The sequence below is a fragment of the Phaseolus vulgaris genome, chromosome 7 (genome assembly GCF_000499845.2).
Source record: "Phaseolus vulgaris cultivar G19833 chromosome 7, P. vulgaris v2.0, whole genome shotgun sequence".
In the NCBI taxonomy this organism is placed as follows: Eukaryota; Viridiplantae; Streptophyta; class Magnoliopsida; order Fabales; family Fabaceae; genus Phaseolus; species Phaseolus vulgaris.
The window spans coordinates 37,721,162-37,793,250 of record NC_023753.2 but is presented as its reverse complement, the minus strand read 5'-3'; the positions used below and the strand labels follow the sequence as shown (position 1 = coordinate 37,793,250).

Sequence of the window (72,089 nt, the reverse complement as noted above, 5' to 3'; positions counted from 1 at the left end):
TTCTTTTATCAATATATTTAATAATGACAATAAATTTATATATTTAAAATGAAAGAATAACAATAAAATTAAATCAAACTTTAATATATTAAACAAAATTTAATATCTAATAAAGTAAATACATATCAATAATATTATAATAAATCAACTAATATATAAAAAAATATTGTAAATTTTTTTATATAAAATATTAAGAAACCATGGTTTAACATGTATTTCAACTTTTAAACTTTACAAATATCTCTTTCAATACAAGATCTCAAATATCTAGTGTATATGTATTTTGTAAACAAAAGCTTTTATGTTAGATATTACTATGCAACTTAAGATCTCAGCTAGGTTAACACTTCAAGTAACAACAACATGAAAAAAGTATTATTAAAAGAAAAAAAAAAGATATAAAAATACGGGTACTAGACCAAACCCATATGTTAACAAAAACTATACATAGACAGACTCTACATATTCATAAAGAATTTTAAGAATAGACAAGATGAAAGCCTATCATACCAATGAAAAAATTATCTATGAAAAAATTATCTATGAAAAAAATCCTAAATTAGTCAATTTATCATCACATGCATTTCCTTCACGAAAAGTATGAGTAACCTTAAATCTAATTTTCTCACAATAATTAAGACAAACATTTCATCTATTACGAAACATACAAGGAACATTTGTCCTAAGTGTATATGTATGTACTGTTTTTTACTAAAACAAAATAAATATTTAATTATACTAAATTTTTTTATCCATATATTTAATAATGATAATAAATTTATATATTTAAAATGATAACTAATTTAAATATTTAATAATGGTAATTAAACGTACCACTAGTTTATTAAGAAATTAAGGGCTTGTTACAGTTTCTTATTCCAAACAATTTCCTCTTTTTATTTTTTTCAGTTTTATATTAAATTTAAAAATAATAAGAAGCAAAATATTAAAATAAATATTATTAAAACCATAAGTAATTTTGAATAGCTTATAATAAAATCGTCTGTTTTTTTTATGATTAATAAATATGTAGATAATTTATGCTCTTTTCGTGTCTAAAAATTAAGTACATATTAAAAATAGTGATTCTAGTGTAGAACAATCTAGTAATTTTATTTTATAGTTTTTTTAATAAAAAAGTATAAGCTAATTTATATTTCACAATTGCAATTTTTTAAAGCAGTTAAATTTTATAAAAAAAACTGTTTATTTTGAATTATATTTTAAATTCATTTTAACTTTAGACTAATTAACAAACGCATGAAAAAATAGAATATTTTAAAAAAAAGTTATTCTTTAGGAGAATTTATAACAAAATTAGTTCCTAAATCACTCCTTTCTTTCTTTGTTTTATATAGAAATAATCACTATTTTTTTCTAACATGTAACAAAGACATCTAAAAATATATAGAGTGCATGACTAATTAAGCAAAAGGTTAATGTAATATTTTAATTCAAAATACTCGTTATTTTATAAATTTTGAAACTAGTCATAGAAAATAACGATTTTTTTTTAAAACTGATTAAAAGAAGTTAAAAAAGAGAAAATACTCCTCTCGTGTTCAATTTTGTAAAATAGGTGAAACTTTTTTATTAAATTGCACAAATTACTCCTTGAATTTAGTGAAATTACATAAATATCTGTTTTGTAACCTTTTCTTTAACTTAGGATTATACACAATAATATTTTCCAAACAATCGAAATACGTTAGTGTAATTTAAAATAGTGTTTTCTAAACCATTAAAGAAGGTAAAAATTGATTTAAAGAAGAAAAAAAAAGTATTCAATTTAATTTCAGAAAACCTCACATGTGTTCAGTGTAAAACTTTAACTTCTATGACACACAGGAGAGTTAAAATACAGAAAATAATACTTTTATTTCTCTCTCCCTCTCTTCTTAAACATTAATTAATTAAGAAGTGAAGTTTCATTAGAGAATAATTCTTTTATTTCTCTCTCCTCTTAAACATTAATTAATTAAGAAGTAAAGTTTCATTAAAATTTGTGTATAAACATAATGATTAAAATTTAACAGTAACTGTTATCTGAGTGAGAGTTGAGAGTTGATAAAAAGGACAAAAAAATGTGAAGTGTAGCATTCCATGTATAGAGAGAAGATGAATGAAACCGTAATGAGCCTTTATATCTATTTTAGCTGATCAACTTGTGTGCTCAAAAACAGATCCAAAACACAATTTTTGAATTCCATTAAAGAGTGTTTAGCTTCAAGAACAACTATGGAGAGAACCCAAAATCCAGAGCCACGTTACCCTAAACGTTCAACAAGTTCTCGAGGCATGTGGAATAGTTCTTCTCTAACCCTAAATTTCACAAAAAATGAAGTCCTCATTCCAGTCTCCAAACATGATCAAGGAACCCAATTTCCTTCAAGCTTAATAGAAATGGAAAAAGCACCACAACAAACCAGGTTGGTGTCTTGGCAACTTAACACTCTTCAATTTAAATGTCTTTTATTTTTTCAATGCCACCTTTTTTATTGTCTGATTGATTGATGTTTTATAGAGCATGTTGAATCCCCAATTGATTGAAGGTTAAGAAGTTTGATTTGAGTTTTTTTTTTTATATATAAGGATCGAAACACTCTTAAAGTTTCTAATCGGTTAATTTTTTTTTCCTCTTTAACTTTGAGCAGGATGGTTGCCTTAGAAGAAATTGACTTTGGATTTAAAGATCAGATTAAGCGAAAACGATATCGTAAACGAAATTTCAAGAAAACAACCTCTATTTATCGAGGAGTCACAAGGTACATGTTTCTTCTATATGAATTGTGTTTTTTTTTTCAAATATATAAGCTATTTTATGTTCTTGTTAATTAGAATTTTTGTTTTGATGACCACATAATTTTCATTTTGACATAGGTGTAAGGGACGTTTTGAATCCTTTGTATGGGATAAGGATCTCAAAACAACTGGAAAAAGAGGAAAGACAGGTTGAAATTTGGTAGCTTTTCACTTCTAATAATTTGTGTTTTGTTCTCAATTCTTACTAATGTTTTTGCCATGTTGTATATCTGGATCTTTATCAACTTCGGCAGTTTATATTGGTGAGTAAAAACAATTATCCTTTTGTATTTGGTTTTTGATTATTTACATGATTAATTTAATTTTCCGAGAGAGTGTTTTTTTATGGAAAAAAATAATAAATGTAAAGTATTTTAGGAATAATTCAATCTTATATATCATGAGATTGTAATGTCAAAATAACATTTAAAAAACATGTCTAAAATCTTATATCTTATCCTTTTAAAAAAGTGTAGGAGTGAAGAGTTTTTAGAGTGAAAGGGGATGAGATTAATACAAGATATATATATGTAAAAAGAATCTGAAAATAAGTGAAGGGTTGGAGAAATTTAGACTTCAATTGAGTATTTTTGTTGTTGGATGATGGAAGTTAGAGTTTCATAGTTGTTTAGGGTTTATGAGGTAAAAGAAGGAGTGTTGATGAGAAGAGTATACATTGAAAATCAAAATTTGTTAATTCCACTTAGACACCCCAAAAATAGTTGTCTTACTAAAACTTATGCTTAAAAGTTTCCTTTAAGATAATATTTGGTTCTATAATCCACAATTAACAATGTTTCATAGTTGATTGTGCATGTTAGTGTGACATGGTTGATATCATTTTTTAGCAAACCAGTTTCTACATAGTCAAATGATTCAAGTTTTATGGTGATTTGCCAACTTTTCCCCTTGTATTGAGCAAATTATTTTCCACTACATATATAACTTGGATCTCTTTAATTTATCAAAAGTTAATTATATATTTTTTGTAAGGTAATAAATTCAAACATTTTTTCTCATTTTGATTTGGATAATATGGAAATTTGGCAATTAATCTTGCTTAATTATATATGCAAATGATTTTGGTAGGTGGATTTAAGGATGAACTTGAAGCAGCAAGAGCTCACGATTTGATTGCCATTAAGATATGGGGCAAGTTTGCATACACAAATTTTCCAGTATGTGTTAAATTTATGCTTGTTTAATTAATACAAGAATATTTAGTTTGGATTATTGATTATTCAGTTATAGTACTTCAATTAACTTCATCTCATAATCATACTACGAATCGTAGGCGAATTTCTATTTGAAGGAGATCTCAGAAATGCAACAAATGAATCTAAGAGAATATATTCTTACAGTCAGAAGGTACACTTGCAATTATCTAATTATCTAATTCACAATTCCTTAATATACATGGCCAAATGTGTTTGCTTGAGATAAATTTTGGATTTTTTTTAATTCAAATGTCCTCCTGAGAAACTATGTAAAAATAGTTTTTTTTTCAAAAAAACAAACACACACATATCATTGTTATGTTTATATATATATATATATATATATATATATATATATATATATATGAAAATATTAAGTTGATAGAATATATTAAACTTCTCATATTTTCGCCTTTAAATTAAGTTAAAGGAAACATTCTTGCAAAAGTGCCTAAATTGATTTTATTTTAGTTTATACAATAAGTTTAAATCATTTTTTAATTCTAATTTTGCTATAAATATTTATATATATTTTTTTATCTAAATATGGTATAATAAATTATTCATACTTCATGCTTACAAAAAAAAATAGTTCAATGCTTGCTTATTGTATGCGTTTGAAGAAGAAAAAGTTACAAAAAAAAAAACATAATAAACTTTTTGAAAAATTGGTATTAACTATTGTAAGGGGACAAACTTTTCATGATTGCATCAAAATTTGACTATTTCAGGGGACAAACTTCAACTACTGCTACTGATGGCTCTAACACCTCCAGGTTTGTACATAACAATGTCTTCATTCTTTCTTAAGCTAAGAGATGTGTTGATGTCTGTGTATTTTTGCTGATAAAAAAATAGTTTCTTCATTTGCTATCTTCTTAACTTAAAATCTTGAATTTGGTCAAATATGTTCTGTGTTCTTAGCATTTAAATTTTTGTTAATGAATTACTTTGATGAGTTCAATTTTTAAAGTATTTATGTTGCATGCATGTATTTTATACATTTCAGTGCTAATGCTGGAACTTCACCTGAAGTGCAAGAAAACAGTGGTGATGCATTGATAAAGACTGAATCCAGCACAGTGCAATCAATGTGTGATGACATTGGTGAACAATCTCTAGCACCAACAACTTTGCAAAAGCAAGATGAGAATGTTCAGGAGAACAAGTATCTGTATGATGATGAGTATGCATGGTTAGATTTTGACCTAACTTCCCCTCTTTGGCCATGTGATTTTGGCAGCACACAGGTTGAGGAGCCTGCAAATGCTTTAGGCAATCGAAACCCAGCAGGAGCAGGAAATGGCAGTGTTGGTTCATTTGGGTCAAGTTCTGTGGAGTTCCCTGCAATGGAGAGTAATAATATTCAAGAACAAAACCTAGATGTTGCATCTGTTCATAGGTATGAGCCTCTCCAATGTGGATCTGCAACAAACACCCCAAATGAGAATATAGTTGCTGACAACGATTGGGATATAACCCAATATCTGAATCTCGATTTCTCTGACATGGATGATTAGGAAATTACTCATGATGATTAAAACCCTTTAGTATTTTGTTTTGAACATGTTCTGTCACATTGTACTTTAAAACCCTAAACTCAATATCTGAATCTTCTTCTTTTTCCTTATACTTATATAATTTATCATATTTATCTCTTAAGAACCTGTGGAAAGCATATATTATCATTTTAAATTATGCCAAATTGGTTGAAGGTTGCATGGATTTGGTTACTATTGCCATATCAATACACTAAAATTTTAAACAGATCCAATGATTAATGCTACTTTTATTAACATTCCATTTATGGATTTCAGAAACTTTGAAAGGTTTTGTATCAGTTATAGAACAAGTAAAGAACCTAAATATAATTAAGGTACTTAAACTTTTAGTAAAAAACTATGTTTATGTTGACCTTCTATAGTGTATGCATACTTGTATTGGATTTTATAGATATTTCAATGTTGTTTGGATCTTAATAGCAACTTTATTTTGTAAAGAATTAAAGCATTTCTAAAGTGTTTTTTAATTTAATTTATTTTTTGCCAACAAAAATTTAACTTGTATTGGATAAACAGTGCCCTTGCAAGAATTCTTACACTTCGCCAGTGCATGCACATGTTTTCTTTTCAATTTTCTGAACATGACTGAGGAATATGCTTCTCACACATATTTCTGCAAAACAAATAGATGAGAAAAGCTCTATAACAAATTATCAATTTTTAACCAATTATTTTTTATCAATTATATTTTATTAGAGTTGAAATATTTCTAAAATGTTATATATATATTTTCTTTTACTGATAATATTTGTGTTAATCAAACCACATTTATACAGTGCAAAATTCAAAGGGTGGGTTATTACAGTACATTGTAATATGGAAAGCTTGTTTGAATGGTTTTTTGAAGGCTTATAGAGTTGTATTTTAGAATTGTATTAAGTGTGTTATATGAATGTGTGGATATGAAATGTTTACACTTTTTGTATAATAAAGTTTGAGGTATTTCTTAAATATTTTTATTTTTTATTTATTTTTGTTGATAAAAAAAAATGCATGGAGGAGAGAGTTGATTAACTCTATAAAAAAATTGTATAGTGATTGAAGCATACATCTCTTAATATTTGGTTTTATTAAATATGTTTTTCTTGATAAAAAAATATTCTTTTTCTAGTGCACCTCTAATAGATATGTTCTTTGTTACAATGTCTTTTATATTTAGATTAAAATCTAGTATAATATCTTCATTTTTATTTAACAACAAACAACAATATACAAATATGATTACTAATCTATATAGAAAAGATCATGGGGAAGATCTATAAATCTAGAAAAGGTGGTTTATATTATATCCTAATTAGAACAACACTATAATAAATAGTATATATATAACCAAAAGATTTTCCTACATGAAAAAAACAGCAGCTTACAAATGGAAAAGATAATCCAAAACACCATATCAGGGCTTAGGGCTTGTGTGTGGCTAGGGTTCCAAAGTTTATCAATTTTCAATGGAACAAGTTTTTGAGACCAAGCTTCAACTGCATGTTGGAAGATCCATAGCAACTTTTTTTTTGTGGGATTTAAGTTTAGATCACATAGAAGCACGATAAAATATATACACTTTTTATTTTATTTGGACTCTTTTGGGCCTTCTATGTTTTGGGCTGACCTACACGTCCTCTTTTTTTTTCTTCTTTTTATACCCTTCCTTTTCTCATGTAACACATAATACACAATAATATTTTCCATTTGTTCTCTTACGCTTCTTTTCTTTTCACTGCTGCATCAATCTTGCTAGGGTTTCTCTTCTCAAGCTTTTGTGTTCTCTGTGTTCTTGATTTTCAATTAAGGAGATCAACACCTATTCTGTTACTTCTCCACAATTGTGTGCCTTTTTTTTTCTTTATCGTAAGAAAAATTAAATGAATTTGATCAACTTAGCAAATAGCAAATGAAATTAAATGGGTCTACTTCAGATGATCCAACTCTTATACAACATAATAATGATGTTAAAAAAAAGTATCTTTTCATCTAAATTTTTAATGAAATATATACACACCAAAGATATTTTCACAAAAGACATTTTTGATGTGATCCAAAATCAAACATTTGTTTCTCAAAGTGTCATTAGACATATTTTGGAAGGTCACACCACTTGTTTTCTCTTTTCTTCTGCGCCTTATTCTCCTTCCTTTTCAATGATAGACATGGATAAGAAAAGACTGAATGATAAGCTTCAAACCATATATACTCATGGATTTTCAAGATTCACATAATGTTCCTTTAACGTTCTCTTTCATCTCACACTGATATATATCAAATACATGGTAACCTTTACACTCATTTTTCTGACACAAACTATACCAGTTTCAGGAAAAATTGATTGTGGATTGTTATATTGGTGAGTTTTGAAGGAATCGATTGATACTCATGTGTATAACATAGATTCATTGTTTTCAATATATCATATCACACTAGGATGAGGTTGGTCCTCTCAATGAATTATTGTTGACGATGTTTGGCGTTAGGATTTACGATATAGCCACATTCGTAAATGTTATTTATAAATGCGGCTTTGGTAATAGCCGCATTTCCTAAACCTCTAAACCTTCACCCCTCATTCAGAAGAATATACAAATGCGGCTATGTGAAATAGCCGCACATATAAATAGTATTTACAAATGTGACTATATATACTTATAAATAGTATTTACAAATGTGACTATATAGTTGTATGTGTATCTCTCTGATTTACGAATGTGTATTGATCAAATGTGACTCTATAGCCGCATTTGTAAATGTAAAATAACCGCACTTATTTAGCATTTATGCGCTAGTGTTTGTTTGACTTGGAGATGAGAATTCCTAAAGATACCAATAAAGAAATAAATCTTATTGAGAATTTACTCATTGCATTGAGAAACAAAAAATTGAGTGTAAAAAATCATATTTTTCAATATGTTTATTGACAATCTCTTTTATAAACATTGAATCTATATTGTTGTCATTCATGAGCTTTATGTTAGTTTTACTTAGCATAAAATGCTTTTCTGAATTTTAAGTTAGGAGGTGAGGTTTTTGATTTTTGTATAAAGATTAAGAAATTTCTGAAAAATTCAATTTTTTTTTTTTTTTTTTTGTGATAAAAAAAATTAATGTCACAAAAGCTCCTAACTTAGTCCATGAACTCATGAAACATTACACTCAAGTCATAAGAAAATGGATGAATGCATTAAAAAGAAGTTCAATATGAGAGATTGTTAGTAGATCAATAGACAAAATTGTTATAGGTGCATATTTCCAATGATACATAAGGTGAATGAGACCATAGAAAAATATAAAGGGAGATTGTATATAAAAGAATACAATTTGAGTTGTTTTTCTTTGGCAAATCATTTCAATTAGGAATTACACTATTTTTGCATGTGAAAAGATGTCATTCTTTACGAAGATTTATCTATCATATATGAGCTTATGTAGTTAATATGGTATAAGCTAGTTTATGCACGATTTAAGAAAAGACATATGAAGTGGTTAAAAAAATCAATGCTTAAAATGAACCCATGGAGATAGTTACTATTTAGAAAAGAAAACACTTTAATCTTTTGTTAAAATATTTTAAAATTATTAATACTATTTAAAATTTTAAATGCAGGTGTATACATACAATATTAGCTTAAAGAAAAAATTTATATTATCCACCTAAATTTTTTATTTTAAATGCAAAAATAATGTTGTGACACTTAAATATTATTTGTTCAACGGGTTTGAAATCTAGAGAACGATGGCTCCTGCTTCCACTTTCGATCGATCATTGATACTCAAAACTCTACCACGTTTTCCTCCTCTCGGTCGTCTGTCTGGCTTCACGGTCGGGGTGGTACTTGCAGAAGACACTCCAACTCTCAAATCAGTCTGAGAGTTAACACTCAGATGTTAGAGTACAGTAGATAATAATTTATATTTTTCTTTAAAATACGTGTTATTTATATTACCTTAATAATTTTTATTAGTGAGTCGGATTAGGAAATTAATCCGTCGATCACTTTGCTTCCTACAATGATTAGGTAATTAGTTGTTTAGGTAATTAGTTGTTCCGAGCATCCGCCGACTTTTGTCAGGTTGCACCAATACATTATTTAATCCAAAAAAAATTATATAAAATTTCATATTTTTGAAAAACATTAATCTGAAGAGTTTGCATGTAGAAAGTGTTTGGTTTTTGTTACACTTTGTTTTGATCTTCTTCAGTGTTTCTTCTCCAAAACAAATGACAAATGAAAGGTCTGCTGAAGCTGAACCAGATGCTAACAGACCTCACTCGCTCCAACCACCACACCCAATCCCTCACCCTCTTCGTCCTCGCCCACTCCTCCTTCACACCCGACCACTACACCCTCTCCGCCGCTCTCACCGCCGCCGCCAACGCGCGCTACGTCACCTTCGGCGCCCAGCTCCACGCCCACGCCGTCCGAACTGGGCTCTGGGCGCACTCCCATGTCGCCAACTCCCTCCTCTCGCTCTACGCCAAGGCCCAGGACCTCGCCTCCGTCGAACGCGCGTTCACAGAAATCCGTTGCCCCGACGTGTATTCGTGGACCACGCTGCTCTCCGCCTGCGCCAAACTGGCCCCTGTTACGCACGCCCTTCAACTGTTCGATGAAATTCCCAAGCGACACGTGGCGGTCTGGAACGCTGTCATTACCGGGTGTGCGGACAAGGGCCATGAAGGTCTTGCTTTTAACTTGTTCAGGTGATCAAAGTCGGGAAAATAAGTAATATCAATACTTTTAGCTGGAAAATATATAAGTAATATCATAATATGCTAGAGGGCTTATAAAAACAGAGGTTATTATTCTACTTGGATCATATTTTTTTAAAAAAATTACAGATTTTACTCTAATTGTAAGATTTCATATGAAGCTACTCTTCTATACTTTATTTATTTATTTACATTTCATTCTTTTACAATTTTAAATTTTAATGTAATTATTGATATCTATTTTATTGTTAAGACTTGACTTGTTGGAAAGTATTGTAAACAGTGAAATTAGAACACAGAGTCATTAAGTAAGATGCCAAACCACCAATTTTTTTATTTAAAAATAAATCAGCAAATAGTAGATGGTGTATTAAAAAAGGTGTGTTGGAGAGTGTATTACTCACCTTTTCTCAATGATATACTTAGTTTGATAGTATAACATTTTTACACTCATTCTACTTGTCATGTTTGATAAGCTTTTTTTACTGTAACAAATATTAGAGTCATGCTATAATTATTTTTTTATTGGTTGAATTATAATTTTTTATACTTAAAATGCATACAAGTTAAACTTCCTATGAAATTAACAAGTGATATTTCATCACATTCATTATTTGCTAGATTGAACTCCTCCAAATAACAAAAATGTAAATAATATTAATTATTGATGAGAAAATTGCCAGTAGATATTACGTGCACATACATAATAAACCATGAATGTGTTGAAATATAAACAATTCATTTTCTCATTAACAGCTACAATTATTTACTTTTTTTCTTACCCACTTTAGGTGTCATTGCAGTTTAGCTTTTTCTGTCAACCATTATCCTCTTAATTATCACCAAACGTGTGGATCAACTTGCACATAATTGTTCCAGCGTAGTCAGTTGAATTTAACCCTAAGTATGCAACTATATTAAATACTTGGAGGGAGAGTTTAGTTGCGCATAACAGTCCTACTGACTTGGTAGGATGGCCTCGCTCATAGAACATCTCTATTGCCTTATATAAAGAAAAATATTCCTCCTTAATAATGTTTTTTTCTCATTTTTATTTAAAAAGGTTTAAATTGGAAAAAGTGAATGTATGTGGCATTCCGTGATATTATTTGACTGGAAATATTTTGTTTCAGGGACATGCAAAAGATGGGAATTAAGGCTGATAAGTACACTTTTGCCACCATGTTGAGTTTGTGCTCTTTGGAGCTTTTGGATTATGGAAGGCACGTGCATTCGGTGGTTATCAAAAGTGGGATTTTGGATTGGACTTCTGTGGTTAATTCTTTGATCACTATGTATTTTAAGTGTGGGTGTGTTGTGGATGCTTGTGAGGTGTTTGAGGAAGCAGAAGAAGGTGGCAAGTGTGATTATGTTACTTATAATGCAATGATAGATGGTTTTGCAAGTGAGGAGAGAAGTGAGGATGCATTTTTGATGTTTAAAGACATGCAAAAGGGTTGTTATGGTCCAACGGAGGTTACCTTTGTGAGTGTCATGAGTTCATGTTCGTGTTTAAGAGCTGGTTGTCAAGCGCAGGCTCAAGCTACCAAGATGGGCCTTGTTGATTGTGTTGCTGTGAACAATGCAATGATGACAATGTATTCTGGGTCTGGGGAGGTTTATGAGGTTCGAGATATTTTTGAGCGAATGGAAGAAAGGGATGTTGTTTCGTGGAACATAATGGTTTCAATGCTTTTACAAGAGAATCTCGAGGAAGAAGCAATTTTGAGCTATTTGAAAATGAGGAGGGAAGGAATTGAGCCAGACGAGTTTACTTATGGAAGTTTGCTGGTTGCTACAGATTCTTTGCAAGTTGTGGAGATGATCCACTCCCTTCTATGCAAAAGTGGGCTTGTGAAAATTGAAGTTTTGAATGTGTTAGTTTCTGCATACTGCAGACATGGGAAAATAAAGTGTGCATTTCAAATCTTCTCTGGTGTTCCCTATAAAAATTTGATATCTTGGAACAGTATCATATCTGGGTTTTTTATGAATGGACATCCGTTACAAGGGTTAGAACAATTCTCTGCATTACTTCGTTCACAAATCAAACCAAATGCCTATTCCCTCAGTCTTGTTTTGAGCATTTATTCTAGTATGTCAGCCATGAGTCGTGGGAAACAGCTTCATGGTTACATACTAAGACATGAATTTTCTTCAGAAGTTTCTTTGGGTAATGCCTTGGTCACAATGTATGCCAAATGTGGATCTTTAGATTGGGCTTTGAGGGTATTTGATGCAATGGTGGAAAGAGATACAATCTCTTGGAATGCTATAATATCTGCATATGCACAACATGGACGAGGGAAAGAAGCTGTGTCCTGTTTTGAGGCAATGCAGACCACACCTGGAATCAAACCAGACCAGGCTACTTTTACTTCAGTTCTTTCTGCTTGCAGCCATGCAGGTTTGGTCGATGATGGAGCCTCTATTTTTTATACAATGGTGAAAGTTTATGGAATTTTGCCAAGTGTGGATCACTTTTCTTGCTTGGTTGATCTGCTAGGTCGCAGTGGATACCTTGATGAGGCAGAGACAGTTATTAAAAATGGATACTTGGGAGCACATTCTAATATGTGCTGGTCAATGTTTAGTGCTTGTGCAGCTCATGGTAATTTAAAGCTAGGAAGAAAAGTTGCCAGACTTCTTCTGGAAAGAGACAATGACAACCCATCAGTTCATGTGCTTTTATCAAATATCTGTGCAGCAGCAGGTCAGTGGGAAGAAGCAGCTATTCTTAGAGATATGATGAGAGAGTTCGGAACAACAAAGCAGCCTGGCTGCAGTTGGATCAGAACCTAAGACTTACTGGTTATATGTACTTGTAAATGTATAAGAACGAACTTAATGTGATGGTGTTATAAATCTAACTGCCAGTCCCTATAAATAGGAACTGCTTCTTTGTAAAAACACTAGACACATGTAAAATTGTAAATCTCTCTTCTAATTGCATACCTGTGGAACCTAGCTTGTGGGGTTCCCATTTTCTGTAAGTCTTCGTGTGATGCACCTAGGCTCCTTCTTCTTCTCCATTTCTGTCACGACTCTTTTTCTCTGCGATCTTTGTTTTCTTACTGGATTTCTCCCTCTCTGTTCTCGGTGTTCCTCTATCAGATGGAGATCCTACACAGATTTCAATATTTTAATAAACTTGGCCATAGAGTATGATGTGATATGCAAGATAAGTGGAATTCTATTCTAGCAGAAAATTTACTATATGTAGTTTCCAATAATTATATTCTCCAAATGAAGGTAAAAAATGGCCAAAGTTTGGGTATTTTCTACCTAAAGACAGTTCTTAGAGGAGCTGAAAGCAAGATGAGTTTGTCTATGTCTTCCAGGCAACAATAAAGGTACATGTCATTGATTATGAATTTATTCTTCTGTGTTCTTTGGTCTTCTTTTTGGTATATCTTTATTGGGAAATAGACATGAACACTAAAGATGGAATTATTGTGATTACTGTACAAAATACCATACTGTGATGGAAATATGCCTACTTCTTTTTCTCAATTACAAGTTATTTTCAACAATCATTCATTCTATTGTTATTGTGATTTTTAATAGACTGTCTGGTGGTATTCATTTGTGTTTTGTAATATACAATAATAGGTCAATGGGTGATATTGAGGAGTTGGAAGCAAACCCACAAGGGATCAAACTTAGGAAAATGTTCCGATTGATCTGTACAAGGGTAATGCGATCTGGTAAAAACATTGTGATGAACAAGAACCTTTTGTAGGGTAAAGGGTTTCAGCTTGATGTCCGGAGTAACTTCCCTTTGCAGAGTATTCTGTTCAATTCTTTGTTTAGATCCTAAACTTGACTCGCACCAAAACAAGGATATTCTTGTAACTCCAAATCAATCAATCAATCCTTGATCTAGATGTAGGTTTCACTGTTAGAAAAGAGAAATAAAATTTTGAATGTGTGAGTTTAAGTCCAGGTTATAATTTGGAGATCATTCAGTTATATCTATGAATAAAGATTCTGCATATTAATATAGGCAATTTTTTTTCTTGTATTGCTCAAGAGTTATCTTGATACCTATTTTTCTTTTTTTCTAAATGCTTGTGGGAGAACTAAATGAAACAAGAGCCTACAGTAAATGGGCACACAGAACATATCAGAAACCAAGCCACCAATTAGTCCCTCAAGAAGACGGGTAAGTTTATCTGAAGGTTTAGTTACACCTAATTTAGGAATACTAAATGTTTAAATTTTCAAAGAGATAATCGAATATGCAATTGGAAACATGACTATGTCCACGACCCTGTCCATCAAATGTTTAAATTATCTACACAAAAAGAGGAGAGGCAGTAGGAGAAGCAAGAGTACCATGACTCTGTCCATCAGGGTCAGAGACAATCCAGAAGCTCCGACAAATTGGGTATGGACCCTGCTTTTTTAGTCAGTCACAATGAAAGTCTGACAATGGGTTCATTCATAGTATGTAAGATTTTGACATATACATCATTTTTATACAGCTTGTTTTCTTTTAAACAGGAGAACTTTCAGCTGCTGAGTGGCAAAGAGTCGAGGTCAGGTTTAAGACACTTGTGAATCTCAGTTATGATGCAATGTCACTCTCTCAAGAGTCTCGAGCTTGAGGCTGTGACTGTTGAGGAGAGGATTAAGGATGCCAAGAATATAACTATGGTTGCTAAGGATGTAGTTGCTTTCTTGAAGCAGTACATGTGCACTATGATGGAAGGCATGGTAGTTTTGGAGCACTAGTTAGGCTCCTGCACTAAAAGCAGGAAGCGTGGACATCAACACTATCAACGATCATATGGACAATCAATCCTTAGATGATGAAGCTTGACCAAGTCCTTTTTTTCTCTCTCCTTTTATATTGGTTTCTTGTGTATTTGACACTTGTAATCTAGTCTGCATGAAGATTAATAATTGGATGAGGATGAGTGAATTATTGTGACAATAAACTTTCATTGATCTCTATATCATTCTTATTGTTATTTTGTATAATTTAATTTATATGTCCATGTTATATAAGAACAATAAACTTTTCAAAATTATAGTAAGCAACAGTTAAACTGATGCTAATTTCATGAACCCAAAGTTAACATTGTTTTGATTGACATTAAGATTAATATTTTTGAAATAGGCATAGATCAACATTAAATGGTTGATGATATAGTTTCAACCAAATTAGTTTCCGTCAGGGTTGATTATGCTAAAGTTGGATGTAATAAAAACATGTTGTAATTTAAACTTTTGTGTGATGATAATGGATTTTTCTTGTTGTGAATTTAAAGAAATTAATATATGGTATGCTCTCTTATCCAAACAGGTAAAATACTTTTAGAAACTATTTAGTAAAAGAGACTCAGAATAAAGTCAACTAAATAAACTAGGAAGTGGTAATAGTTTTCTTCTTTTCTCTTACTCCTATGTGCATGCAGGTGCATAGTCTAATTTTCCTTTTTCAGTTATTTATTAACAATTTAAAAAAAGTAACCTGTTGACTAAATAAAATGGTGAGATTGGGGTAAAAAAATATTAAAACCATTATAAACGTGGTTCAAATCAGTTTTAAAAAGTTAATAAATTATAATTTGAACTTAAAAAAAAATTAAAACTTATTATTATTACTAAACACTGATGTATATTATTAAAATTTTAGTTTAAATACTATACATATATTTTACTTAAACTTTTACATGTATTTCAAAAATTAAATCTTATAATTTATATATATTTTTTAATCTTTTGCATTATAATATTATAATACATATTTTTTTTAATTATTAAAACAAATGTATTAATTGCAATTGGGTTTATTTAGATAGGATAGAACATTACATAAAATAGGTTTCCAGAAGAATCTGACGGCGGGAAAACACTGAACCCATAAGAGAATGGCGGGAACAACTAAATCCCCATATTTATTATTTTCTTTAATTTTTAGTTATTTTTTTTTCTTTATTAATACCTATAAAATTCATTTAAACTCAAATCACAGCCGAATCAATATCATAAAATTAGAAAAGAAGATGGGAAAGAAGAAGAGAAGTAGGGTTTCAGATGATGATGAATTCGAAACCCACTCTTCTGATCACAACGAAAACACCCTCTATCAGGTACTTTACATTATCTTAATATTTTAATTTCAATTTCAATTTGTACCTTAGTAATTTGCATTATTACACCCATTTTTTCTTATTTTTTTTCATCTTACATGAGTAGCAATAAGTTTTTTTTTTTTTTAAAGTTAGTCGCATAGTCTTGTTTGGATGCAGTTCTTAACCGTCTGGGTAGTGTTTGATGGCGGTTTGTGTTATAAATTTTACATTTTTTTGTGAGTATTTGGATTGAATCTTTGATGAGAGATTGTCCTGGTGTGAATCTTGTTTGTATTAGAAGTGAATAAAGATTGAATTTAATGTTGTTAGTTGAAAAACCATTGTAACATATTTCTTTCTCAATAGTTTCATACTCATTTATCCATGGAGTTCCACTTCCACACAACAATATTGATTTTACTGGTCTGTGTTGGTCTGAGTGGAAGAACATGGGATTATTAGGCATGTAGTTGTGGTCCTGAACTAAGTTTCAGATAATAGTCTCTTACATTTTTTGTGAGGATATACCAGGAATCATGGAAAGATGCTAGCAACACACTCTTAAATTCTCTCTGGTATTGGCTGAAGTTTATTGAAAATCACAATTCTGTGGGTCTCATTTTGTATTTAAAGAGTCTCACTATTTACATAGTATCAGTACATTTTAAAGAGTAATGGTGAGTGTGAATGAAGTTCACTCATGAATTCTGCACTTTTTGATAACTTTTATACAATTGTAAGAGGATTTAGAAAGTATGTTACTAGCAATCTTTGAAAAATAATTACCTGACTGTCCCTTGATATAGGAATTCAGGGATCACAGCCACACAATCATGTTCATTTTTCTCTTCCTTTTTTGTCATTCCCTTTAGTATAGACAATTGGTTTGATGTCTTTGGGATGAGTGAATGATGTTTCCTATCTAATCATTTTTACAAAAGGAGAAATAAGCATTTGACCTACTTAAGCGTATGGGCATTCTTCTAATTAGTGTTATATTCTTGGTGCCAATGAACAAAGATGTTTTGGTTAGTGACCTTTTGCTTGATTTTTCTGTTAGGTTCTCAATGTGGAGAGAACAGCATCTCAACAGGAAATAAAGAAGGCATATCACAAGTTGGCATTGAAGCTGCATCCTGATAAGAACCCTGGTGATGAGGTGTTTTGTCTAGCCTTTCCTGCTGCCCTAACTGATTTATTAAAATGATAGATATTTTTGCTGTAATTGCTCATCTTTTGCAGGAAGCTAAATCTAAGTTTCAGCAATTGCAACATGTTATCTCAATTCTTGGGGATGAAGAAAAGCGGGCTGTTTATGATCAGACTGGTTGTATTGATGATGCTGTAAGTGTTTCAGTAAAGTTATAATATAATTGATTTGTAATTTACAACGTCTGGATACGTTGTTGATATGTATGACTTCTAACTCATTGGAGGAAATTGTTCTCATTATAACAATACCACTGTAAAACACTACAACAAAATGTAAGACTGGAATTCAGGATACTTAAGCATTGCTCTGGATATTTACAACTCAGTTTCTTACTTATTTCTGAAAAACAGGAGCTTGCAGGGGATGTTGTTCAGAATCTCAAAGAATATTTCAGAGCAATGTACAAGAAGGTACATGTTTTATTATATGATCCCTTTCTTCCTTATGTATGTTTTCATCTGTAGTTTTGTAATACTTGCCAATAGGTCACTGAAGCTGATATTGAGGACTTTGAAGCAAACTATAGGGGATCTGACTCTGAGAAAAAGGATTTGATTGACCTCTACACGAAGTACAAGGGAAAAATGAACAGGTAAAAACATTTTGATAAGCAATAATGTTTTGTTGAGTAAAGGATTTCAGCTTGATATCTGGTAACTTCCCTTTGCAGGTTATTCTGTTCAATGCTTTGTTCTGATCCTAAACTTGATTCACACCGATTCAAGGATATTCTTGATGAGACTATAGCTGCTGGTAAGAATATCATTACTTATTTTTGCCAAAATTTATACTAGACGTCTGATATAGACGTGGGTTTCACTGAAAAAAGAATTGTATTGAATTTGAATATTTGGGATGGATCTTGAAGTTGATGAGATAGTGGGAGACCATGCAGTTACCTTTAAAGCTGGGAGATTTAGCATATTAATACAGACAAATATTTTGCTTAGGTTGTTCAATTTCCTTGATGCGTGTTCTCCTCTCTTTGTTTATGTAGGAGAACTAAAGGAAACAAAAGCCTACAAGAAATGGGCAAAGAAAATATCAGAAACCAAGCCACCTACTAGTCCCTTAAGAAGGCAGGCAAAGTAAGTTTTATCAGCAGGGTTTGATTTAACTTATTCTGTTGCGCTGTAACTTAGGCATACTGATGTTTAAATCTTGTACAGATCATCAAAGAAACAATCAGAAACAGATCTGTGTGCTATCATATCACAGCGTAGACATGAGAGGAAAGACCGCTTTGATTCCATGTTCTCATCTCTAGTTTCAAAGTATGGTGGGGGTCAAATGCCAGAACCCTCTGAAGAGGAATTTGAAGCTGCACAGAGAAAATTGGAAAAGCGTAGATCCTCAAAAAAGTCAAAGCAAAGATAACCAACTCATTGTTAGTGAAAATTCTTCTTTTCTGCTGAAGGATAGTTATTTTTGTGACTGGTACTGTCAATGTTGAAACAGCAGGGACTTCCTAAAAGTGTCAGGCTTTTATGCTTATCGTCTATCAATTTTCTCAGTTCCTTTTTATTGTTTTGAAGCTTCAATACCTATTTTGATTACAGTTTGCCTTAAATCCATTGCCATCTTCAACATTCTCAGTAAATTTTATGCATTAAAACAAGAGGGTGTAAAAGCTAGTTTCTGACTTGGTACCCCGGGATAATGTGGTGAGGTATGACATGGTGACTGTTTCATGATATGACATTGCATTTTCTGGAATATTATAACTGGAATGATACTCTTAGACATATCTAAAATAAATTGTGTTTTGTTGGAAAGAGAAAAATGCTAGAATTTTTTTATAACCTTCTAATAGATATTTTTACTTTCATATATTTGAAAATGCAAAAAAATATCAGTAGAATAATTGCTTCCATAAGTTTCTTTTATGCTGCCAAAGTTGGAATTTGGAATGATTATGGGCTTACATGACTTTGCCATTCAGTGATGCAGTTTTTTCTTTTCATGAATATGTTTTTCAGGAGATAATCTTGTTCAAATAGGATAATATAATTGAGTAGTGAAACATTCTTCAAATATTCAAAATAATTATGAAGACTTAAATTCCAATGACACAAATTTGTGTTATTTGATCATTGCTCTGAATACATTATGATTAACTCATTCACGGATTCAATGTGGAAGCACATGCACAAACAGAGAGTTGAAGTGCAGGATGAACAAATTCCTTTGTAGATAAAAAAGATGGAAGCTATTATTTGAAACCTGCATGTGATGTGTTTGATATCGTGTGTGCATTAATTATTTAGTGACCGTTATAGATTCATTCCAAATCATAAATATGAAACCCTTTTATGCATGCAATCATGTCATGTGACACTGTTGAACATTTTTTATTTTTTTTTTCTTTCTCTCTCTCTTCCCACTAAATAGTCACCAGAGTTATTTTTCTACCAATTTGGTGCATGCAATTTACTTTTTCATTTTAAAGATAGATATATTTTTAAAAATATATAAAAGAGAAAAAATTATGTTTGAAAATTTTGACTTGACATTATAAAGATAGATATATTTAAAAATATATCTGTTTTTCTATTTAGTTTTAATATCACTTGAAGTCATTGTGTTTGAAAGAGTATTTTAGGATTTTTCTTCTAAAAAAATTAAATGTGATTATCATATTGTATTTTTTATGTTTGAATATATATATATATATATATATTAGTTTAAAAAATAAACACAACTTTAAAAAAAAAATCATTACAAATATGCTTAAAAGCAGGACTTTAACTAAAGAATTAAAATTTAAGAGATATAAAATGATTTATTTTTTCTAATTATATTTTTAGTTTAAGAAAATATTTTCAACCTTTTATTTTTACCAACAATTGTAAAAGATGGCATATTGTTCTTATTTTGTTTTTACCATTTGTGTATAAAATGGAAAAAAATTCTTTCTTTTTACTGTTTTTAATTAAAGTATTTGTAAACAAAATAACGTTCCAGGTATATTTTTACAATAATTAATATAAATTAGAAAAACTTCAAACTTAACAAATCCAAAATTTCATTAGTTTCATTTCATCTTTCTCAAACACAAATAGTATTAAATATAACATGCTTAAGAATCCTTCCCATGAAAATGAAAAAAAAAAATATTGAAAAAATATACTTCTGTAATGTATACTAAATAATATACGTATCTTCTCTAAAAGAGGTATTTTATTTTTAGTAAAATAACACTCAAAAGCTCCATCCATCATCATCGTGCAAGAATATTTAAAAGTCTTTTTTAAGCTTTATTTAATTATGGTTTCTACAACTAACATAACATGTTCTCTACAAAAAAAATGACAAATATAAATAAAACTCAGAAGATCATACTAAAAAATATATAAATAATAAAGTTTCTTTTGTAAAAGAATATTAGAGTGTTTGGAATAACATTATTCGATTACTTATATTTTTTTAATATATGTAAGGACCAATTGTTTTGAAGATCTTTTTACGAGTATAACGTGTTTTTCCCAATATTACAGTACAAAGAAACAAAAAGTTACCAAAAAATTAAAATTGTGTAAAAGAAATTAAAAAGAAAAATGAAAAATAATTAAAAATGAAGTATTAAAATCATTGGAAAAAGTTTAAATCCTAAACTATTTTATTAAGAGACACAAACATTATAATTTCTATAAGCTAATGTTGGTTATTTGTTTATTTAATTTTGTGTGGATAGTGATTTATATTCAATATTTATTGGAGACAACCATAATTATTATGTTATGGTTAACACGTTGCACGATCACTGTCTAAGGTTGTGGTGTCAACGTTAGTCTATACTTGCTTAATTTTAATTTTTAAGCCATTACATATCAATTTTATTTCACCAGTTATATTTTTATATGTTTACATTGTTTGTACAGGTTTTAGTATTTTAATTGTTTATAAATTTGTGATTTAACTTTCTAAATTTCATGAGTCTACCGTGTAAGTTTGCTAAATTCTAATTTTGTGTGTTGATGTTTTAGAGTAATTTTAATATCGTTTATAAAATTTTAATGATAAACATTTTACATGTAAATGTTAAATTTAAAACTATACAATCACTTCAAATAAATCACTAAAATTTTATTAACATGACATCATTAAAAAGGGTGTGTTCTAGTACACTTAATAAAATTATCATTTAAAAGTTGAGATGAATAAATATATATATATATATATATATATATATATATATATATTATACGTAATTGAAAGACAAAATCATAATAAAATTTTGAGGAATTCTAAATTTTAAAGCGGATAATAAATACTACTAAATATTAATGTCGTCTCATAGTTGAGGTTTACTAATTTATTTAACTATTAAAAAGAATAAATTGATCTCAAGTTACTACAACTGATCTAAGTAAATGTTTTTTTTTTAACTGTATGGTGCAATTTAATTTTTCATTTATGAAAATTGGTATATTTTAATAATTTGTTATTTTTTTTTAACTTTATTTAATCTCTTTTTATTAGTCTCATAAAGGAAAATGATAGAATCGATAGACTTTAGAAGTGGTGTTAAAAAGTCTTTGAAATTATTTTAACTTAAATATTATTATTTCTATTAAAAGCGAAACTTAATTAAAGTTGTGCTTCCTTAAAAATATTAGTTATAGAAAGTTGTGAATGGTTTAAATTATTTTCCGTCAAGCACAACACAACTATGTTTCAAAGCTTTATATATTGAAGTTGTTTTTAGATGTAAACTAAAAAAGTTGAATGGTAGTTATATAACTAATATTGCATGGAATTAATGCTTATAAAACAAAACAAAAAACTGTGTTGAATTTATTCTTGAATGAACTTTAGCTGAAAACGTGGAAAAAAAAAATATTGCAAAATGAATTCTTGCATAGCATGATTTTAGCAACAAATTATACTAAAGTTTTTAGCCAAAACAATTTGCTAATTTAAGTTTATTTATCGTATTGTTTATTATTTTCTAATATTTTGTATTTTTTTCAAAATCTTTAAATTTCATTAGTACTGAAAAAATAGAATAACCAGTCACAATTTAAGAAAAATATAATTTAAAAAAATGCAGCATAGTAATGGTTTTTTTCAATCAACTTTGTCAATTTCTAAAAAAACAAAAAATTGGATGGATTGAAAATCTTGATTTATCATTTAAGTGGGACTTTATGTAAAACCAATTCAAAAAAAATTATTTTGTAATATTATTTAAATTAAAAAATAAAATACATTTGAATTAAATTTATAAAATCAATTAAAAAATATATCTTATTATTTTTAAATACTAAAAAGATAAAAAAAAATACCCACAAAGAATTTTAAACCTAAAAATTTAATAACTTTTTTTTCTTTTAAAAAATAATCAATAATTAAGTTAATCCGTTTTGAGACTAGTTTTCTTGTAACGACTTATATGGAAAAAAGTACTTTTTTATAAATTAAAATTAATTTATGTATAAAATGGTATATAAAAGCTCTTTCATATAAATTATTTAAATTTAAAGTTTTAATTTATAAAATAATCTATTTCAACTATTTGATGTCTTTATCAATTAGAACAAAACCATCATATACATGAATGGAGAAGAAAACAAAGGAAGAATGAATATGGAAGTAGTGTTCAAAGGAGTAATTCAACAAACTCATTAACTTCTAAATGAAAATAGAAGGGAAGAGAAAGCAAACAAAGACTAATTAAAAATACTAATTAAATATTAATTAAACACATAATAAAATGAAGTGCAATCCATCAAGAGTTGAACTGTCCAATGCTAATCAACTTAGGGTTACTTTGGGCAATTCACTTTGTTCACCAACCCTTGAAACCCTAACTTTTTTGGGGGAAAAAACAGGTGTTTGGCCCTATAGTCCAAAATTGGACCACTTTTAATTTTCTTTTAAGATACAAATACTTGTCAACATAATTTTGTGTTCTTCTTGTTCAACTTTATTCTCCTTTTTTCCTCTTCTTTTTGTAAACTATTTTTCCACTTTCTTAATTATGCAATTTTAACTATGCAAATGCACAATTGATAGTGCATTAGCATTAACATAAATTGATAAATAATATAATATGGCTTCAACTTTTTTATAAAAGAAAATGGAAGAACCAAATATGAGATGGGATAATACACCAAGGACAAAGACTAGATTAAATAAATTTTTTTATAGTTGTTTTATTAAATATTATTATTCCATCAAGTTGTTCATTTTTTTTTTGTAAAATTAAATGTATGATAATATATTTGTTATAATATTATGTGTGAGTATATATGTATTATTATTATTATTACATAAAAGATTGTGAAACGATGAGCACTAAATAATTATGCATATATTTTTTATATTATTTCTAAAATAAAATCTATCAATAACACTACTTGTTAAAAAATTAAATTAATAGACACAATATAAAATAAAGCAAAAGTAGTAAGAAATAATAACAAAATTATATTAAAATCATTCAATATCTCGTAAAAAACATATCCACAATGTTGACTCTCTAATCAAACAAAATAATTTCAAATAAGATTATTTGTGCTATATATTTGATATAAGAAGCATAGACAAATTAAATCTTAATTTCATTCAGAATATATATATTAGTTTCTTCATTGTTTAACTCCTAGAATTAATTAAAAAAATTACTCTAATTGCTCTTGGATGGAAGAATACTAAGCAATATTGTTTAAAAAAGCTTTTAAGTGATTTTAAGAAGCTTTAAGTGATTTTGATAGAAATAAATTTACAAACACATTCTAACAAGTTTAGAATGTAGATTTAGAAACACCTATATAAAAGGCAAATTTAATGTTCCAACTATTTGAACTCAATATCAATTTAATCATCAATGCAAACATATCTGAATTCAATAAAATTAAATATAATTCTGCTACCAAGTTTTAGACATCAACTTAAAAATATTCTCTATCTTAACGTTCACAAATACTGAATTAACCAAAAATAATTATCCAATTCTGACAAAGTTTTCTATTTCAATATCAATCTCAAATTTTATTTTAATTCCCACACAAACTCAACATGTAATAATGCATGAGGGATAATTTCCCTTAGGTGCTATTTATTTGCAATTCAACTAATGGTTAAAAAAAGTTGGAAAATCACAAAAATTGTAGTGACACAAAATTTAAATCTAATTACGTAAAGAAATTCTAAACATTAATAACCATATGATAGAATCTGGTTTGGAAAGAAATAAGAAATAATTAAAAATTTAGAGTGGTTGAGTATTAAAAATTGACGAGGAGGAAAAAAATTGATAATTAAAATATTGGTAGCTAGATATCAATTTATAAATTTTTATTAATAATAAAAATTATTTTAAATATAAATAATTTATAAAGTAGTATTGAATTTAGTTAATATAATAATATTTTTTTAAATTAGTTTCTTAATAATGTTTTAATATAAATGAATTATTAACTGAAAATTCGAGAATTAATATATTTTTCAAAAATATTAATTACATTAATAAGATAGTGATTAAATTATGTTACAATTAATTAATCAAATCAACCTAAAATGAATTAAATTACTTTTGAAAATAATATTAATTAAATAGAGCTGAAATGAAGTAATTAGGTTTTGTAACGGTGTGAACAAAAGTCTACAATTACCGGTTTTATTTTTATTGTAACATTTAAAAAAGCTTACTTTACTATTTTTGTAATTATTGTTTGTATTTTGAAAATAACATCAACTAAATAAAACTAAAATGCACTAATTAATATTTTGTAAATGTTGGTTGAAAAATTAAAAATCAATATAATGTGAAGATAAAGTTCAGCTACATGCGTTTATTATAACGTATAAAAACTTACTTCATTTATTATGTGTAAATTTAAAAGAATTATCAGTTATACTTTTATTGTAACATAATATTTGTATTATACATTGTTGTCTAATTATTAATAAATATAAATATTTACAGATTAATTAACATATTTACGAGTATATTCTTATTGAAAATATTACCTTACTTATATATATATATATTGAGGTAATAATTTATTTTTATATTTTAATAAAGATTATAAAAAATGAAGTGACACTGGTTAATGTTATTAGTATAAAGAAAAGTATTAACGAAATATACAAACATTTTATTTTATAGGTCCTATTTTTTTTTATCCATAAAAATGGTCTATTTTGATATCTAACTTAATTTTGAAAAATAATGATGGTTTATTTGAAATTTAAAAAAAAGAATTAATAAATGATGGTTTATTTGGATGAGTTTGAAAATGAATTTACATGGATAAGAAAATTAGCATAAATAGGATCCTTTACACAGGCCTTAAATTATGGTAGCCACAACTACACTAAATTTGGTCACTGTTACAGACTCATCAACTAAAGTAGTATTATTAAATTCACAACATCTTTCTTCTGCAGCATTTCTTTATTTGACTTTGTTGTCCTTCAACTCTCTCTTCTCTCTCTCACCTCTCTTTTGGTAAGTCATCAAACTCTCAAATATTTTTGGTATGTCTTCAATCTCCTGAGGAGCTAGTTTAGTTCATGTCATTGTAGTTGTGGAAAGTTCAAACCCCTTCTTCATGCTTCCTCAACTTCATTCAATAGGCACCTAAAGGAGTATAATAGTTAATGGTATAGATTGAAGCTATAGGTTTGTGTCCATTTATAGCACTTGGAAGAAGCAAAAGGGTTGCTGCCTGAAATTCACACACACAACAGCAAAAAAGCTTTGCCATAAAATAAAGAATCAAAGATTTCCCCAATTGGGTTCCCAGCAAACCAGGATCTGCTGGTTCAGTGCTTCACTGTTTTGTCTTGTAGCTTCTTTTGGAGGTTTCCATGGAGAGTAGTGCCAAGGTGGAAGACTATGAAGTGATTCGGCAAATTGGAAGAGGAGCACTTGGTGCAACTTTTCTTGTTCTACACAAGACTGAGAAAAAGAGGTAAGGCTGTTTTGTTTTTCTCTTTTCTGTGTGTGTGCTGTGTAATTGCTGGCTTGAGCCATGCTATATAAATTCTTCAAGATCTTTTCTTTGGTCAAATTTGGACCGCACCACAAAGAAATTTTCAATCTTGTTCAGATTTTAGTGGTCGGTTGTGGCAATTGAAGCCCTGCAAGTTCAATAGCGGCTAGATTTTAACTTGGGTACTAGATGAATTCATTTTCAGTTCAGAAATGGACAACCCCAGAATTTTGTTTTGTTTTGGACTGAAATCTATGCTGATTCAATACAGTTTTGCTTTTCAGCTTCAGTTCTTTAGTAATTTTTCACTATGAAAATTTCATGTCTATGGTATGGTAGGTATGTGCTGAAGAAAATTCGCTTGTCCAAACAAGCTGACAAATCCAAAGTGACAGCACAACAAGAGGTTGGTGTAACCAACACTTTCTTTCAATGCATGTATTCAGTGTCAGCCGGGCGATTATTTGTTTGTTGCTATTATTTATCATATTTCCTTACTTTCTGTCCAATTGATAGGGCTTGCTACTGTTTCGTGCAAATTATGCTGTTTTGGTTCTGCCCTTAACTTTTGTTGTTTCTTTTTGAAGTGGTTTTTAATTTGTCCCGTCACCAAAGAATAAATAGTAACAATGATCGAGCCATTTCCTACTTTTTTTTTTGACTTGAGTCATCCATGGCTTGAATAAGCTCAACCTATCATCTGAATAGAAGTAACATTCCTTGACACAGACACACAGAGACTAGAAACATACAAGTAAACTCAAATTAAATTTGGTTTCATTTAATGAAATGTTGTAGGTTCTCTGTTACTCAGTACTGTCATTGTCATTTTAAGTACTTACTCATTAGACTTCTACTCCATCCAGAGTGGAGGATGTTTTATTTTTATTTTTATTATACTTACAAATGCTATGGGCACCATGTGATATATCATTTTTATGTGAGCCAAGTACAATCTGAATTCTGAAATGAATACTTCTGTAAATATAATATTATTAATAATGGTTTCACTGACTTCATTTCTGAGAGATTTTGTTCATGGTTTTGAAGGAATGTTTCTTACCTTCTTAGTTCTGACAAATAGTAAAATTCTATCTTTCTCTGTTCCAGATGGACCTGATAGCTAAACTAAATTACCCTTATATTGTGGAGTACAAAGATGCTTGGGTGGAGAAGGTATGATATAATCATTCTTTCCTATGCTTTCCTTTTCTTGTTTAAATTTTCAATTGCACTTTTTTATATTGCTGAAAATTAAGTTTGAAGTTCAATATAATTTATAGGCTTGATTAAATGTTTATGAATCCTTACAATTGCTATTTTTATGTTACGAAGGAGGATTACATATGCATTATAACCGGCTATTGCGAAGGAGGTGACATGTAAGTATGGTCATATCTATTAGCAGCACAAATTGTTTCAAGCATAAATTAAGGATCTTACTTATTCATTGTAGACAGAGAATACCATGTAAAGATTAGAAAGAAGTAAAATATGTATAAAATAAAAACTTCTATCTTCTCCAGAAGCTACACTGAACTTTGTACTGAGTTCAATCCACAGAAAGAAAATGTTATTTTAAAATTTTAATTAGTTGACAGGAGATGACAAGTACTTTCCAAAACCTGTGAACATAAGTGCTCTGTAATATGTAATGTGGTGATTCTGGTAAGATTATTGTTGATAGATGTTAATTCTTTGCAATAGCATAAAGGGCTTTGCGATTCTGTGGGTCTCATGTATTGTATAGCATAGCATATACGTTTAGTGTACATTTATATGACACTTGGTAGCATTATAACTTGTTATCTAAACTTTAAATCATGGAATGTTACATTCTTCTGGAGCAGGGCTGCGAACATAAAGAAAGTTCGGGGATCTTATTTTTCGGAGGAGGTAACTAATAAGGTTTTATGTTCCATTCCTTAGTGTTTGTGTTGCTGGGGGACATTGGAAGGAAAGGGAGGGGAGAAAAGGTTTTAAGTAAACTAGGAATTATCAAGTTATCCTTTGCCCAAGAAAAGGGGGAGGAAACCTTGTACTTCACCTCTCATCTTCCATTTGCCTTCCTTCTCTCTGGATTCCTTACCCATTCTGCGTTTCCATTCTATCCCATAGAAAGTCTGCAAATGGTTGACTCAGTTGTTACTAGCTGTGGACTATCTTCACTCCAATCGCGTACTCCACAGAGATGTTAAGGTACTACTTATTCTTAGAGACTGGGGAAGAAATCCTTACATGGTGTTTATATTAATGGTACCTCTTTTTATTTCAGTGTTCCAACATATTCCTTACCAAAGAAAATAACATTCGATTAGGTATGAAGGTGTTATCCTTTGAATGCTCATCACTATGGGTTTCTGTGTATCCTGTTGTCTAAAGAAAATGTGCATTACATGGACACTGCAGGTGAATTTGGTCTTGCGAAGCTTCTCAATACTGAAGATCTCACTTCTCCGGTAATGTAAATAGTAATATATTAGCCTTATCTGCTTCCTTCTTCATGAATTTGTTTTGCAGTTGTCCCCTGATGGTAATTGTTGTCTTTTAACTAAAATTGATAGCCTTTGCCTTCCTTCCTTAAACCTTAAATCACAAATGAAAATGCTACTTAAAGGGTGTTTATTGTTTGCGTCAATCTTGTATCTTTTGTAGGTTTTTGGAACTCTAAACTACATGTGTCCTGAGGCATTTGCTGGTATGCCTTACGGTTATAAATCTGATATGTGGTCACTTGGTAAGAATTACAGATACCTGATTTTAGTTGACAAAGTCATATGACATGATATCTAACCTTGTGTAAAAATGATGTCTCTTTGTATGTAAAGGTTGCTGCATGTTTGAAATTGTTGCACATCAACTTGCATTTCGTGCTCCAGTAAGAACAAAACCGAATCATCTATGAGTTTGATATTATTAGTGACAATGAAGTTTCTCCAATATGAGTGAAATAATTTGGTGAATCATGCATGAATCAAACAGGACAGGGCTGGACTTATCAACAAAATAAATAGATGCTCCATTTCTCCACTACCAATTGTTTACTCGTCCACACTGTAAGTAACTTTTTCATGTTAGAATATGTACAAAATCTTCGGAATACATCTACAAATTAAGTCTCTCCCTAAAAATTCAACAGTTTAAATAGAACCGTTGTGTTATTTTTTGCAATATTTCAATTCAAGGTAACCATATTGATCTAATATGTTATTACTCATGGTCTTTGTTCTCTCACCAATTATGAAAACTAAAATTTTTTGTTTTTTCCTTATATGCATTTTTGTTTCGTTCTGCTTTGTCTTTATGACAACCTTTTCTCTTCCTCCTTTCTTGTTGTACTCCTGTAAATCTTCATATCTGCTTTCTTTCCTGTTTGGTGTAAAAATTAATTTTCCAATGCTGGCATAGCATTGACGGAGAATGAGAATGATAGACTACATCTCTCGCCACTGAGGTGATGAGTTTGGTGACATCCATTTTTTGTCTATGATCATTTCAATGGTGACATCTCTTCCTGCCAACAATCATTCTGTTGGTGATGTCGCCTCTTGCTGATGATCATTTTGTCAGTGAGATCTCTGCCTACCACTAACAATCATAGAAGTGGTGAGTATTCTTCCCACAGTAAATCCTCGTACTGTTGGTGATATCTCTTGTCTCACTAATGAATTGTCTATTGGATGCAATTTGCACCAGGTTCCCACAGACAAAACATACTGATGGTGATTTCTGCCCTCAATTGATGAGTAATACCAGTGATTCACACTCAATTGTCTGTTGGCTTCAATACAAACTATATTTAATCTTAAACTCTTAATTATGGATGTTATTCACACCCAGCTTCAGTTTTTAGGTTTTGAGGCTACTTGTTTTTCTTTGAATTTGAATCTTCCAAATGCTTCTGTGATGGATTTGGATTTACTTGGGCCTTGTCCCCTGTTTGGAGTTGTCTTTCCAACTATTATACAGTTGACATTATTTTTAGAATTTTCTTTAAGTATTTTAACTGTGACAGGGTTAAAACTTGTAAGCATTAGCTTCAAGGGAAGTGTTTGAATGTATACAAACTATCTCAGAATATATTTTATGTCTTAAAATATATTAGAATATTTCCAAATATTATTAAAGTCTTTAGAATATTATCTCACCAATTAGACATCATATTTGGGAATCGATCTTGAGAGTTGTTTCATAATTTTATTATGTTTCTTGTTTAGTCACTGTAAGCAATTTTACTTTATTAACTTGTGCTGTGTGCTTGGGCTTGTTCTAGTATTGCTACATCATTTCTTAACCTTATTAAATAAAGTTGGCAAAAATAAGCAATCATTTCTTCGAACCAAATATGCACAAGATAGCATCAATGGATTGGTATTTTATATCAGATAATTACGCATCATTCACAATACACCTTTTCATTCTAATATCTTGTAATTTAAAGTCCTTGTTCTTTTACCCCCTTTATTACCAAAACCACAATTTGAACACCTAAAACCCATTAACATTCACACTGTTGTCATACTTTTCCCACCTGAGCTTTTCAAAGTTATTATATATATTTAAATCCAACAAAAATATGCCACTCAATCCCTTTGTTTACTTTAAATATGTCATTGAAATGATGAAATTGAAGCAAGAAACTTTATGTCGTTTATGTTTAACAGGAAACAACTTATCAAGAGCATGCTGAGGAAAAACCCAGAACACAGACCAACAGTGAGTTCATGGAGCTTTTCTTGTGTAACTCATTTATGTGGAGCTGTTTATTCTTACATTGTTCTTTTTTGGCAGGCATCTGAATTATTAAGGCATCCTCATTTACAACCTTATGTTCTACGCTGTCATAATGCTTCATCTATTTATCTACCAGTACATCTTATAAATAGTAACTCCCCAAAGGATAAAACTAAAAATAAATCTAGTGGTAGCAAAGATCATTGGGACAAGGAAGCAAGATTGGCTGGATTAGTAAATCGTTTGGACCGAATTTATTCATTTGAGGGAAATGTAGATGTACAGACACGGAACCAGCATAATGAGGGCAAGGTAGCAGTGCCAACCAAAGACAACCTTGAGACCAAAATGGTTGATTCTACCAGCTACACTCTGGAATTTTCTACAAGTATTAGTGGCTCGAAAGATGGCTCTACAACATCTGAATCAACCGTTTGCAGTGTGAGCAAGGAAGGAGACTTTAAAAATAGACTTGCAAGGGACATAGCTGACAGTGAGATCACTTCAAAAAGTACAATAGATTGTGTGCATGAAGAAGAAGGGCTTACTACCCTTAAGTCATACGCGATTGACATAAATACAGTAATTAAAAATGTTGAAGATACTTTTTCCAATGAAGATCTCAATGCAGATGAAGCACTGAGTGAAGGTGCCAAACCTGGGGATTCCAGTAAATCCACAATGTCCAGTGAAGGCAGCAACGGTAATGATAAAGATGAGTCCATTGATGAGATCATGTCAAAGAGTACCCTTGTTTCTGTGCATGAAGAGCAAGGATTTATGACGGATCATTTTCAGAAGTCAGATGTGATTGACCGAAGCTCAATATCTACAGAAGTTGAAGATAATTTTTCCAATGAAGGTTTTCATAAAATGGAAGCAGAGAGGGAGAATGCCATACCTGAGGACTCCAGAAAATCAATAGTGTTCATTGAAAACGGTGAAGGTAATGATAATGACGGGTCCATTGATGAGATCACTTCAAAGAGTATTCTAGAATCTGTGCATGGTGAACAAGAATTTACTGCTGAACATTTTCCAGAGTCAGATGTGATTGACACAAATGCAGTGGCTACAACAGTTGAAGATAATTTTTGCAATGAAGCATTGGACCAAACTGAAACAGAGAGAAAAACTGGCAGACATGAGGACTCGAGAATATCAGTAGTATCCAATGAAAACAGTGATGCTGATGGTACTGATAGTTCCATTAATGAGATCAGCTTGAAGAGTACAATCGGTTATGTGCAAGAAGAGCAATGGTTTATAGCTGAACATGTTCAAAAGTTAGATGTTGTTGAAGTAGAAGCTGCGGCTTCCATAGATGTGGGCGAAATTTCTAGTGAAGGTTTTGATAAAGCTGAAACACATAGGGAAGATGCCAAACTTGAGTGCCCAAGTGAATCAATAATTTCCTATGATAAGAGCAATGGTAATGATGAAGATGAATCCGGTGGTGAGATCACATCAAAGAGTATGCTAGAATCTGTAGGTGAAGAACAAGGACTCACTGCTGAGCATTTTCAGACATCTGATGCAAATGACATAAATGCAGTGACTACAGAAGTTGAAGATAAACTTCCCAATGAAGGTTTTGATACAGCTGAAACACAGGAGAAAGATGCTAAAACTGAGGATTCCATTAAATCTTTGTCCAATGAAGAAGGTGGTGGCGGCAGCAGCAGCAGTGGTGATAACGATGGATCTATTGACGAGGAAGGGTCATCATCCCCAATGGCACAACCTGTTAAGGTTGAACATGACACTGAAACTGGAAGCAGCTTGAAGGAAAATGAAAACCCTGAAGCATTTAAAGAAGGCTCACGCATGGACAGCTTGACTCTTGATAGTAAGGATGAAAACAGAGAAGAGACACATACAATCAGTTGCTCAACGTGTAAAGAAGACAACAATGGTGTTGTGTCTCATAAGCCAGCAAATGGCATTTCAGTAATGAAGCGTATTTCAAGAGGCAGCACTACTTCCTGCCTGCAAAGAGCTGAAGCTCTGGAATCTCTACTTGAGTTATGTGCACAGCTACTTCAGCAAGGAAACCTTGAAGAGCTTGCTGCTGTGCTAAGACCATTTGGAGAAGATGCCGTATCTGTGTCATCCAGAGAAACAGCAATATTGCTTACCAAAAGCCTCATGGCCTCACAAAAACTTAATCCTGAAACGTAGTTTGTGAGAGGTGTTGTGCTCATTATTTATACATTATTGTAAGAAAAATGTGTATTTCCAAATGTTACATGAGTTTGTTTCTTTGAGACTTTTGCTTGATTGAAGATTGAGGCTGGAGAATAACATGCCATAAATTCTTTGCTTGTTAACTGTGTATTGTAAATGGATTAAATTATATCTGAAATGGTTGAATATTCATTGGTGTTTTTTCTGAACATTCATTTGCAAGAACATTACTATCCTCTCTAGTCCCCTCCCATCTCAAACATGGAAAATCAAGTCCCTGAGCTTCATGCTTTATTTAATTGGACTTGTTTATAAGATATTGAACTACTTTTTTGTAACTGGCCAGATAAGGTGATGTGGGATATCGAAGAACGGATTACATTTCTTTTACCCTGTGCTAATTGTTGCTTGTTATCATAACCTTCTTCCTTATTTTGTGTATAAATATTGCTTAAACTGTGGTAAAGTGAGTAGTGATCATTTTAATCCTTAAGTGCATCCATGCTTCGGATTAAAGATTAGTTCTAAAATCCAGAATCAAAGTTAGTGGGCTAAAGGTTAGTTCCATAATCGGTTCATAGAATCAAGGATGATTGTTGTTACTTAAAATGTCAGTCTAGCTGAGATCTCACTAGACTGAGATCTCACTAGACTGAGATCTCACTAGACTGAGATCTCACGTACATGAAAATGTTTTTATGAAAAAAGGAAAGAAAAATAAACAAACACATGTTTAATATAATTTTTTTCCATTATGAACACAAATCAATTACATTGCCAACACTGTTGATGGCACATAAACATCAAAGTAGAAACATATATAATTGCAGTGTTCACACTTTATTCCTTACATATATGTATATATATAAATAAATATAATCAGCCTCTTCCTCTACTGCATGTTTCTTCAATCCTATTACCCTGTAACATTTTAGTGGAACAAGGCAAAGAGGGACATGACTGAGGCACCAACCAAGGAGCCAACAACAGTGGCTGAGGCACCACTGCTGGGGCCAGGAGCAGGTGCAGGAACCTCTGCGTCAGCCAATGCTGCACTCATGGAGGCAGCAACAATGAGAACAACACAGGAAACCTTCCTCATGTCCATGATGATAGTGAGAGTTTTTGGAAGATGGAGAGACCCGCTTGGTTTGAGAGAAAGAAGCTGTTAACTTTTTGTATTTTGGTGCAGGTCTGAGGAAGAATGAGGGGTTGTGAAGGGTTTTATAGTGTAGGGGTTGGAACCATTTAGGGTAAATGGTTATTGGTTTGTTGTGACAGGGTTTGCATGTGTGGATTTGCATGGTTTAAGGGTCACAAAGGGTTGTGTGACAAGTGTTGGAGTTGGACTAGGATTCTATGAATAGTTCAGAGACACCAATTTTGTTTTGGAATAATGATATTTGAGACTTAGTTGATATCACATTCATCACTTATTATAAAATATATTTTTATTTTATTTTAAAATTGTGATTATATTAGTTTCACACAAGTTTTTGTTTTCATTTTCATTTTACAATTTCTTCTAATAATAAATATTATATTTTCTTAAAAATAATATAAATGAAAAATTTAAAATAAAATACTAATATATTTGATTGTCAACTTAACTTAATAAATTTGAATGCCACTTAATAATGTCAACATATCATTATTATTTTGTTTGGAATATTTATTTTTGCAGAAATACATTGTAGATTTTTATTTTCTCCTTTGAAAAAAAACTATCTTTGCCTTTTAGGTTGTGCTTTGATAAAATAAAAAAATTTAAGAACAAATAAGTTTTAATTAATGTTAAATTTTGATTAAATAAAATTATCTGAAGTTCTAAGTTTGAAATTTTATTTTAAAAGAATAAAATTACATAAGGAAATGATTGATATTGACATAATGAAGAATATTTTTTATAATCTTATAATAATAGTCTTGATAACTAAGAATTACGTGATTTCTTAAGAGATATTAAATGCATACATTATTATTAGATTGAACACAAGATATGTATTTATATTTATATTTTTCATAAATTGTTTAAGATATGGTCGGACATTAAATATAATATCTCTAATAGAAATTTATATGTTAGATTTATACTTATATCTGTATATTGTTGTCACATAAATAGATTATTTTTTCTGTACATTATATGTATTTTATTCTACTAGTCCTATTTCCCACACGTTTAAAAGTTTAAATTTAATTCTAATAATAACTGATTGATTTATGTACGGGATAAAATGTCTGTTTTTTTTATGAAGGATAAAATATCTCTTATTTTTTAATCAAGATTTTAGTACGGTTTCCAAAATTATTTTTCCAACGAATCCTAGTTGACAAAATAATTACATAAACCAAACCCTTTTAATAAAAAAATACTTTTAAAAACAGATGAGAACTCTCGATTTCTTTTATTTTAAATAATTAAAAAAATCAACATAATACTTTTTTTTTTCAAAATACACTAAGTATGAGTAATTTGTTTTATGTTATTATTATTATTATTATTTAATTTTTACAAATTGTTTAACATAGATATTAATGATATATATATCAAACTATAATTTAAGAATTTGATCGATAAAATATTGTTTTTGAAAAAATTACAAAAACAAACCAATGTCAAATTATTTACCAAAGTCGACCCATTATTTTATTTTTCCAATTCAAAATTCAATTTTAGGGAACCAAATTCTCAATTATTTGATGAATATTGAAAAAAAAAACATTGTGATGATATAAAGATGGAGAAAAAGAAAAAAAGAGAGCTAGATAAGAAAAATAGTTTAGACAAAAAGAAACAAAAGAAGAAGTGGTAAGAGAAAAATAAAATAAAAGAGGAGTTGAGAGAAAAGTAAATACTAAGAAAAAAAGTTGAGGGAAAAGGAAATTAAAAAAAAAATAGAAGAAAAGAGAAAATGAGAAACAAAAGAAGAAAAAGTGAAAAGCAACAAAATGTGAAAATAATAATAATAGTAAATAATATAACTATATCATAGATTTCTTAAAAAAGAAAATTACATATAAATTATATCACTTTTTTACTATATAAGACGAGGTGACCTTAATCACAAGGACTATGACACCTTAAAAAATCAAATAAATATCAAACATAATAATCATTTAAACAAGTAGTTACCTCTTAATCTGAAGTTATGATGAGCACTTAACCAAAGTTTATGTAAATAAAAAAAATTATTAAAATAGTAAATAGGTAAATATTTTAATGTGTACACAATTAATCTATTACCTAATTAATATCTCATCTAACTTAAATGTTAGGAATCTTTGTGACTCCAATATTAAAGTATACAACAAGATATAATCGCTTAAGAGGAAAAAAAATAAAATTCAATCTTAAAGAAAGTGACTTGATCTTTCTAGAAGAACTTTTGACAATAATTTATTATTATTTTTAATTGTAAATAAAATTAATTCAAATGCTCATTATATTTAATATATCTTTTACTTTATAATATTTTAATTATACCTGTTTGACTATCCTAATTTTTTTTTAATTTAACTATTTAAATATGATATAGTGACTTATAATTATACTTGTCATATGTTATAATAACTAAAATTTAACTATTTATGAATCCTCTAAATAACTTATTTGTAATATTTTATAATATTACACTTTTCCCAAAATTGTTATTATTTATTTTTTATTATAGTTCACTTTCTTCATAATTCTTAGCCGTGTGCACATCTTCTTCTTAATGGATCTCACATCGCAGCTTTCTGCAATGGAATATCGGTCATATAAAACAAGAAGGCAAAATTGATAACCCATTTCTTTTTTCAAACTGTTGTCTCTGTTTGATTACTCTTTTGGTCTATGCAGTTTACAAGACACATTACCCGCAATAAGTAGTTGAATTAACTTGGCACCATACCAACTTCTAATGGATTTATGACTTATCAGTGAAACTTATCCGTGTCGAACACACGTATTGGATATCAATATTTATACAATTGAAAAAAAAACCATCAATTATAATCCCAAAGAACCAGATTTCGTAAACAACATAGAGGAATAATCGTAGGACACGTATCGATAAAGTGTTTAATTCAAAAAATATTTATTAGATTTTTTATCATTCTAACACGATTTTATTACAGTTTTGAAAATGAGCAATACATCAATTTTCTAAAAACTAAAATTTATTATATAAATTTTTAATTTGATTATAAAGATAAGAAACACATTCTTTTGAACCGGTCATGAAAAATATTTTTCTATTAAAAAAACTAAAATATATCTATACACATAAATCTTTATTATCAATTTTTATAATTTATAATTATATAATATATAGTTCCGTATTTTCATATCTTACATTTCAATAATTATACATATATCATAACTGTATCGTATCTGTATTGATGTTTGTGTTAGTGCTAGATAATCATTCAAATTAAACCAAGTGATTCTGATATTTCTTGTTACATCTCTGAATAGCTACATTTATAACTCAGTCAACAAAGCAAATGATGCAAAAGAAAATGAAAATGCTATTAATCGTTTATTCTTAATTGCCAAATGAAACTGAACTTCTAGATTGATCTCTATACTAAGCAAAAGGGTATCTATATGCAAACCATAGACCAAGCCTTTTCCATCATAACATATCAGAATCGTTGCTGTGTCAAGGGTGCTTCAGCTGGGTTGAAAGAGATTTCCCACCAATTGCAATGAATTCAGAAAAGATAGCTTGCCTAGTAATCCCTTTCACATTCCCTTTTATTCTTTTTTCACTTCCAAGTAACCAACAGCACAAAAATGTTCATGAATCCAAACGTGTCACTCATCCAAGCCATGTGTGAAACTCAAGTGTAGTAGTGTAGGGTGTACCATAAGTGGAAGTTACCTGATTGTTCCTACATAGCTGTGATGTAAGGGTCTCTTTGAGGATGCCATGCCACCTTTCCCCAACTAGCTTTGATTGGGCTAGAAGGGTCTTCAAAGAAAGCCTTAACCAAAAAGGGATATCCAAAATGGTTCATGTTTAATGCACCATTTTACCAACTTAAATATCATGACCTTATGATGTAACAACTTTTCCCAAGTCCTATATAAGTACACCTTTTGGCTCCACCTTTGAACAATTCAGTGCCAATCAATATAAATCTCTTCTGTCTATTTAGTCATTTCATTAGTAACATAAAGATTTTATTTTTGTTCTGTTGAAATGGCTCCTTTTGGTAGATTCACTGCTGAAGTTTTGATAGCATTGATGATTTTGGGTATGTTTTGTGTAACCAACATTGTGGCACAGGATTCAGAGATTGCTCCTACTGGGCAATTGGAGGCTGGAGCTGGGTTTGCTTTGCCTGTCTCAAAGGTGATCATGTGTTCTTCTGTGCTGGCATCTCTTGTGGCATTTATGTTGCAGTAAATTGGAAGACACTGGGTCTGGAATTTGTCACTTTCTGGAGTTAATCTTACTTTGTTTGTTGATTAAAATTGATATGTTTATATTTACTTTATGCTTCCTTGTTGAAAATGGTACTGTTTTTGTTGGAATTTTGTAAGATTAGCTTTATGATGAGCTACAGCTACAGCATGTACTTTCTACTCAGCTATTGGTGTGAGCTGATACATAAATGTAATTGAAGTTCCTTGTAATTGATGAGTTTTGTTGTTTCAATTTATCAAATTCTTCAAAAGTCACTCTCTTGTAGCATCTTGCTTTCAAGAAATAACTTGATAAGTAATCAAACCCAACATTAAATTTGAATCTTCAATTTTAAAAAGTTATGTAGTTAGACTTCTGAGGATGATAATGACAATAATTAGTTATTAATAAAAATAACAAAAGTAACTTTCTTTTCAACTAAAAATTAAATGTACACATTTTTTCTTTGGGTTTTGAAAATAAATGTAAAGGTGTCTTAGAAGTCAAAAAAATATTTTAACTTCATTTTTAATAGGTTTTGCTTTTAAAATTAAATTTGAAAATTAAATCTGGCAGCCAACTCTCAAGACCTAAGTTGTTGAGTCAAAGGGTTTTTTAATCAACAAAACATTTAATAAGATGTTGACACACCATTATTAAAATAATATTCTATTAAATTAAACTAATTTTTAATAATTCAAAGTTAAAAAGTATATATTTTTTATATTTTGATTTATATTTTTGATTATGTATAAAAAATATTTTTTTCTATAATATTTCACACTTTTAGAAGTCCCTGTAATGAGATACTTGCTAGATTAGACATGCTTCAAGTACGAGGTAAATTTTCTACTATTCTATTGAATTGTATATACAATCTGTTCCACTATTTTGTATACCTTGGCGATCCCAATGTAACATTGTACAAATTGATGAATTTGGTAACAGCAGCACTAAGCTACCCTTTCTTTCAACTGTTAAACATTGAAAAGAAAGTGTGATATAAAGAAAATGCAGTTGTTCAAGAAGCAGTCCCCTTGGACTCCTCCATGTCCAATGCATGCTCTGCTACCATTATGCATGAATCTGCTTCTAGAGATGAAACTGAGGCTTTGTCTTTGGTTGAACTTGAAATCTCCTTGGCTGAATTGAGCATTTCTGTTGTGCATTGCACATCTGGTGTTATTCCAACCTGATCTATGTCATGAAGGGCTGGTGATAGATATTTTGCCACTGTAACAAAGAGGGCTGATCCATCATGAAGCTCAGTGACACTCTGAAATTAGAATGATATATTCCCAATTAGACAAGGCATGTCAAAAAGTAGCTCAATGTACTTCTAAATTGATTTTGATAGAAAAACAAACACAACATAGATATAGTTCCTTAAGTACTTTTGGTGTTTTCTACTTAGAACTGTTTCAGCTTGAAAATCTAATCTGACCTTTTAATACAATAGATATTGAAGTGAAACTCTAATTTCAATTAGAAAACAAGTACTATAACAATTAGCACCATGGTCTTTGACTATGCATTGTTTCAAAGAATTCAGGGTTAACATTTGTATGGTCATGGCTTTTTACAAGTGAAAAAGACTCTAATATGAAGATTTGGAGTAATTTGTCCACTTTATGAATACAAATCAGTAACTCTTGTTTCATGCTTTGGCTTGTGGCAATCTTGTTTAGAAGAGATTTGAATACTTCAGATCAGACATCCTTCTATGATTAACTTATATGTAAACTATATAAACGAATAATAGTACCTGAATCTTTCCTTTACCAAATGTTTTGCGCCCCACAAGAATAGCTCGACCGTTATCATGTAATGCCCCAGCTAAAATCTCACTGGCACTTGCACTTCCCTCATTGACCTGTTAAGGATACAAAAATTTCAGTTCATTAAACTAGTTATCTCAGGAAAGGAAATTATAATGCTCAAGAAAAACCAAGATGTGTCTAGCTTATGTTTTGAAACAAAGGATACAAGTTGAGTGTATATTTATAGGCAAATAGCATCAATTACTGAAGTTACTATTTTGTAGCATACACAAAGATTGTAGAATTAAAAGGGCATAGTCAATTAGTACTCACAATCACCACAAGTGGATCATGTGTTATAGCATGTCCATTGACCATATTAATCGGTAACATGTTCCCGTCTCTATCGATTGTGTTTACTAGAGTCTCATCTCCATCTAGCCACATCTGTGCAACATCAAGGCCAGCTTTTACCAAGCCACCCTGCAACAAAATTTTAGGAAAAAAGAGGAAAACACTTCCAAGTTACTTTGTTCCAGAGGCAAGAAAACAACACTATGCGTGGAAGATTCTATCAAATTAGTATATTACAGGATTGTTGCGTAGATCTAGTATGTATGAGTGTACTCCTTGATTTTCCAATTCCTGAATGGCATTCCTCATGTCTTCAGCAGCAGTCTGTCAATATGGAACAAGAAGAGTATGTATGATGAAGAACAAGTTGGTATTTGGTTTAGATATTTTCTCTATTAACTATTTGGTTTGGTTCAGTTTTTGCACAAATAATTTGAAAAAACAAAAAGTAATGGCTTAGAACAAGGTTGTTCATTAACACATACTAGATACAAAATTGAGATTTTATTTGATAGTTGATTCTTTGCTAACCTGAGAGAAAGCTGACAATTTCACATAGCCTGTTTTCGTGAGATTACCATCTGGGGATCTATGAGGGATGATAGCACTTGATATCGGAGAGAGCTTGATTAACTCCCTAGGAAGTTTGACCTTCAATTATATTAGATGAGAAATAATTCAAAATGCTGTGAAGTTAAGTTCAATTAAAAGTGAAAGTGCTTGCTAGTTCAATCAAACTAAAATTGAAGAAACGAGTAAACATTTGAGGTATCATACATAATCACTAAAATGTCAACATTACCTCTCGGATACAAGACCCTGTCCCTGAGTCTTTAACCTGTAGAAGAAACTGCTAAGTTAGTTTCTAGAAAGCTTGTGAAAAATTAAAGGGTTAAGCTATTTCCTAATGCACTCTCATGTACTGTTTTTTTAACGAATAAAGGTTGTGATCACCCCCACACTCAGGAAGAAAAAATGATAGTTGAAAATTGAACTCTATCCAGCAATCAACAGCATCCATTGTTTCAAAGTTAGTCCATGATAATTTGTCAGAGGCATAGCTCACTAGTTCAAATAAGGCTTATATTAAGGAAGTATGATAGTTACATGATGAACCTTTACTGTCACAGTGGTTCCAGCATTCCCTCTCAGCCTTTGTGCTGCAGTTTCACTGTCAATGCCATCAAGCCTCTCACCTGCACAATCCAATTATTTTCAAACAAAGAGAATCACACACACACCTGCTTCACCTCAGAGATTAAATCTTTATATCCTAATAAGATCTGACAGTGACACCAGCTGAAAATTTATGAAGCATGCAAAGCAGAAAATTGTTTGAGGACTCGAGGAAGATATGATATTTTCCACGATACTTTTTCTACATCAATTCAATCTATTCAGTATTAAGCATGCAAACTCTAGCACCTTTGAAACAGTCATATAATGGTTTTCAATGATAAACTAAAAACTAGATGCTAATAGCTTCATAAGCAAGAAGAAAAATATAGATACATGATCAATACCATTTATCTCAATCAATTCATCTCCTTGATGTATACCAGCACGAGCAGCTGGACTGCCATCTATGCAAGACAAGACAATCTGTGATTTCAATTAAAATAAGTAATTAGGAAAATCAATACATGTTCATTACATGACTGATATATAGTTCTTGTTGCTGACAATAACCTTTAGAGTTTAATTTTGTTATACCCCCAATATAGAGATTTTTATATTCTCAATGAATTAAAAATCATCCAAAATATGAGTTCTCAGTTACTTATTGCAGAAGTGAATAATTGCCAATTATATGACAATGCAAAAACCTTTATACTACCAATATAGGTCCAATTAAACTATATTTTCAAATGGGAAATTGAAATTAAAAAAATTTCAAAAGGGCAGGGATCAATATCATAATTAAATGAACAATTAGCATAAAATTTCTTTGCTAGTCACTGACCAAGTGCCCTGTTCTTGGTTCAACATTTATGAAGAGGCCAACTCCTTGTAAGTTCCCCTCACTTCCAATTCTAAACCCTTGGTATTCCTGTAAGTAGAAACCACTGTTAAAAGCTAACAACTAAATAAGACTTCTAAATAGTCTTGTTGATTTGTGAATACAACTGTTAGAATATAGACTATTTCATAGGAAGCAACACACTAAAATAGGCAAAATAAATTACTATAAATTGGACCTATGATCATCTTTCTAGTTACTACTTTTTCTATTGAACAAAAAAGGTATCTTAAGAATCATGAAAGTGGAATAATAGTTGAAATACCTTTGGGCTAATAATTCGAGTGAAAGGATCTCCAAGGGTAGAAAGCATTCCACGGATTTTTGTGTATGCAGCATCAGCTGAGTTCAGGGGAAACATTTCCACCATGGTTTGCTGCAACTTCAAGTCCCAATCTATAAAAAAAGTCTGTTATTATTGATCCATGCAAATAATAACATATGAAGGAAAAGGTAAAGTGATGAGAAATACCTTGATGATTAAATGTAGGATCAACAAATGTTTCTCGAATTAAACCCCATGCCTCCACAAGAGTTCTTTGAACTGCATTTACCTACCAAACAAACCTTTTTTCCACTCAGCAGTGTTCATGTTAAAGTTATGAACAACTCTACAATTATCAGTTAGTCTGCTGCTAAAAGCTCAATACTATCACTTAACTAATAATTGCAAACTATAGGCTTTTCATCTAAAAATAATTTATATTTATCACTTTATATCAATTTCTAGATAAAAATAAAGTCAAATAAAATAGCATTTAGACTTTACTAACCAAACAAATATTTTCAAAATATTAATTAAATAATTAATAATACAAATTTTCATGAAAAAGTACATTTTAAATAAGTTAAAAATCATAAGAATTAATAAATAATAAAATTAATTCGGTAGATTTTCTACTTTCATGATCATATTTTTTTTAAGAGAAAACAATACTGTATCACTTCTATAAAGAGATTTCACATTGTATTGAATAGAAAAATTAATAAATATTTTTTTAATAATAATTACCTTATAAGTTATAGTTATCATTATTTTTAATTTTTTTACATTAAAATAGATACAAATTTAGCACATTTAAAAAATAATTTATATATATATATATATATTCTTTCAAATTAAGAACATGCTTATTTTTTCTAAATTAATTTTTATAATTTGAAAAATATTCGTTTTAATATCTTTATGTCAAATATTGTGAATAGTTTTAACCAGATTACTAATAATTACAATTTTTTTACATAATAATATATCCTGATTTTCTATTATTTCAAGTTTGCATTCATTTCAAAATATACTCTAATAACATTTAAATTTAAATAAAAGACATTTAACAAAACGAAAAACTAAACATAAACTTAATTCAAGTTTTTCTAAATCTTTTGAACAATCAGTAGTGAAAAAAAGAGTCTGTTCATACCTTTTACAGCAATAGAAAAGTAGCTAATATATTTTTTTTTAAAAAGAGAAGAGATTATTATAACAGGTATATAATAAAAAAAATATAACAAATGAAAAAATAGAGAGAGAGAGTGAAATGACCTCAGGTGCCCGTGAAACGGGAAAAGCAACGGTGAGGGACTCCGCGAGCGCCGCGGGGGAGTGGCTGAACACAGAGCACAAAAGCGCGGCGGAAACGCCAAACCCGAACGCGCTTTTCCCCGCAGACTCAATCCACCTCTCACTTCCACCGCACTTGGCCTTGAACTTCTTCTCCTCACACGTCCACGCCGGAAACCACAACCTAGGCGGAAACAAAACTTTCCAAGTGGGTTTTCCTAGTTTTGGCGGAAGCGTGGCTCTGACGTCGAATTTCTGACAAAGATTTTTCATCTTCCTTTCCTTAAAATTTGTTTGCAGGAATCCTTACGTTAGTAAGGAAGTGTTGGATCGGTGTTGGTGGTGACCGTTAAGTTGTGTTTGATGTGGTTTTCTAAGACTTGGGTGTGGGACCCGCTTGAATCTTCGTGGGTTGTGGCTATGGTTTGCTCCTAGATCCTCTGCGCATGCGTGTACGTATCTCAGTTTCACAAAATAAACTCTTTCTTCTTCTTATTTTATTATGAGACTCCACGTACACACTTCTTGACTCTTCTTCTTTGCTCTCACTCACTGTCATGTCTCAGAAGTATGAAAAATTAACTACTTTAGCTTTGAAGTATTTTTATTTAAATTTAATTGCTTTAATTTTGTTCAGTTTATATTTATTTACTTTGTGAAATAAGGTTAGATTCGGATTAAGTGTAAATTTATGGAATGATGTATTTAATAAAATAAAAATATAACATTAAAAAATGTATACATATATTGTAATTTATATTACATCAAATTATTGTATCTAAAATTAAAATTAAATTTATTAATGTAACTTAAATTTTAAAAATATTTTTTTTTTAGTTTTTAAAGGAGTCAAAATTATCTGTCTCTAAACTTAATATAAGATTGAGTTAAGAACAAAAATTAACTATTTAAAAATAAGTAACTTGTTTAATATTTATTTGTTGTCTTTTTATATATAAAAAGTGTAATTTAATATTGAAAATAATGTTATAATTTTATCATTTTATCACTTTTCGTTTATATATTTTTTTCTTAAATTTTTAATCACAGTAACTTATCGAACAATCAGGTAATTTATTATTATTTTATTTATAAAAAAGCAACACAAATAGATTTACAGTTACTTGTCTCCACTAAATAAGAAAGAACTTTCATAATGTAATAGTAAATAAAGATATGTTCATGAAGAGACACGATCACTTAAAGCCAACCAACATCAGATAAAGCAGATTCTGAGAATTATGTGGGAGGACATTTTTTTTAATGTAAAAAATATGGTTAGTTTTCCTAATGAGTATGCATATTAGTGATTAGTCAAATTAGATTATTAATAAACAAATTTGCAGTTATATTATTATAGTAATTTTAGGATAGGATCACATTTTATGTATAAAGTTAGATGTAAGTAGAAACATTAGGAAAAAGCTTTTTATATTAATTTGGTTAATCAATCTATGTTTTAATCTCAGTATTTTAGGTCATATTTAATAATTAATCAAATTAGATTATGTATATAGACTTTCTCGCAATCATTTTAGATTTAGGACTCTTTCGGATCCATTTCATTTGTAAAGTTAAATATATATAGAAATATTAGGCAAATTTAGTTAACCAATGTTTTAATCTCTATTTAATGTAATAAAGAATAGAAAATAAAAATATGTTCTTGAATTAGAGACATTCACTTAAGCAACCAAGATCAATAAGGACAAAGGGAAAAAATTATACATATAATGATAATCAATGATTATGCAGATAATGCAGATTGTGAAAATTATATTGGGAAGAAGATTTTTTTGTTAAAAGATTGTTAGTTTTAGTTGAATCAAGGTAAAAGGGAATTATAATATATGACAGTGTATATTTCAGGATTTTTTTTAAGGTGATTAGTCAAATTAGATTATCCAAATTATTGCACTGATTTTAGATAGGACCATATTATGTGTGTAAAGTTAAATGTATGTAAGAACATTCAGACAATTTTTGTTATGCTAATTTGGTTAACCAATCTATGTTTTAATCTCTAAATTTTAGGTCCTACTTAGTAATTAGTTAAATTAGATCATTCATATAGACTTCCTCAGTTATATTATTGCAATGATTTTAGAACTGTTAACCTGTTCCGAAGACCCCATTTCATGTGTAAAGTTAAATGTATGTAGGAACATCGAAGTTTTTTATGTCAATTTGATTAACCAATCTTTGTTTAAATCTCTGTATTTTAGGTCCTGCTCGATGATTAGTCAAATTATAATATTCTTATAAACTTTTTCAATTACATTATTGCAGTGATTTTAGGACTGTTAACACCTGTTTCAGGACCACATCATTTCATGTGTAAAGTTAAATGTATGTAGGAACATTAGGACGAAGTTTTTTATGTCAATTTGATTAACCAATCTTTGTTTTAATCTCTGTATTTTAGGTACGGTTTGATGATTAGTCAAATTGGAATATCTATATAGACTTTTTCAATTACATTATTGTAGTGATTTTAGGGTTGTTAACACATTTCAGGACCATATTTCACGTGTATTGGAAATATATACAAGTGTATAAAGACTTTCTCCCTCCAAATTACAAGCTAATTAGGTAGGGATCCACTAATCATAGATTTTATAATTATTAAATTAATTGCGTACAATATCGTACAATAATTGCATACAATAATTTGATCATTATTATTTTAACTTTAGGACATGACCACATTTCAGGTATAAAGTTAAATGTATGTAGGAACATTAAGACAAAGTTTTTATGCCAATTTGATTAACCAATCTATGTTTTAATATCTGTGTTTTAGGTACTACTTTGTAATTAGTCAAATTAGATTATTCACATAGACTTACTCAGTTACGTTATTGCAGTGATTTTAGGACTGTTAAACCTTGTTTTAGGACATTTCACATCTCATGTGTAAAGTTAAATGTATGTAGGAACATTAAGACAATTTTTTATGCCAATTTGGTTAAACAATCTATGTTTTAATCTGTGTTTTAGGTTATATTTGGTAATTAGTCAAATTAGATTATCCATATAGACTTTCTCAGTTACATTATTGCAGTGATTTTATGACTGTGAACACCTGTTTCAGAACCACATTTCTTGTGTAAAGTTAAATGTATGTAGGAACATTAAGACAAAGTTTTCTATGCCAATTTGGTTAACCAATATATGTTTTAATCTCTGTATTTTAGGTCCTGCTTAATGATTAGTCAAATTAGATTATCCATATAGATTTTCTCAATTACATTATTGCAAGTGATTTTAAGACTGTTAACATTTGTTTCTGGTTCACATTTCATGTGAACAGCTAAATGTATGTAGAAACATTAGGACAAAGTTTTTTATGCCAATTGGGTTAACCAATCTATCTTTTAATCTATGTATTTTAGGTCCTGATGATTAGTCAAATTAGATTATCCATATAGACTTTCTCAGTTACATTATTGCAGTGATTTTATGACTGTTAACATCTGATTCAGGACCACATTTCATGTATGTAGGAACATAAGAACAAAGTTTTTTATGCCAATTGGGTTAACCAATCTATCTTTTAATCTATGTATTTTAGGTCCTGATGATTAGTCAAATTAGATTATCCATATAGACTTTCTCAGTTACATTATTGCAGTGATTTTATGACTGTTAACATCTGATTCAGGACCACATTTCATGTATGTAGGAACATAAGAACAAAGTTTTTTATGCAAATTTGGTTAACCAATCTATGTTTTAAGCTTTGTATTGTAGGTTCTGCTTGGTGATTAGTCAAATTAGATTATCCATATAGACTTTCTCAGTTACATTATTGCAGTGATTTTAAGACTGTTAACACGTGTTTTTGGGTTCACATTTCATGTGTACAGTTAAATGTATGTAGAAACATTATGACAAAGTTTTTTATGCCAATTTGGTTAACCAATCTATGTTTTAATCTATGTATTTTAGGTTTTGTTTGGTAATTAGTCAAATTAGATTATCCATATAGACTTTCTCAGTTACCTTATTGTAGTTATTTTAGGACTGTTAACACCTATTTCGGGACCACATTTTATGTAGGTAGGAACATAAGGACAATGTCTTTTATACAAATTTAGTTAATCAATCTATGTTTTAATATCTGTATTTTAGGTCCTACTTGGTGATTAGTCAAATTATATTATCCATATAGACTTTCTTAGTTACATTATTACAATGATTTTAGAACGGTTAACACCATGTTTCATGTGTAAAGTTAAATGTATGTAGAAACATTAAGACAATGTTTTTTATGGCAATTTGGTTAACCAATCTATGTTTTAATCTATATATTTTAGGTCATGTTTGGTGATTAATCAAATTAAATTATCCATATAGACTTACAGTTATATTATTACAGTGATTTTAGAACTGCTAACACATATTTCCAAACTACATTCCATGTGTAAAGTTAAATGTATGTAAAAATATTAGGAAATTTTTTTTTATATTAATTTGGTTAATAATCTTTGTTTTAATATATCTTTTTTGATATACAAATCTTTTTTAATCCTAATGAATTAGATATGTCTAAAAAAATTTATATAAGAATTGAAGTATCTATGAAATGTTCTAATTTATTTATTTTATTCTTTAATGATAAAAAAAAACTTAAGCAACCTTTCATGATATAATATTAGCATTTTACGAACTTTTCTTATAATCATCATAAATAAAAAAAATACTTTTATACTAAATTTTGCATATGTGTGATTTCTTGAGTCAAAATATTTTTTTATGACCTAGTTATATATATATATATATATATATAAAATTAACTAATAAAATTATGTTTGAATGGTCACGATAGACTTAATTCGAACGGAAAATGAAATTGTAGTTAGAAAAAAAAATGACGAGACTCCAATCCTTAATTTTTGATAAAATTGTAAAGATAACTATAATCACTAAATTAGATACTAGTTTAAAGATTAAAAAATTATTAGTATTTTTTAAAGTAATTTATATTATTAATATAAATTTATAAAATGATTTTTATATTGATATTTAATCATTATCTACTAATATTTTAGATTCTAAATTAATCTCTAAAAAAATTAATAGAGACTAACTTATTATTAGTATTTAAAGTAATTTATATTATTAATATAAATTTATAAAATGATTTTTATATTGGTATGTAATCATTAACTACAAAATATTTTAGATTCTAAATTAGCCTCTACAAGACTAATAGAGACTAACTTATAATATAAAGTAGTAAATAGCTAAAATGGTTAAATATCAATTTAAAAACTATTTTATTAATTTTTATTATTAATATAAACTAATTTAGATATAATACTTGTTTAGTTTATAAAATAGTATCTAATTTAGTCGTAACTGATTATTTTAAATTAGTTTCTAAAATTAATTTTTATTTAAAGACTTTTCTAATTTAAAATATAATTATTTTAAATTGTAGGATTTAGTTTTAGATTAACTAATTTAAAATATAATTATTTTGAATTGTATAATTTATAATATAATTTAAAAGATGATTATTTTAAATTAAATAATTTAAAATATATTTTTAAATTATTTAATTTAAAATATATTTGTAAATTTGAAAATGTCATGGTTACGTATTCTGGAATTAGGTATCATTTCTTATACTATGGTGTAAGAGAAAAAAAGTGTGGAGTATAGAAGAAAAAACCTAAATTTTATGAGAGTGCACTACGAAAAAGCCTTCCAAAACATGTGAAGGGCAGTGAGGCCCAATTCATTTCCTCGCCTCGCTAATGTACACACAAGCAAGTCATTTGGGCCTCTTTTTGATCCAATCTTAGGTATAATACTAAGGTATTTCTTTCTGCACCCCTACATTTTTCTTCATGCACCCATATATCTTTGAAATACCAGAATTATTCTTGATAATTTTGGGTGATTCCAGAATAAGAGTTTAAGAAATCAGAATAGAATGATATTTTCTGAAACACCCATAATTTTCTTTGCAACTAAAAGAAATTGAATAGCAAATACATAGTTTAAAAATACCAAATAATTTTTCCATATTTGGATAAAAACTATATCCCATAACTTCAACATCTTTCACTATTTACAGATGTTCTTACTCAGAGTCAGAGAATATAGAACCAAATAAATTCCTCAGCATGATAAGTTATTGCAAGTAGCAAAATAAGTTAACATTTCCACAGCCAAATTCCTTTAGCAATGCAAAGTGTATAAACAGTATCCCATGAAAATGGATGAAGTGATGCAGATATTTAGGCAGAAGCATCATACACCATATCAAAGTGGGGACATATGTTTCCTATCAAGAACAAAGAAAGTAACCCCACAGAATTACCAGATCTTGTAACTACTTTTCATACTCTCTTCCCATGGTATACCCTTATTTCATGGAGTCAAATATAATCACACAGGATTTATGCTTGCATAGTTATAGTTAAATCAACTTCTTTTCACCCCTACTTCCAACCCTATAAAAATTTCACTCTCCCTAAAACACATCACAATCACAATCACAGGATTATTGGCTTTAGTCACATTCCCCATATGCCCATTGCACGTCAATTAATACCACTGAAAATCTATTATAGGACGTCTCTAGGACGTCTCGCAAGAAATGTATATTTAAAGTATCATTGATATCGACTTCTAAACAATATAAGACTATAAAACATATTGAACACGGAGCAACCACAATGAATAAAAAACTAATGTGATATGGAGGACATAATCATAATTCACCGATGTTACATCATTTAAGATAAAAAATGTATATTTAACGAACCAAAACATGAATCCGTTTCTATCTAACGAACAACCACAGTAAATCTAAGAAGTAATGTGATATGGAGTACATACTTATAATCCCCCAATGCTAAGCCATTTAAGGTAAGAAATTCTCCACATCCCAAATCAGCATTTATGGTTGTCATTAAAGGTGTGGAACATAAATTCCCTAGACATCCTAGTAAGAAGCAGTTGATGTCAGGGATTGTGATTGAAATGAAACAAGTAGCAATTGTGGGTTTTAAATTCATGGCTTTAGGATTGGAACAACACCAGAAAACAAGGCCCTTGTAAATGTCACAAATTTTGTGTAAGTCATTCAATGGGGACTAATATAAAGCTACATGTTCAATCCACTTTCCATCATAGGGGGAGAAAAAGTTGAGGCTTTGATTGGTGCTCAAAGATTTATTGAAAGGGTATGGGAAAGAGGGAGATAAAAGCAAAAGCCAGAGAAAAAAGGGGTTCATCCATTCAAGAAGCCATAGCATTGGACAAAGGACAAAGATTATATATCTATATGGTGAAAAGTGTGTATGTACCTTTGTTATTCATCTGTTATCATAATACATAGCATCTGATGTTATCAAAAAGAATATGAAGGGTTGTATGATGAAATGATGGTACGTATAAGAGGTACACAGATTTTGTTGCTGCTCAATCATATACTGCATTGTCCTTGCCATTTGTATTGTAAGGTTCCAAAGCAAAAATCTCTTAAAACAAACCTATTTTCACTTTATAGGGAAGAGGAGGGACCCCCCCACTCTCTATTGTTCACACCCTTTTGGAATCACCTTCCATAACTCCAACATAAATCAACTTAAACAAATTATCATCAAAATAAATAAGAGATAACACAACTGAGTACTTTAGGATAAAGAGTTTAAGCTTAAAAAATCTCATAAATTATTTATTATCACTGCAATAAAATCATGAAATAGAAATCAATTTGTAAAAATCAAAATAATTAGTTGCAATAGTAACTAAATTAGAGACCATTTTAGAAACTAAAAAGAAATTCGGTTTCTAAATTAGTTTCTATTATTTTTTATTATTGTTAAATAGTTTCTAAATTGGTATCTAATTAGCAACTAAGGTGTTTGCTACCAAATTTAGAAACTAAATAATTGGTAGTTAAAATCTTAGTTGCTAATTAGATACCAATTTAGAAACTATTTAACAATAATAGAAAATAATAGAAACTAATTTAAATTTTATTTTTTTTAGTTTTTAAAATGATCTCTATTTTAGTTCTTATTGTAACTAATTATTTTGATGTCTAAAAATTGGTTTCTATTTTAAGATTTTTTTCTAGTATACTAGGTCTATAACCCTTCCTTTATGTTAAAAGATCGTATATCTTGAATATACAATTTGTGGTACTGAATATTTTACAGGTGGTTAAATTGTGGGTCACTTGATTTTTAGATAGATTTTTAATTATAAAATTTACGAGTCTAACTCGATTTTAAAATAATGAGATGTCAATAAGTCTAATGAAAGGTCAAATTATTAGGAACTTTTAATAAATAAAAATAATATTTTGACACAAATAATGTATTCATAATTAATAGTTTTAAGAAATAAAGACACTCATAATTACTTCAAACGTTGATTCAAATATTAATGAGAATAACACTTATATAAACGTAGAGAGATGAAAATGTAGAAATTATTTTAATAAATTTATGTTTAACTCAATATTAAAATTTGTTTGTAAAGTAAGATTTAGACTTATTTATAACTGTGTGAGTAATTATATCACTAATTTATGTAAGATCTTTAATTAACACACTTCATTACATAGAAAAATGAATATTTTTTAAAGATAAGTGAATGATCTAATAAGAGTCTGATAGTAGTGATATAATAATTTCATTAACTTTCACTAAAAGAAAGAGTTATGAATGAGAGATAAGTGTAAAGAAATGAAATGGAAAGATTAGAGTTATGTAATAAAGACTTGAGATTAACCTAACTAAAGTGGTAGAATGGCTTTGGAAATCAGCTGACAAAGTAGAGTGAGGAAGTGAGGAATAAGATGTAGATTGAGTTGAGGAGTGACAGACATAGGTTTGGTGGTAACATGAAATGAAAACAAACATCAACTCAAATATCTTTATGAACAAAAAGACAAGAGAGTGACAAACTTTTTCTGCCCCACAATTTTTGTCACATGCATCAAGGCCTTCGTATTATCCAGGTCGATATCAAACTCATGCATATTCAATCATTTTTTTTAAATTTATATAATTATAGATAATCTGTAGTCATGGCTTCAAATTTCAACATTTTAGAGAGAAAAATTATACAAAGTAATTAGGAACACAAACTAGAAACCTCATGCTAACATAGCATGCATGTACTTTTGCTTGCATATTTTATTACAACATCATCATAACACCAAATGACCCAGCTAGGAGAAAGAGAATTCAAGCATTACTTTACTTTTGGGTATATGTCTTTTTCTTGTAAACCCCTTTCATTCAGTCAAGAACGAATCTTACCATTTTGGTTATCTTAAGTATCAGTTACTAGATGCTTCTAGTATGTTAATTTTATTATAGGAAATATTTGAATTGGGTTTGTAAGTGATGTTTGGGGACATAGAAATAAATGAATTTTTAAAAGTAGAGTGATTGATCTTTCTGAAATTTTTTTCTCAGTACAATTAAATGTTTGGTCTTGGATTTCATAAAAAATGTTTTATGTGGGCTTTTCCTTCTTGGATTGGTATCTAGAACTCTTGATATGTACTATGCATTCGATTTAAAGTTTTTAATGTTTTTTAGGTTGATTGGGCTGGTCTTTGGTGTCTTTGAGGGGTGCTAGTTTTTATGGTGGCTTTGGATGATAGGGTATTTTAGCTAATATTGTTTATGTAGGTAGTTGATGACAAAATTGTGGATTTTGTTTTGTCTAAAGAGAGGTGTGTTTGTTCATTTGTTCTATATAAGAGTTAAATCACTATTCAAGTGAGTCATATTTATTTATTTTTTTTGTCGAAAAAAAGTATTAGTTATTTTATATTTTAAAGTTGATAGTTAAAATTTTAGTAACTAATGAGATACAATTTAAAATTTAATTTATAAATATTTATCAGCAATAAAAATTATTTTAGATACTAATAATTTTTTAAGTTTATAAAATAATGTTTAATTTAATTAATATAGTAAAAAATTATTTTTTATTTAATAATTTTTAGTAAAATGACGTGATTAGGTAACATTGTGGTTAGAAGCTTTAAAATCATGAAAATGTTAAGTATAATATTTTTTATACTTCTATGTTTCTTTTGATGGGAAAAACGTACGCAGGAGAACACACAATCACAAATCAACTGCAGAAAATAACAACACATGATTTAACGTGGTTCGGTCGCCAACTGCAACCTACATCCACACGGACAACTATTAGGTTTTTATTATATCATGTTGCACACCAATTACAAGTACAATGATGTCTTTAAATAGAGATAATAAAGGGACACAATGATTAAGCCACATACTAAAACATGGTGTCTACTCAGCCCAACCCAATTGGTCCTGGCTTCATACCCAACATCTTTTTACCATATCATAATAATTTATAAAATGTATTCTCAACAAAGAATAAAATTGAATTATAATATATAAATGAGATATAATCCTTATTTAATAAATTAGTTTTTTGAAATTAAATTAAATATAAATTTTGTTAATAAGATAATAGGAGATTGATTTAGAATTTATTCTAATAAAGTTATTTAGAGACCACCTTTATAAAAATAAGGTTAAATTAATTATAAATCTACTTCCTAAAATATTAATGATTAGTGTGTAGTTGTAAATGGGTTATCTTGATAAGTGTGTAGTGGTAAATGTTTCATTCCTTGACTATATAATATTAGTATCGTTATCAATGGCTTCGGACACTATGCAACTGCATTGCAGCTACCTCGGAAAAATTTATCTGTTATTTATTGTAATATCATGAAGAATCTTGATGAAACAGTGACTGCAACAGGAATTTAAATTCTTTTCATCAATAATTAACAAACATTGGTAAGAAATGTTATACATCTTTTCTGCACAATCAAACCTCATAATCTGAAAAAAGCAGTGGAAGTGATATTTTGGAGAATAAATTCAGAGAACCTTGAGGGAGAAGCACTTTTTTTTACCAGAAAAAAATAAATAAATTATAGAGATATTTTAGAATACCTTAATCCTTATACTTGCGACAGAGATTCAAAACAAAATACCAAACCAAAACTATTATTGTCCCACTTAATTTTTTTATTTTTTTTATAGATTTCACATAAATCAACAACTCTAAACACCAATAAAAATAAAAAAACTAATTAAACAAACTTTAAAAAAAAATTGCACTATAATAAAAAAATTATAGAATCTATCATCTAATTTTTAAAAATCTTCTAATTTCTATATCTTTACAATTTACTTACTACTATCTACAAGTAACTCCATATCTAATTTACAACCTTCACACTCCAATCATCTTAAAATTTAAAAAGTGATATGAAGAAAGCTATTACTTATATGAAGGGATAGCAAAATATTGCAAGTGGGTAGCCTAAAACATGAATTAGAGGACAAAAAGTGTGGTCTTTATTTGTATTGTCCCTACTTTAGATGTAGTTGATATATAGCTTTTCTGATATGCTTATCTTATCTTTTTACTTTGTTTAGGGTTTAAAATGTGCAGTGTAATTCAGGTAGCAGGTTGGTCTTGTTGCACATTTCTTCATAAATAAAAGATGTTTAAGACTATGTAGCTAGGGTAAGATGATGACAGCTAAAGTGTAGACAAAATTATTTTGGCATAATTTGATTGCAAAATTAACCACTCTTAGCCTACAAGTATTCGCATGATTTGGGCATATTTACACTTTGAAAATTATTTCACTTATAATTGAAATGTAATTTAATTTTCCAAACTGATTACTTAAATATTACTGATTACTGAATAAAGAGAAACTCAATACCTCTTTTACTTTTACATTTGCCCAAACTGATTACTCAATAAAGAGAAACTCAATACCTCTTTTACTTTTACATTTGTGCAAACTGCAGATAAGACATAATAAAAACATAAAGATTTTATATACAGTTAATAATTTTTTTTATCAATAATAATAAATAAATAAATATTCAATTCATATATATAACAAAACACTGTAGCATACTATCAATAAATATTGTTTCAACAATATCGTTTCATCCAAAGGCATTGTTATACTGTATAACTAATTTGCATAATCATTCCTGCAAAATCAGCACATATATCTCTTTATCCTAAAGATATAACCAAACAACATAGAAGATTGATTATGTATTACATTTTAAATAAATGAGTTTCATCTTTGTTCAAAACTATTTATCACTTTTTATTTCACAGATTCTCCTAATAAAAAAACATAATTTGTAACTTGATGTAAGCTAAGGTTTGGTCTTAGATTTCTGCAAAATTCCGATCTACGTCGGTTTCCTTTTCCAGTTGGTGTTTAGAACCTTTGGTTTGTAGGACTGGTTGCCTGAAGTATTTTGAGTTTTTAGTATAAATAATGTTTATGCTTGTTGGTCTGGTGATTACTGGTAGATGCTGGGCTTTGTATGTATAAGGTTGATCCACCTGAAGTGGTTCGCATTTATATATTTTTGCTGTTGATAAAAAAAACGTAGTCCCCATGATCTTTATTTGTATTGTTCTTTCATTGTCCGTACAACTCTTTCGTCATCATCTTCTATTTATTCATCGTATTTGCTCTTCTATCGTTTCCCTCCTTCTATATTTACTTCCACTAACATGCATTTTCATATTCCCAATCCATATTCCAAGCAACTTTTTTCGAGACTCTTGGCATCCTCCACATATAAAAATCTTACGAATCAATTTTGATTATATCTCTAGTTGAATCAAAATATAAAATTCTAAATTAAATTTGAATCTTACAAGAGAAGTCCATAGTGTCCATTTGTAACGTACACATGCACCCACTAAAATATTGAATTAAAAAAAGTTCTCTTTCAAACCAAATTTAAACATTGAGTGTGAATAGAAGATTATAGAACATTGTATTTCCTTTCAAAAGTGATTCTCATTATTTACCATTGCACGTTGATAGAAACCTCCACCCTACACCTTTTCTTCTCTTTTGGTATGAATAAATGTAAAAATGACATTTTCATTGTAGTTTTAACCTCAACTTTGGCTCACGATAACGACCCGAGAGACATCATAAGTAGAGAATTTTATCCAAGTAAATTCCCTACATAAAAAGAGACTTTTGTTTTATATCACTATGCAACATTTGTTTGTTTAGCTTTCCACCTTTCTTTTTCCATTAAAAAATTAAATTCGTTTAAGGTAAACATGAGGACCCCTTGTTGTTGTAATAAGATGGTGAAAGTGATCTTTTTTGAAAGGAAAAGTTCCTTGTTTTGTTTTTCTTGTATTTGAGAAAGATATGATGATGGTTGGAATTATTATTTTCACAAATTGTAGAGAAAGTGATGTTTTCTTTCCCTTTTGTAAATTTTGGTATTACAGAAAACAAGACTAGTCCCACCAAAGCAAAACATTCATCCAACAAAATAATGTGATTCACTAGGCATCAGTCAAAAGACGATCATGTCAAAAACTCCATCAAAATAATTAATTATCACCACCAATTACATTGCCAACTTAATTTCATTATGTCAAGGCTTCAACTATAGTTTCAATTTAGTTACCTTTTGATTATATTAATTTAATTGTGAAAGAACTCACAAAGGTGGAACTTCTTTTTAAAATAATGCTACACAGCTAAACATCTCTGTATCTGTCAACAAATAGATAACAGAAAAGTTAATTTATAATGGAATCTTTTGATGAGCATTAGAAAAAAACAAATAATAATACTTGTACAAGTTTTATTTTCATGTAATATTCAAAATATTTTTTAATATATAATCAATTCTTACTGCACCTATTACAGATAATGCTACTTTCTTTAAATCTATATATATGCCAATTGGAACTGTTTTTCTCATAGGTTTTTTTTAATCTAGATAGCTATAGTATTCCCATTTTATTTCATTTGTTACAGGACAAAAAAATTAAAACAATAAACAGCAATGTCCCCATACAACCAAATAATACAGTAATGCCCTCATATGTTATGTTAATAATATATGTATGTAATAATAGGAGAATTGTTAAAATAAAAAAATAAGAAGATTTTTAAAAACGGATGCATAGATTACATTGGAATTTTTATGATAACACAGTTAAAAATTAACATCAAAGGTATGCTTAACATGTTTTTCTTATTCTGATTGAGGTCACAAATCATTGGTGTGTATGAAATCTATTAAAAATAATAATAGTTAAAAGTAAAATGGTCTAAACAAATGGGTGAGTAGATAAGGTATAGGAAAGAACATGTTTGGTCATGGTCAGAGATTTATTTCAGATTTATTATGTTCTCGTCTCTTATATAAATGTTGAAATATCTCTAAAATACTTTCATTTTATATTTTTTTTACCAATAAAACAAGTTAGGTTAATAATTAATTTACCTAAAAGTAAATGTTTGGAGTTTCTTGTGTTTAAATATCTTCACAGGAATAATAATATAATGTCATATGGTGAGTATTTTGAAAAGCTTGGGGTTGGGCAAGGTTTAATTGTAGAAGGGTTAAACCATAATAAAGTTTTTCAAGTTCAAAGGCAACACCTTCAATCACTGTTATCTTTCTTATCATGTGTGGATGCTGGCTCTCTTCAGCTTCAAGCTTTTTCAGTGTCCTCACCAGAAAAAAAGAAAGTTAATAAACCCACCAACTTGGACAATTCAACCAATGTCTCACATAGAACTGCTAATGGGGTTGTCGTCCAGGAATAACCCGTCTAGTTGCAGATTACATCACATAAAAAATTTAAAATTTTATTAAAAATAAAAAATATTAGGGTTTTTTTCCAGTATCAATTTTTTTTCACCTTTCATTAATTTTGTAATTTAATTTATATAACATAAAGTGAATTCCAGAAAAAAAAATTTGAAAAAAAATACATTTTGAAATAACCTTTCCGTAACAATTATTTTACGTAACAATTATTTTACCTTTCAGAATTTAGAATAATTATTTTGACTTATAGAATTTGATTTTTGAAATTGATGGGGTGTAAAAAGAAATTATCATTTTTATTGTTATGTGGACTGATCCATACCTAACTTGCACAAATTGCAGATTATGTGGAATGGACCTAAACCAGTTAGTGAACCAAAATAGTGAATCCATCTCACGTTTTTCATAATAGGTTGCAGGTCGACTCACATGACTCACCCTATTATCACCTCAAGTGTCATTTGAATATGAAAATAATGACTTTCTTTTCTTTTAAGTTTAGTTTTGATATTATTAAGTAAATTTTGCATAAGTATATGTATAAAATGAAAAAAGAATGTAAAATTTATTTATAAATTAAAAATAATTAGATTTCAAAGAAGTTGATACCATATAATTTGTATAAATCGATTTATACATAAGTTAATTTTAGTTAATAAAATATATTTATTTTTTTTATTTTCTCCTTTTAAGTGCTTAAGAGAAGTTTCTCCATCATACCTTTAACATAATTAATCGATTCAAATTTATGTTACATATAATTTTTAAAAAGATATAACAAAATTGTATAAAAAAAAATCTTTACACTATTAGATGATAATATATGATTTGGACAACAATATAAGTTGAATCTTTAAAAATTATAATAATTAGTGAACAAAGTAAAAACTTTACATTGTAAATTATAATTTAATTAATTTTTGTATATAATCTTGAATATAACTTTTTTTGCTTTCAAAGTTATCATGATTATGGGTCGGAATTATTTTTCTTTCCCTTCTCCTTGATTGGGGTCTCTTAAACAAAGTTGTCTGATCTACTTTGAGGAGGACTAAAAGTGCCTAAAATAGTCCTACTTATAGTGTACTCCTTTTATATTTAAAGGATCATAATTTTAGTTCAATCATTTTATTAAAACCTAATATATAAAGCAGAAAACATGAAGATGCAATTTTAATCAATTAGGCACGTCAAACAAAATAAATTTAACCATTATGATGAGCAAGCACCACCTTTTTTCCCCATTCTCTCCTTGCTTGGATATGCAATCAATTATATGTAGTGTCATATACATATATGTATATTCTACAAATGTACACTATAAAAAAATTATTAAATAAAAGTTAATTTTAGAAAAAAAATAATTAGTTGTTATATTAATTAAATTATATATTATTTTATAGACTAAAAAAATTATTGGTTTCTAAATTACTTTATATTATTGATAAATAGTTTCTAAATTGGTTTCTAATTGGCTAACAAGATTTTTGCTACCAAATTTAGAATCTATATAATTGGTAGTTAAAACTGTAACATCCTTAGTTTTACCCATATATAATATAATAAAAGTAAAACAAGCAATATCTAATTACAAATAACATATACTACTTTCTCATATGTGTATCTCAAAAGAAATATCCCTCTTCATAGGGATTTAATATATATACATCAAAAGTTTTAACAACAAAACAAAACATTTAAATAAAACTATCTCATTCTCCAGCTGTTCACTAAGGAGCTCTATCACCTGAAATCTCATCTGCTCCCATGTAAAACACGATCATCACAGATAAAGAAACAAACACAAACAAATAACAGGGTAAGCTATCTATATAAAAAGTTTTGATATAATTTAAATTTCAAATTAATAAGCATAATTCATCAATTCTCATATGATTTCTCAAACCATCAAGAGTCTATTACATTCATAAAATTCATCTTTCATATGTCAGACTTTTACTGACTCACAACACATAGACACTTGACTCTACTTCCGGAAGACTCGTGTATTGAAATTAGCATCCAGAGACCTGCACCTGTCATACTACTGCTGTGAAACCCACACAGCCATGCACATAATTATCTCAATATCTCATCATCTCATCATCTTCATATGACAGGGTAAATCCATTTGATATGCTCTGATCAGTTCTTTCAAACCTCAGAATCAGCCAAATGGACCTCCTTCGACTCTCACCAACTGAATAACTTCATCTATTTGATTCCATTATATCAGTAGAGTCAGGATCGTCTCATTCACAGGACACTCACAAATCAATACACCTTAATAACAATCTCAACATGGTATTTCCTTTCCTGAAAATACTACGTCTTGATCACACTTTAACCTCATTACATACATCATTTAACATATCAATGCACCACTCAATCACTTCATATATATAAACTTTCTAAACAATCCAAATATATCTCAAACTTTACTTAAAACACATAATTAATTCTTTAAATCAATCATCATCTGAAATCACACAACCACTTCTCATCAAACATCTCACTTAAGTAATTCAACCAAAATATTCAAAAAGAATAGTTCAACTCATTTATATTATCATTCAAACACTTTCAATTCTCAATCACAAAGTTTCAACAAATTATTCCCATAACAGATTCAAAATCAACCATTCCAGTCAATATATTACTTTACTCTTCAAGAGAGACAATCCTGCAAGCAAAAACAATTGGAATTGGTGACCACGTCACCTCCACATCCAGAATCTTCTAACCTAGGGTTTTATTGAAAATAATAAGACTAGCTTAAAGGTAATTAACCTGCACCACAGAGTCCTAATCAAAATCTAACTATATAACTAGGACCTTGAGTTAACAGAAATTAACCCTAAAGCTAAAAGAGTCACACGTAAAACTCATATAGACAACCTATCAAGTTCAAAATTTGACTCAAAGAAAAAGGCCAAAAATGAACTTACTCTATTTAGGATTTTGATCGGGCAATCTTGTAGAGTTCATTGACAGGAGTTCAATGACAGACTCCGATCGTCAAACTGATAACTGAGGATGTCAGAATCATAGAGAGAAGGAGAGGAAAGGAAAAGGGTACGAAAATAAACTTACTCTATCAGAGATTTTGATCGGGCAGTCTTGTAGTCTTGGCTGCCAGGAGTCTAATGGCGTACTCTGATCGTCAAACAGAGAGGAGGTCAGAATCTTAGAGAGAAGGGAGAGAAAGGAAAAGGGAAACTTTTAGAGAGATGGTGGTTATTTTAAAATGAAACCTAATAACTGAATTTTCTATTTATATGTCATTTTCATTTTAATAATAAAATATTCAGGTATCATTTAAAATATATCACTTCTACTCTAAGGTTATTTTCTAGATCCTTACAAAAACCTTAGTAACTAATTAGATACCAACTTAGAAACTATTTATCAATAATAGAAACTAATTTAAAAATTAATAAATTATATAGTCTCTAAAATAGGATCTAATTTAATCAATATAATAACTAATTATTTTTAATCTCTAAAATTGGTTTCTATATAATAATTTTCTAGTAGTGATATTTTGGAATGTCGAGAACTTTTTTTCTAAGATATGCAGTTTTTTGTTATGTAGTTTTCAGGTACATTTTAACTTGCAAGTAAGGATATATGGAAGGATATTTCGACCCTCAATGTAATAAATTGTGTATATTTGGAATCTACATTTATTTATATTATTTTAATAAATTTTTACTCATTTAGACTTGATTGTGCTTCCATAATCACCTTAACATTTAATTAATAATAATCTAATTGTCCACCCAAGTTTTTTTATCAGTAATAAAAAAAGTATTTAAGGAATATTTTAATCCTTATAAAAAAAAAATTAGTGAAAGTAGTTCATCAAAATACCTAATCTCAGTGTATATATCCCTATATGGATCCACATGATCCAAATAAACATTATTCTAAAAATCTAAATAATTCAAAAAAAAAAACTATCAATTATTTAGATTTGAAATGTTGGTAGCTAATTAAATATCAATTTTGAAACTATTTATCAATTCTAGAAACTAATTTATATTCCAATAATTTTTTAGTCTTTAAAATAATATTTAATTTAGTCAATATAGCAAGTAATTATTTTTTGTCACTAAAATTGGTTTGTATTTAATGATTTTCTTGTAGTGTTAGCTTCTATTATTAATAAAATTTATAAACTAATTTTTAAATTAGTATCTAATTAACTATCAAATTTTGAGCTACCAATTAATTTAGATTCTAGAATTAGTAACTAAAAGTTGAATAACTAATTAAATACTAATTTAAAATTTAGTTTATAAATTTTATTAATAATTGAAACAAGTCTGAAGAGTCTTACTAAGGTGAAACATTCAAGAGAGATTTAAAATGAGATTCTCCAAACAAGAAATTATTAACACTAGGTTGGATAACATAGACTTCCGTGCCAATTCTTAGAAATGGAGAACAGTGAGTTCTTCACTAGTATAATCAAAGAATAAAATAGATTGGATAACATAGACTTCCATGCTATTTCTTAGAAATGGAGAACAATGAGTTCTTGACTAGTATAATCAAAGAAATAAAAGAAGTCCAGGTGGATGGTTATAATTTGAATATCCTTAAGAAAAATTGGAATACTTTAACATGATGTAATAAAGATAATTAATAGTTTTCATACTCTAGGAAAATGGCCTAAGATTACCAATGCTTCTTTTATTTGCCTTGTTCTTAAGATTGATAACCCACAAACCTAAGAAAGAAGTTTTTGTGGATCAAGAAGGGAGGAAGACTGGGTGGGTAAATGAAAAATTACTTACAAAACCTAAGCAAAAAGATGGTATAGGAATAAAATATTTAAGATGTTTCAATAAAATCCTCTTAGGTTAGAGATTAGGAAAGGAGGAGAGTGACTTATGAATGAATATTTTAAAGACAAAGTAAAGAATAAGACGATCACTAAATAAAAATAAATGGGTAGTTACGAATTCTTGTAGTAGAGGGATCTTAAAAAAAGTTTGTGGATTTAGAAAATGGGAAAAATGTTTAAGAATAATATAATGTGAAAAAAAAAAATCAATGATTTTGGAGATTTAGATGGAGGGGTTAATAATATATAAGTAATAATTGTCTACAAAGCTGACAAATAATTCAAGCAGAGATTAAACAATAACTCAAGGATTTATAAACTAACTAAAAGGTAGATGGGGGATAATTTTTTTTATAATAAGAAAGAAGTATTAAATACTGTAGGAATGTGTTGGAATATATAAATATATATGTGTATCTATATCTGTGTGTGGATGAATAAAAAGGTGGTGATTCGAGCTGAAGGAGACAAAGATGTCCCTACTGTGTAGGAATGTGAATACAAAAAGCAGAATATCACATTTAACATATTATTGGGTGTTGGGTTGTTTGTGTGCTTTAGATCAAGGAATTACATATAGTATCATATATATATATTTTACCTAACTCTGTTTCTACAGTATGGTGATGAACTATAAATTAGATATTTATCAGAAGGAAAAGAGATGTTATGGAGAAAGAAAATATTGGGATTAGAAGCAAAAGTATATTGTAAAGATGGTGCATGTACATGCATGGATTTATACTTGTGTTACGTATACTTTATTTGAAAGTGTGTTAGGTATGTTTATATTGAGCCCTTTTTGGGATAGTGTTGATATTTTTGAAGATAGTTTCCCAAAAATAAATGAAGTTGAGGCCATAATGATTGAGGATGGCATGTATTGACGTTGAAGGAGATATTGTGGGTATGGGTGGTTTTGAGATAGGGACTTCCCATAAAGGAATAAATGCAATGCAAATGAAAAAGATGATCAACATAGTGAGTGCTGTGGTGGGGTTCATCTCCTCAACAAACGGCTAGGATATTGATGCTCAATAAATGCTTTTATTTCATTCTTCACTGTTTCACTTCTTCCATTCTTCACAATTATTCTTCCACAACATGCAAATAGATTGTCTTTATTAAGGTAATCAAGTCTTTTAATCCTTATTTAGTTCCTTCTTGTTCTTATCATTTCTTCTTTCTATCATCATTCACCGTATTAATACACTGTTACCAAACAACTTTTTTACACATTATCACTGTAGTAAAGACAAAATCTGACTAACCAACCATTTATAAAGCTTTTCAAGTTTAGTAACAGTGAAACTTGTCGATAAATTCAACTCATGAACAACTACAGGTAATTGAGTAATGATCTGCAATTTTAAATTGAACAGTATCTTGTTATCTCACTCGGTGAGCTAACCACTTTGTTGTTGTCGTGTTCTTCAGTTGATAGTTGTACACAGTATACATGCATTATGCATACTGTAACTTCTTTTTATCAGTGGATTGAATGCATGTAATAAGAAATTTATAACCATTAACTCTTTTTTTTATCAAAAAAATAAAAATAAATAACGAAGATATTTTGAAGATACTTATAAGAGGCCAAACACTCAACTTCACACAAAAGCTTCTCATACTAAAGAGACCAAACTCTTCTAACCTTACCTCTATTTAACCATTCATAGTTCTAATTTTTAGTGTTATTGATAGATCTGTTATCTTTGCAGTTATTTATGACCAAACTCATGGTGATTAAGAACTGAAAAAGGAAGAAAGAAGTGGTGAAAATGAATTAAAATTTGGGTGAAAGGTCGATTCAATGTACAGTTGATCCCTTAGAAGGGATGCATGTACTGTAGGAGGCATCTGTAGATGTTGCTAATCAGCCCAACCAACAGAACTTGGGCTCCACACCCTCACAGTTTTCAGCTCTATCTCACCTTTTCCCATCTCTCTCTCTATAAACATACCAAAAGCTGCAAATCACGTTTTTTGTTTCTTTTTTAAATCAAAATATGCATGATTTCGCTTTTGAACTTCTGTATGCAGATTTGGTTGTCAAAAAGTATTTACCATCTAAAGTGAGTGATTTTAGCTTCAATGTGAATTATGGATCTATGTTTTGAGTTAACCTGATATGAAATCAAACATATACAAATACTGAATCAGATATCAAACAAGGAGCTCGTTGGTAAAGTTGAAAATGAGATCCATTTAACCTGTTTTTTTTCGTTCAGAATGCTCATTATCTTAACCAAAATACGTTTATATGTTAAAATTTTGTCTGAAAACTATTTAGCAGAAGCAAAACTTCGATTGTTTTTGCAAACTCAGTTTGTAAACTTATGTTTGCGTAATTTAACCAAACACAATCTTAGTTTTTATTTAATAATTTTTTACCCTTAAATCTTTGTATATCCTCCTTTTATAAGATTTGTATTTGTTTAATTTGGCTGAAAAGCTAATAATTTGGTTTGAGTATTCCGAGCAAGGGTGAATCTCGAATTGGCATATGTTGTATCCATCAAGAAACACATAGTCTTCTCTCCCACTATGCAAAGCAAAAGGGCATCATGCACCCTCCAACAAAAAGCTGACGTAGGTTTTTAGCTTCACGGGTTGAAAAGGCTATCCAATGACCTACAGCTACAATCATAACAATATATGCACCACAAACTTGTATGCACCAACTTCATCTTTCTTTTATATTTTTGTCATCACACTCTTCAATCATGTAATGACACGTACGTACTTTATTATCTCATTAACTCGCTTTCATTAACTTGCGTTGTTCAATTTCAAAAAACACATTCACATGTTAGTGTGTGTTTAATGAAAAGAATTAATGAACAATTTAGAAAACGTGCTACAAATTCGTCCCTGTAAGTACATGCTCTCAAATGCTGAATTGTAGAAAGTGGAGGTTCAAATCTCACCCTTGTTATCGTATGATAAACTTCATCATATTTATGTATGAAATTGTGGAATAATTGAGAAGACGTACCAAGAGGATCTTGAGGAGAAAGCCAGTTGTGAAAGGAGAGAAAACCATGAAATGCCCCCACAGATATTTGTCCATGCACATTCATCATTGTTCATCAAAGTTTGAACTTTGATGAGGCCTACAGCCTCTGGATTTGAGAAAAGAGGCTTTTCTTCCTTTTGACCCTTCTTCCTGTTGATTTTGACAAGCAAGAATGCAACATATATAGCTCCTTTCTCGAGTGTATACGTACAACAGTGTAACCACATAACATACCTCAATCTACATATAACGTTATGATACACACGTAGAAAGCAACAGTGAACTTTGTACATACATCCAAAAGGGCATAATCACATCAACGTACAGAAAACTAAAACTTTTTTTCAACATGATACTAAAATCTATGTTGGTTAACGCTCAATTCGTTCAACCCTTATACAACAGATAATAAACACAAAAATCGATCAAACTACTCTAAAACCAATCAAACTACTCTAAAAGAAACCCAAGTCTAAAAGCTAAAACGAATATAAACACACTAAAACTTCAACCAATGATAAAGAAAAAAAGTACCATAACGCTCATACAACAAGCGTAGATGACTAACAAATATAGCTGCTGATATCTCAGCACAATAAACCAACCAGCTATGGTAATGGACCCTAAAACCATTGAAATTTTCCGACAAACTAAGAAAGTGCAATTCAAAATACAACTGAGGCTGCATAGTGTGTAGGTTACTAGCTATTAACCAATTAGCTTGAGTTATATATGCTTTTTCCAAAAGCATATACAATGTAGAAATCATTGTCTACAATGCCTTGATCAATTTGATGTACAAAAGAGAGAAATCTTATACATGAAAACAAAGTAAATGAAGTTGGGTTTACACCTGGCTTTAAAACTTTGTTACCTGCGTGTCAGTTCCATGAGAAAGGAAAGAAAAGCAAAGGAGAAGAATGAAGAACAAAAAGGTTTGCCTTCATCTAAACTTGGTGCTTATATATAGTTCTCAACTGGGAAGTCAAGGATATGTACTCATACCAAATAAATAGTTCACAAATTAACTAAGATTGAGAATAAGATAATTCACAGAGACATATATATAAAATAGAACCAGTTCCATTTTCCTTATGTCTTTATGGATGAAATTAGTCATTGTCTTGTTCTACTTCAGATGCAGGCTCTTCTTCTTCTTCAAAGCCATCGATTCCATAAGCTGCATGGCCACTTCCAAAAGCTTTGATGTGATCTTTAAGAGACCTCTTGTGCTTGAAATCAGAGCCACAGATGCAATACCAAAGCTTCCCACAGTTCTTTTCATGGGTCCTCCAATCACCTCTCACTGCAAAACTCTTACCACATTTTCTACACATGAAGGGCTTGATTCCATGCTTCCTCTTGTAGTGTGTTTGAAGAGTTCTGAAATCTTTAAGGGGCTTTGCTCTTGGGTGATCAATGTTGTTCCTGCATCCTGGGGAACAACAATAGCATGGAAGCCTAAGCATACCTGTTGGTTGGGTACCCCTCAGAGATTCAGGCCCTTTTCTGTACTGTGATCCGTGCCCCCACATATGCATCTGACAAAACAAACAAAAGAAAAAAAATTATGGATACCGCAAAAAGAAGATAACTAGGATAGAGAAAACAACGCAAACATGATCAAAAGCTGCATTAGTTAATTTTTTTATGAGGTTGTCTCAGACACTTCAGAATCAGAATGTACAAAGCTGCATTAGTTAATTACATTCGGGAAATTTAAACAAAATGAAAATGAAAAACAAAAGCTGGTTAAACTTGACTAGTTCGGATTTTGGATAAAGCTGACTTAGAAAACTACTGTCTCAGCAGCCACTTCTATGGAGCAAACACTTCAATTGTTTGCTCTGAATTATTTAATTCTAGGACACTGAAATCAAATTAAGAAAAAAAAAAGATCTTCTTGTGATGTAATGAAACAAATAGTTAAATTATAGCACTCTTTTGATTTTACAATATACATCTAACGCAAAAAGAAGTCACATTGAGGTGAGAGAGAGAAGGAAGAGTACAGCTAATAGTATGTCGGTGTGTGAGACTTTAAGGTATGGAAGGTGTTTGAATTCAGACAGAAAAGAACTACAAAGAGAAACAAATCTAAGAGTTGTATTGATATCATTATCTGAGAGATCTGGAAGGAAACACTGCAAATTTTCAGTTCTGTTTGCAGCTGCATGCCAAACGCATACGAAGCACACACTTCAATGCACTCAGACATAAAGAACATTGGCTGAGTAGTTTAATCAACGAAAAGGATATAGCTCTGATCTCAGTCACAGTTTGAACCAGGAAAATATTAATCAGTTCATACATTAGTACCCGTTCCACCGTGCAAGAAAACAAAAAGGCTGAAAATAATTTTTATCATAATGATGACACAAGTACAAGTGAAAAAAAAAAGAACCCGGAGGAAAAAGGAAGATATGAAAAATGGGAGAAGAAAAAATATAAAGGAAAAGAAAAGGGTACTGTTTTCCTCTTGGTACTATATATGCAAATTAACAAATTCATTGTGTTTGTGTGGTTTTTCTCATATGAATTGGAAGAAAAATGGTAGAAGAAGATGAAGAATAAGAAGTAGAAGGTGGGTGTTTATTCTTTAACATAGTGTCGGTTATGTTTATGTTACCACTCCTCTTCTGGTTATGGTACAAGGGTTGAGATATTCTTCTGTATATAAGGATTGAAATATTAATCCTGAAATGTTTTTCTTAATTCATTAATCTTTTGTTAAAAAAAAAAAACTGACCTGCATGTTGTTGTATCTGTTGAAGGTTTTGCAACAAACTGGACAAGAGAACTGTGTAGGACCAATGAGAATCTGAGAAGGGGTAGGGATCCAGTACTGTCCCTTGTTGAGGCTGTTGGACAAGAAGGATGAAGAAGAATCCTGAATCCCATTATTATTACAATCTCCTCCACCTCCCCCTTGCTGTTGCTCTTTGTCTGTGGCACAAGCTGAAGACAGCACAGAAGCTATCTCAGCAGCACTAGGGCTTGGCAACCCTATGTGGAGTGCAACAGTGACACTGTCATCACCACCATCCTCTTCTTGCTCCTCTTCTTTGGGGTTATGGAGGGTCCTGTTGAAGTTGTCTTCCACATCCATGGTAGTGCAAACCTGATCCTGATCCAGGTACTCCTCTTGTTCATAATTTTTTGGGCTGAGACTGAGAAGAGGAAGGGCCTCTCTCAAGGGAGGGGAAGGGGGTGAAGAAGAACAAGTGGTGGTAGTGGTTTGAAAGTGGTGGTGGTGTTGGAAGTGGAAAAAGGTGGTGTGGTTGATGTTGGTGGTGGTGGTGGTTTGGTTGATGAAGTTGTGAGCATATGGATGGTGGTGGGGGGGAGGGTTTGGAGAGGGGTAGTGGAAGAAAGGTGGTGAGAAGAAATTGGAGTAAGGGTCTCCCATGGGTGGAATGGAAAAAGGGTTGTGTTTGAGGAGAGAGTGGGAACAGTAGAAGGCTATGTTGGTTTGCTTTATATACAGGTAGAGAAAGTACAAGATGGCTGAAGGAAGTGAATGGTGGAGATAGATAGAGAGAGAGAAAGAGGTGTGTGGGATATGGGGAAAAGAAGTAAAGTCAAGTGGAGGAGAAAATAAAGTCACCAAACAGCAAATTATTTTTATCAAAAACAAATTGCTGATTATGATTTTAATCATTACCAGAGTACAGGAATTTAATGACTTTTTCATTTTTGTTCTTAGTTTTCATTTTTTTTATTGTAATCTTCTTTTGAGAGAGACCACCGTTAGTGGCAGTTTATAGTTATGGAAAAACATTCAATTAACTTCAAATTATTAGTTTACTGGTTTACGTGCAAACTGTACATTGTGATTAGGGTGGATTCACTATCAGAAAAAGATAACAAGATGCAAGTTGAATCATTTACTGAAGCAGAAATTAGTGATGCCGTGGCTAATATGATTGCTTCTACGGCTAATTATGAGTTAACAAGTTGTTGTAGAATTGTTTTAGTTAGTTTGAAATTAATATTATGTTTGGTTTATGACGACGTCGGTAGATTATATCGATTTTGTTTCATATTTTTTTATTTTAAATTCTGGAACGTCTCAGTATGTAAATGTTTGAAAAAGTGTTTGGATTACATTGATAAGATTTTTGTTTTGATATGTAAAAGGGTTAAACTATATTGGAATAGTTCGTTTTTATTTTTTTATTTTTTTTCTTACTGATACGAAATATATTGACTTTAAATATTTTGCATTTATTGGTAAGAGAAGTTTGCTAGTGTGTTAATAGTTAAGGAGGTAGTAAAAGAAGTCAAGAGAAAAAGAAAAATTGTGTTATATAATTAAGGGAGATTATGAAAAAGTATATGATTTTGAAAAAGTTAATATAATTTTTTTAAATTATTTAATAAATTAAAATATTTTAATAATTTTAAATCGAGACGAGTATGAGAACTATGTCAATAGTTATTATACTAATTCCACAATTTACTTTAAAATCTATCAAATTAAAATTTCAATAATAAAATTTATATAGTTGCAAAAGAATTTCATAAAAAAATATAATATAAATTGATATATATTTCATCCTAAACTATAATTCATTACATAAATCACTTCATTACAAATTTCAGCTAGAAGTCATATCAAATAATAGAATTGGTGAGAGAAGGTGAATTAGATTATCCATTTTAAGTCTAAATTAATTTGCCGAATACATTATTTTCACAGCCATATTATCCTAGATGGACTCTCTCCATGAAAACAAAATTCACAATCTATTCTCTTTTTATGAATGCAAACCTTTTATAGCAATGAAGAAATATATGAAGTTTTAATAATAGTTAGTTGATTATTTTTTAGTATAATATTTGTTTAATCCTAAGAATGCCTAAGTTCAAACATGGAAAATCGATTATTGTTTCTCGTTAATTGATTAAATCAAGATTTCTATATTTCAAGAACCCAAAACAGAATAAGTAATTCATTAAGTGTGAATATATATTTTCTTTATACAAAAGTCAGCTGGG

At 29.7% G+C, this 72,089-nt stretch overlaps 5 protein-coding genes across 7 annotated transcripts; 3 read left to right on the top strand and 2 right to left on the bottom strand.

The window, feature by feature from the left end:
• Nucleotides 1–9,689: 9,689 nt before the first annotated feature.
• Nucleotides 9,690–13,276, top strand: LOC137830597 (pentatricopeptide repeat-containing protein At3g49740). Of its 2 annotated transcripts, XM_068638036.1 has the most exons (3): nucleotides 9,711–10,274; nucleotides 11,417–12,690; nucleotides 12,790–13,276. In XM_068638036.1, exons 1-3 carry the CDS (start codon nucleotides 9,799–9,801, stop codon nucleotides 13,083–13,085), a joined length of 2,046 nt encoding a protein of 681 aa, XP_068494137.1. In that variant the 5' UTR covers nucleotides 9,711–9,798; the 3' UTR covers nucleotides 13,086–13,276. The 2 variants fall into 2 exon arrangements, with proteins under 2 accessions (XP_068494136.1, XP_068494137.1); XM_068638035.1 differs by having other exon boundaries at nucleotides 9,690–10,274; nucleotides 11,417–13,276.
• Nucleotides 13,277–16,111: 2,835 nt separating this feature from the next.
• On the top strand, nucleotides 16,112–19,149 carry LOC137830595 (chaperone protein dnaJ 6-like). The gene is made up of 8 exons (XM_068638034.1): nucleotides 16,112–16,384; nucleotides 17,427–17,525; nucleotides 17,609–17,710; nucleotides 17,930–17,989; nucleotides 18,065–18,171; nucleotides 18,250–18,332; nucleotides 18,577–18,667; nucleotides 18,749–19,149. The coding sequence occupies exons 1-8, from the start codon at nucleotides 16,163–16,165 to the stop codon at nucleotides 18,954–18,956; spliced, it is 972 nt and encodes a 323-aa protein (XP_068494135.1). The 5' UTR covers nucleotides 16,112–16,162; the 3' UTR covers nucleotides 18,957–19,149.
• Nucleotides 19,150–25,916: 6,767 nt separating this feature from the next.
• Nucleotides 25,917–33,654, top strand: LOC137830594 (serine/threonine-protein kinase Nek1-like). The gene is made up of 14 exons (XM_068638033.1): nucleotides 25,917–26,037; nucleotides 26,382–26,503; nucleotides 26,864–26,930; nucleotides 27,635–27,700; nucleotides 27,860–27,906; nucleotides 28,375–28,420; nucleotides 28,643–28,723; nucleotides 28,800–28,842; nucleotides 28,934–28,983; nucleotides 29,180–29,261; nucleotides 29,353–29,402; nucleotides 29,507–29,580; nucleotides 31,189–31,240; nucleotides 31,316–33,654. The coding sequence occupies exons 2-14, from the start codon at nucleotides 26,400–26,402 to the stop codon at nucleotides 33,437–33,439; spliced, it is 2,886 nt and encodes a 961-aa protein (XP_068494134.1). The 5' UTR covers nucleotides 25,917–26,037; nucleotides 26,382–26,399; the 3' UTR covers nucleotides 33,440–33,654.
• Nucleotides 33,655–39,678: 6,024 nt separating this feature from the next.
• Nucleotides 39,679–45,043, bottom strand: LOC137830593 (carboxyl-terminal-processing peptidase 3, chloroplastic). 2 transcript variants are annotated; one of them, XM_068638031.1, is made up of 12 exons: nucleotides 44,522–45,043; nucleotides 43,451–43,532; nucleotides 43,244–43,374; nucleotides 42,922–43,008; nucleotides 42,482–42,560; nucleotides 42,066–42,154; nucleotides 41,761–41,796; nucleotides 41,490–41,609; nucleotides 41,196–41,282; nucleotides 40,938–41,087; nucleotides 40,610–40,717; nucleotides 39,679–40,120 (listed from the first exon to the last, which is right to left on the bottom strand). In XM_068638031.1, exons 1-12 carry the CDS (start codon nucleotides 44,810–44,812, stop codon nucleotides 39,866–39,868), a joined length of 1,515 nt encoding a protein of 504 aa, XP_068494132.1. In that variant the 5' UTR covers nucleotides 44,813–45,043; the 3' UTR covers nucleotides 39,679–39,865. The 2 variants fall into 2 exon arrangements, with proteins under 2 accessions (XP_068494132.1, XP_068494133.1); XM_068638032.1 differs by having other exon boundaries at nucleotides 42,075–42,154.
• A 22,981-nt stretch (nucleotides 45,044–68,024) lies between these two features.
• Nucleotides 68,025–70,670, bottom strand: LOC137830591 (zinc finger protein WIP2-like). The gene is made up of 2 exons (XM_068638028.1): nucleotides 69,838–70,670; nucleotides 68,025–68,629 (listed from the first exon to the last, which is right to left on the bottom strand). Exons 1-2 carry the CDS (start codon nucleotides 70,495–70,497, stop codon nucleotides 68,201–68,203), a joined length of 1,089 nt encoding a protein of 362 aa, XP_068494129.1. The 5' UTR covers nucleotides 70,498–70,670; the 3' UTR covers nucleotides 68,025–68,200.
• Between the last annotated feature and the right edge of the window lie 1,419 nt (nucleotides 70,671–72,089).

What these genes read in the sequence shown, in the direction of transcription:
- LOC137830594 (XM_068638033.1), top strand. Translation starts at nt 26,400, where the DNA reads ATGGAGAGTAGTGCCAAGGTGGAAGACTATGAAGTGATTCGGCAAATT. An exon ending in ATCTGATATGTGGTCACTTG is followed by an intron (nt 29,262 to 29,352) that starts GTAAGAATTACA and finishes TTGTATGTAAAG; the next exon opens with GTTGCTGCATGTTTGAAATT. An exon ending in ACCCAGAACACAGACCAACA is followed by an intron (nt 31,241 to 31,315) that starts GTGAGTTCATGG and finishes CTTTTTTGGCAG; the next exon opens with GCATCTGAATTATTAAGGCA.
- LOC137830597 (XM_068638035.1), top strand. Translation starts at nt 9,799, where the DNA reads ATGAAAGGTCTGCTGAAGCTGAACCAGATGCTAACAGACCTCACTCGC. An exon ending in CTTGCTTTTAACTTGTTCAG is followed by an intron (nt 10,275 to 11,416) that starts GTGATCAAAGTC and finishes ATTTTGTTTCAG; the next exon opens with GGACATGCAAAAGATGGGAA.
- LOC137830593 (XM_068638031.1), bottom strand. Translation starts at nt 44,812, where the DNA reads ATGAAAAATCTTTGTCAGAAATTCGACGTCAGAGCCACGCTTCCGCCA. An exon ending in TAGATCTACGCAACAATCCT is followed by an intron (nt 41,088 to 41,195) that starts GTAATATACTAA and finishes ATTTTGTTGCAG; the next exon opens with GGTGGCTTGGTAAAAGCTGG. An exon ending in ATGATCCACTTGTGGTGATT is followed by an intron (nt 40,718 to 40,937) that starts GTGAGTACTAAT and finishes TATCCTTAACAG; the next exon opens with GTCAATGAGGGAAGTGCAAG.
- LOC137830591 (XM_068638028.1), bottom strand. Translation starts at nt 70,497, where the DNA reads ATGGGAGACCCTTACTCCAATTTCTTCTCACCACCTTTCTTCCACTAC. An exon ending in ACAGATACAACAACATGCAG is followed by an intron (nt 68,630 to 69,837) that starts GTCAGTTTTTTT and finishes TTGTTTTGTCAG; the next exon opens with ATGCATATGTGGGGGCACGG.
- LOC137830595 (XM_068638034.1), top strand. Translation starts at nt 16,163, where the DNA reads ATGGCGGGAACAACTAAATCCCCATATTTATTATTTTCTTTAATTTTT. An exon ending in ACGAAAACACCCTCTATCAG is followed by an intron (nt 16,385 to 17,426) that starts GTACTTTACATT and finishes TTTTTCTGTTAG; the next exon opens with GTTCTCAATGTGGAGAGAAC. An exon ending in CTGGTTGTATTGATGATGCT is followed by an intron (nt 17,711 to 17,929) that starts GTAAGTGTTTCA and finishes TCTGAAAAACAG; the next exon opens with GAGCTTGCAGGGGATGTTGT.